This window comes from Dendrobates tinctorius, unplaced genomic scaffold, assembly GCF_039654945.1.
Source record: "Dendrobates tinctorius isolate UK_male_01 unplaced genomic scaffold, ASM3965494v1 ptg000155l, whole genome shotgun sequence".
NCBI lineage: Eukaryota > Metazoa > Chordata > Amphibia > Anura > Dendrobatidae > Dendrobates > Dendrobates tinctorius.
This window is the reverse complement of record NW_027361822.1, coordinates 23735657-23796604: the sequence shown is the minus strand read 5'-3', so window position 1 is coordinate 23796604 and position 60948 is coordinate 23735657. Positions and strand designations below refer to the sequence as shown.

Genomic DNA, 60948 nt, shown 5'->3' with positions numbered 1-60948 from the left:
GTCAAACGGCGCTCATTCCCTTCCGAGCTTTGCCATGCGCCCAAACATTGGGGTATTGGCATACTCAGGACAAATTGCACAATAACTTTTGGGGTCCTGTTTCCCTTGGTAAAATAAAAATTGGGAGTGAAAAGATCATTTTTTTGTAAGTTATAAACTTCTGTGAAGCCCTTGGGGGTTCAAAGTTCTCACCACATATCTAGATAAGTTCCTTGGGGGGGTCTAGTTTCCAAAATGGGGTCACTTGTGGAGGGTTTCCACTGTTTAGGCACATCAGGGGCTCTCCAAATGTGATATGACGCCGGATCTCAATTCAAGCCAATTTTGCATTCAAAAAGTCAAACGGCGCTCCTTCCCTTCCGAGCTTTGCCATGCACCCAAACAGTGGTTCCCCCCTACATATCAGGTATCAGCGTACTCAGGACAAATTGCACAATAACTTTTGCAATCCAATTTTTCCTGTTACCCTTGCTAAAATAAAAAAATTGGACCTGAATTAATTTTTTTGTGAAAAAAAGTTAAATGTTAATTTTTTTTAAACATTAAAAAAATTCTTGTGAAGCATCTGAAGGTTTAATAAACATCTGGAATGGGGTTTTGACTACCGCCAGGGGTGCAGTTTTTAACATTTCCCACATGTCTACTTTACATCAGCACAATTTTGGAAACAAATTTTTTTTTGTTAGGAAGTTATAAGGGTTAAAAGTTGACCAGCAATTTCTCATTTTTACAACAAAATTTACAAAACCATTTTTTTTAGGGACCACCTCACATTTGAAGTCACTTTGAGGGGTCTATATGGCAGAAAATACTCAAAGGTGACACCATTCTAAAAACTGCACCTCTCAAGCTACTCAAAACTACATTCAAGAAGATTAACCCCTCTGGTGCTTCACAGGAACTAAAGCAACGTGGAGGAAAAAAATGGACGTTTTAATTTTTCCAACATAAATTTTCTTTTAGCATCAATTTTATCATTTTCACATGGGTAACAGGATAAAATAGATCCTAAATTTTGTTGGGCAATTTCTCCTAAGTAGACTGATACCTCATATGTGGTCATAAACCACTGTTTGGGCACACGGCAGGGCTCAGAAGGGAAGGAGCGCCATTTGACTTTTTGAATGGAAAATATGCTTGAATATTTAGCGGTTGCCATGTCGCGTTTGGAGAGCCACTGTGCACCTAAACATTGGAGCATTTTGGAAACTAGACCCCCCAAGAAACTTATCTAGATGCATAGTGAGCACTTTGAACCCCCAGGTGCTTCACAAATTGATCCGTAAAAAAAAGTCCTTTTTTTTCACATAAATTTTATTTAGCCTCAGTTTTTTCATTTTCACATGGGCAACAGGATAAAATGGATCCTAAAATTTGATGGCCAATTTCTCCTGAGTACACCAATACCTTATATGTGGTCATAAACCACTGTTTGGGCGCACGGCAGGGCCCGGAAGGGAAGGAGCGCCATTTGACTTTTTGATTGGAAAATTAGCTCCAATCGTTAGCGGACACCATGTCGCATTTGGAGAGCCCCTGTGTGCCTAAACATTGGAACTCCCCCACAAGTGACCCCATTTTGGAAACTAGACCCCCCAGGAGCTTATCTAGATGTGTGGTGAGCACTTTGAACCCCCAAGTGCTTCACAGAAGTTTATAACGCAGAGCAGTGAAAATAAATCTTTTTTTTTGCTCAAAAATGTCTTTTTAGCCCGCTATTTTTTATTTTCACAATGGTAACAGGATAAATTGGACCCCAAAAGTTGCTGTCCAGTTTGTCCTGAGTACGCTGGTACCCCATATGTGGGGGGAACCACTGTTTGGGCGCACGGCAGGGCGCAGAAGGGAAGGAGTGTCATTTGACTTTTTGAATGGAAAATTAGCTCCAATCATTAGCGAAACCATGTCGTGTTTGGAGAGCCCCTGTGTGCCTAAACTTTGGAGCTCCCCAACAAATGACCCCATTTTCGAAACTAGACCCCCTAAGGAACTTATCTAGATGCACAGTGAGCACTTTGAACCCCGAGGTGCTTCACAGAAGTTTATAACGCAGAGCCATGAAAATAAAAAATATTTTTTTTTCCTCAAAAAATGATTTGTAGCCCACTATTTTTTATTTTCACAAGGGTAACAGGATAAATTTGGACCCCAAAAGTTGTTGTCCAGTTTGTCCTGAGTACGCTGGTATCCCATATGTGGGGGGGACCACTGCTTGGGCACACGTTGGGGCTCGGAAGGGAAGTAGTGACGTTTTGAAATGCCGACTTGATGGAATGGTCTGCGGGTGTCATGTTACGTTTGCAGAGCATCTGATGTACCTAAACAGTGGAAACCCCCCACAAGTGACCCCATTTTGGAAACTAGACCACCCAAGGAACTAATCTAAATGTGTGGTGAGCACTTTGAACCCCCAAATGCTTCACAGAAGTTTATAACGCAGAGCCGTGAAAATAAAAAATATAAAAAAATAATTATTTAGCCCCCAATTTTTTATTTTCCCAAGAGTACCAGGAGAAATTAGACCCCCAAAGTTGTTTTGCAATTTTTCCTGAGTACGCTGATACCCCATATGTTGGGGTAAACCACTGTTTGGGCGCACATCGGGGCTCGAATTGGAGGGAGCACTGTTTAACTTTTTGAACGCAAAATTGGCTGGGATAAATGGTGGCGCCATGTCGCGTTTGGAGACCCCTAATGTGCCTAAATAGTGGAAACCCCTCAATTCTATCTCCAACCCCAACACACCCCTAATCCCAACCCTAATCATAACCTTAACCACAACTCTAACCCCTACACACCCCTAACCCTAATCCCAACTCTAACCCTAACCACAAGCCTAACCAGAATCCCAACCCCAACCCACCTCTATCCCTAATCCCAATCCTAATTACAACCCTAACCCTAATCCCAACCCTAATTCCAGCCCTAACCCTAATTCCGGCCCTAACCGTAATTGCAACCCTAACCCTAATTCCAACCCTAACCCTAATTCCAACCCTAGCCCTAACCCTAATTCCAACCCTAACCCTAATTCTAGCCCTAACCCTAACCCTAGCCCTAACCCTGATGGAAAAATAAAAATATTTTCTTTATTTTATTATATGTCCCTACCTGTGACAGTGATCAAAATAAATGAATGAATCTGCAGCGTCGCAGATTCCCGGCGGGCGCACGGCACATGCGCCCGCCATTTTCCAAGATGGCGGCGCCCATGATCCGGGACGGCGGGACACCTGGACGGCCAGAGGGAGTTCGGAGGCCTCGTGGAGGATGAGAGGGGGTGATCGGAGGGTAGGGAGACAGGAGGGAAGGCGGGGGGCAGATTTTGACAGCGGCTGCCGATTGACGCCGTCAGATGGTGGCGGACGATTGGCGCTGTCAGTCAGTTGGGGGGGGGTCGGTTCAGTGTCTCCAGCCATGCCCGATGCTATTTCAGCATTGGCCATGGTTGGATTTGTAATATTTCATCAAATTTCATTGATGAAATATTACAATCGCTCTGATTGGCAGTTTCACTTTTAGCAGCCAATCAGAGCGATCGTAGGCACGTGGGGGCTAAGCCACGCCCCCTAGGGTTAACTCTAAGGTGTCCTCTGTGTGCGGGTCGGGTGACCTTTCAGTGATCCCGGTCACCCGACCCGCAGGGGGGCTTTAAAGTCATGACGCCACATAGGCGTCATGTGTTATGAATGGGTAGCCGAGGAGGAAATAAAAAACAACAAGCTAAGTCTCAGAAAACCAAAGAGGTTGGTAACTATGCAGACTGCAGACCCCTGATCCTAACACGCAACTAGCAGCAGTCCTAGACGCCTCGTCACAACCGGAGAAACTAAATAAGCCTAAAGCAGGAAAAGGGGAAAACTAACTGCCCCAGAGCAGACCCCAATGGAGAGATAGCCCCCCACATGTATTGACGGTGAAAAAAGATGAAAACACAAACAAAGGCAGGAAAATAGGCTGAGCAAACGATGGGGCCAGACTAACTAGAAAGGACAGGAAAGGAAAGACACTGTCTGCAGTCTGCCAAAAAACCCTACAAAATGTCCAACACAACTGATAGCAAAATTAACCCTGAAGTCACTAGACTTCTCCCACTATATCAGCACTCTGAAATATTCTGAGACAGAGCAAAAAGAGGCCAATCTAATAAGGGACAAAAACAAGGCAATTTGGCAAATAAGAGTGGAAATTCAGCACAGCCCAGCCGGGCTGGCTGACCACACAAAAAACTGAAAAGACCAACAAGAGCAAGTGTGAACATTAGCAAAAAACAAACTTATCTTTAGAAGACTGGAACAGAGCTGAGTCCTAGACCTGAGAAACAGACTGAATCACCAGCAACAGGATAGGGCGTCGGCTGTCTTATATCCAGTCTGATACTCCAGAGATCCAATCACTATCTTCCTCACCAGGTGGCAGATCACTACCACTCAAACCAACCTCACCACCTCCTGTCACCACCAGAGGGAGTACGGAAGGGGAACTCTCAACTGGTGGAGCAGAAAATGAGCTCATAACAGTCATGGGTCGTTTTGGCATGACTTTTCATGACGCCTACGTGGTGTCAATGGTCGTGAAGGGGTTAAAGGGAATCTGTCACCTATTTTTTGCCCTATGAGCTGCAGCCACCGCCATCAAGGGCTTATCTACAGCATTCTGCAATGCTGTAGATAAGCCCCCAATGTAACCTGAAAGAGAAGAAAAATGAGTTATATTATACTCACCCGGGCATCTGGTCTGGTCCGATGGGCGTCGCCGTCCGGTCCGGCGCCTCCCATCTTCTAGCGATGCCATCCTCCTTCTTACTTCTGCTGTGGCTCCTGCACAGGCATACTTGATCTGCTCTGTTGAGGGTAGAGTAAAGCGCTGGGCCTCTCTGACCTTTCCCGGTGCCTGCGCACTGCAGTACTTTACTCTGCCTTCAACAGGGCCAGTGGCGTAGCGTGGGGGGGGCGGGGGGGCGGTCCGCCCCAGGCGGCACGTGTGTGGGGGCGGCGCGGCAGCAGCAGCAATTCCTCTCCTCTGTGGAGAGGACATCTAAATCTCGTTCACGGGCAGCAAACACTCAACCACCTCCATGATGCCCCACAGCAGCACCAGCTACCTCCCCTCCTCCCAGCCAGAGAGCTCGGTCACGTGATGCAGAACGTCACCTCTGTGCGCAGTCACATGACCCCGCTGACGTATCAAATGCTTCCGCCGTTGATGTTTAGCTAATAACAAGAACAGACCATGGAGCCGGTGACAGTCGTACCGGAAATAGCGGCGCTGAGTCAGGTAAGGGCGGCGGTGCCGCTATTACACCTCCACAAACTATTGAGCCGCATAACCTGCCGGTGACAGCAGAGAAGCAACGTGACTGCCGTGTGTGCGACATTAGTGTACTAGAGGATGTGACCTGACAGAAGGGTACTCCTGTCACTGGGAATAGTCAGCAGGCAGAGCGCTGTGCACCTGTCCTGTGCACCCCAGTGCTGGGAGGCCTGCGGAGACTTACAGTGGTCAGCATTCAATGGCAGCAAGCAGAGGTATGAGAAATGGGGCAATCTGCATGCGAATCCCTCATCTTCTCCCTGCTGTCCTGATCAGATGTCCTCAAGCACAGGCCCCCTATTCTTACAGAGGTTACAGTGCTCAGCTGCTGCTGAACCTCTTTTTTGCATATGAAGAACGGCTGCACGGTTTCGTGTACGGACGACCATCTCTGGAACCCGATTGTTTCAGGACTCCGGTCAGAGTCCCATTTCACTTTCCATTGTAAGTTTTATAACTTAATTTTTTTGATCACTAGTCAATCCATTTTCTTTTGGGGGGAAGCAAAGTTTACTCCTTCCCTCACCCCCCCAAAAAATAAAAATTCTATTTTTTTTTCCATTGTTCACCGTATGGGATAAATATTTCATTAATTGGGACAGTCATGCACATAGCGATACCAGATTTTATTTTCCTTTTTATTTATTCTTTTTTAGATTTTGATAACATTCTGGGAGAGTGGTGATCATTTTTAATGTTTTTTTCCCCTATATTCAATATTTTTTTTAAATTCTACTAGGGGATACGAGCAACATCTAAGGGTATGTGCATCGCAACATTTTTTTAGATGTTTTTCCAGAACAGTCATCTTATTTGCGGAAGGAAATACAGTTTTTTTTCCTTTTTTTTTTTTTTTTACTTTTCTAAGCAGTAACCACCCGAACAATGCTTAGGTCACTTCTTTTAGCTCTTTATTTGAAATATATTGTGCTTTTTCAGGCGGGTTCCAGGTGAATCCAAAACAAAGACATGAGGCAGCGGCAGTTGTCACATATAAGGGTCACTATGTGTTCCCCCAGGATGCGCTTGGAGGCGTATTGAGGCCATGCGAGTACAGTACAGTCACAAGTGTCAGCCTTGGACATGCTGTTTGTCCAGGGCAGATTTAAGAAAACCTGCTGGGCTTTTATTTTTTAAATGGATTACAGGATGGTAGTGGGGCAGTCCGTTTCCTCCCCCGACCCGGGTTTCCCATGTGGCCCATGGCCACAGATTCCAGTTAAAAACCCTGCAGTAAAGGATTTTGGTGTGTCAGGGTCAGTTTATTTTGGTTTTTACAAGAGTGCAGAGCTCGACCTGTGGGAGGCAACACAGGCAAGCAGAGCCAAACAGCCAAGGGAGCTGAAAGGCCTGGCACCCTCAGCGTACACGACGGTTTAGGATGTAGACTGTCCTGTACCCGGCTGCAATCCGGAGGTGGACTACATTGTGCTCGACTGCGAACCGGTGGTGGACTGGCGTGTTTATTGGCTGCAATCTTGAGGATATGTTTTGTGTCTGTGATCCGTAAGATATCGTGTGCTGTGTATATTTGTTGGTTGAGCATTAAAGAGACTTTCGCTGCGGAACTGGTTGAGTGTTTGCTGCCCGTGAACGAGATTTAGATCTCCTCTCCACAGAGGAGAGGAATTGCTGCTGCTGCCGCGCCGCCCCCACACATGTGCCGCCTGGGGCGGACCGCCCCCACGCTATGCCACTGCTCTTCGGATGCTTCCGGATTATCAACGACCAAAGGGGCGGCAAATTTTTTGACCGCCCCGGGCGCCACAAACAGTTGCTATGCCACTGAACAGGGCAGATAAAGTACGCCTGCGCAGGAGCTGCAGCAGAAGCAAGAAGGAGGACGTCATCACTAGAAGATGGGAGGCGCCGGACCGGACCGCGACACCCACCGCACCAGACCACACCCCCCGGTGAGTATAATCTAACTTGTTTTTGTTATCTTTCAGGTTACATCGGGGACTTATCTACAGCATTACAGAATGCTGTAGATAAGTCCCTAATGGCTGTGGCAGCAGCTCATATGGCTAAAAATTGGTGACAGATTCCCTTTAAAGTAGACATGTGGGAAATGTTGTTTATTAACTATTTTGTGTCATATAACTCTCTGATTTAAGGGCATAAAAATTAAAAGTCTTTTTTAAATTCCATTTGTAGGACTACTTCAAAGCGCTCAACCGTGTTACTTAATAAAGCTGTGAGGTAGTCCATGCTTTGTACATCTTCTATACGCACTAAGGCCGAGATCACACATGCGAGAAACTCGGCCGAGCCTCGCATGTTAATACCCGACACTGCCGCTGGCACTCGGGAGCAGAGCGTGCGCCTCCATGTATTTCTATGCTGCCACACCCTCCGATCCGAGTGCCAGCGGCAGTGCCGGGTATTAACATGCGAGACGTGGCCGAGTGTCACATGTTAATACCCGACACTGCCGCCGGCACTCGGGAGCGGAGTGTGCTGCTGCATGTATTTCTATGCTGCCACACCCTCCAATCCGAGTGCCGGCGGCAGTGTCGGGTATTAACACGCGAGACGTGGCCAAGTGTCACATGTTAATACCCGACACTGCCGCCGGCACTCGGGAGCGGAGCGTGCGCCTCCATGTATTTCTATGCTGCCCCTCCCTCCGATCCGAGTGCCGGCGGCAGTGCCGGGTATTAACACGCGAGACTTGGCCGAGTGTCACATGTTAATACCCGACACTGCCGCCGGCACTCGGGAGCGGAGCGTGCTGCTGCATGTATTGCTATGCTGCCACACCCTCCGATCTGAGTGCCGGCGGTAGTGCCGGGTATTAACACGCAAGACTTGGCCGAGTGTCAAATGTTAGTACCCGGCACTGCCGCCGGCACTCAGGAGCAGAACGTGCGCCTCCATGTATTGCTATGCTGCCACACCCTCCGATCTGAGTGCCGGCGGCAGTGCCGGGTATTAACAAGCAAGACCCGGCCGAGTTTCTCGCATGTGTGATCCCGGCCTAGCTCATTATTTGATGGACGTTGAGCCGACCCCCGCTTACGAGCTGTCAAACATCTACTGTAGCAGCAGTTTTCACGTGTAATAAAATCTGTTGGCTTTTATGACTTAATTGAAACAGTGAAATACTGAGTAGATAACATTTAGGATCCAAAGGGATCTGGAAGCAGATAGCTTTAAGGCTGTGTGCACACGCTGCGGATTATGTGCGGATTCATCTGCGCGGATTTTGTAAAATCCGCAGGTGAAACCGCAGGTCAAAAGACCTGCGGTTTTACCTGCGGATTGCTCTGCGGTTTTGCCCTGCGGGTTTTCATCTCCTCAATAGGAGAATCCGCAGAAAGAATTGACATGGCAATTCTTTCTGCGGATTGAAAACCGCAGATAATCCGCACGGAAAAATCCGCACCGTCTGCACTGCGGTTTTTGATTCCCATAGGGAATCATGCTACTGTACACCGCAGCAAAGACTGCTGCGGGTCCGAAGCGGCCAAAACCGCAGCGGAACCGCAGCAAAATCCGCAGCGTGTGCACACAGCCTAAAAATAAGGGACTTAACGGTTTCCCAGTAACCTTGAAGGCCTGCGCATGACCAAAAACAGGTGAGGCATGTCATTCTCTGTATTTCCTCACATCCATCGACAGTTAGGGACCGTAGGGTTAAGTTTATTTAATAGGGAACATGTATGATACCAAAACATGAGTAACTTATATTGGTTTTCCCTAAAAGAAAAACATGTGGAGGTTTTGGGTGCATTTATCCAAGTCTCCTGCCAAACACAAGGTGAAAGAGGAGCCGAGAAAGCTTTCCCTTTTACTTATGTAGGGTACATGCATAGGGTTAAACCCCTCCTGACCCCACACAGAAACTTCCCCTCATCCAGCACCATGACAACCAGCACAGCAGAGTCCTGCATACACTGAGGCCCCTGATCATGTGACCCCTGACTCCTCCCCTCCTGTGACCTCATCCCAGGTCCTGTGCGCACAGAGCAGCCATATATGTGGAGTGCGGCTCTGCAGGTGGAGGTAGGTGCTGGAAGTTGCCTGTATTACGGGGCACAGGGGGCAGTAACCCCTTCAGCGCTGAGACTATTTTGATGTTTTCTTTTACTGCTTTCTAAGAATTACAAAGTTTATCTTTTTGTCCTCTGACAGATACATAGGATCAAATTATAAAAGAGCAAATATGGAAACGCATTATTGCTCTTCTAGTTTTATTGGACCCCACATAGAGTGTAATGTTCCCACAGTACCATCCCCCCACACAGTATAATGCTACAGGCCGCCCCCCGACAGTCTGGTACCACCCACCCCTCTGACTAATAATTACTCACTTAGCCCCATTCGTAAAGGGAATCTGTCACCAATTTTTTGCCTATCAGCTGCCGGCACCGACATCAGGGGATTATCTGCAGCATTCTGTAATGCTGTAGATAAGCCCCCGATGTAACCTGAAAGATAAGAAAAACCCGTTAGATTATACTCACCGTTGGGCGGTCCGGTGCCTCCCATCTTGCATCGATGACGTCCTCGGAGCCGAAGCGGCAGCGGGCAGGAATGAAGAGGACGTCATCGCTAGAAGATGGGAGGCATTTAGAGTGTAATAAAGTTTTTGTGGACGGGATTTCCCCAACATTGTGCAGGAGATTGTTTTCCCCATAGTTTCTTATTGATAAAACTCTATTTGTGCTTTTTCTTCACTTACAACCTATTTTTAAGCTTTTCTCCACACCCCTCATTAGTGCGATCATACAACATAGAAGCCTCTGATTGCTCTGGTGATGCCCTGTACTACTGTAGTGCGGGGTATTATCCCTGCCTGTCAGTGTGATAGTAATGGCCCCATACACATTAGATGGCTGTCGCCCAAGCGATCATATGACTGACAACAATCTCCTCTGACTCCCCCATACACATGAACACTTGGTTGCGCGAACTCTCCTGTGGTTCTTATGAGAGGAAGAAAAACATTTAAAAAATGTGTCACAACACTGTCCATGTAGACTTTATACCAATCATCGCTGTAGGTTACAAATAACTCCTGTCCATGGTGGGTTTTGAAATATAAATGCCTCAAGCTTCTGTGTGTGAATGAGATCTGACACCACAGAAGATTACAGCCGGGGAAGACGGGAAACATTCATACAGGCGGCCGGTGGTGATGGAGTCAGTGACGGACTCTGGCCAGATATGTTTCTAGAGCCGTAGTAGAAGATGAAGATGTCGTCCTCATCATGAAGTAGTTATTTCTCCTGTCACGTGTAATGAATATCTCCTGCAGTATTACTAATGCCGATTCCAGTGTCGGTAAATGAGACGAGAATTAGCGTTATGGAAGATGAGTCTATGAGGAACGTATTCAGCTGCCGACTCCAAGGGAGAAACTGCTTGTTGTGTGTGGTCTAAAATGTATAGGATTTATTAGCAGATGTGAAAAAACAATACTAGAAAATTATAAAAATATTATTACTCACATTAATGATCCCCCATACCTGTACCACCGCTGCTGGGTCACGTGTATTTTATGGTCACATAAGATTTCTACAGCCAATCAGCGGCTACAGCAGTGACCAAAATAGTCAGTGAATGAGGCAAGCTGACTGTCACCAATTCAACTCATGTTCCAGTGTATACAGTTTAAGAATACAACATCTACACATCATATCTCCTAATATGTTACCCTTATCTATTCTAACTGTATTATTACACAGGATTTTTTATAATAATAATAATCTTTATTTTTTTATAGCGCTAACATATTCTGCAGCGCATTACAATTTGCACACATTATCATCGCTGTCCCGGATGAGGCTCACAATCTAAATTCTCTATCAGTATGTCTTTGGAATGTGGGAGGAAACAAACACAAACACAGAGAGAACATACAGACTCCTTGCAGATGTTGTCCTTGGTGGGATTTGAACCCTGGACTGCAGCAGGGCTAACCACTGAGCCACTGTGCTGCCCCTAACCACATATGGTGTAACATCGGCTCATGTTCTTCCCATTCAGGTCCCTACAATATCGGATCCTCTCAGTAGAGATCTTCAATATAAAATAATTTTCCTGGTTAACCCATCAAGTATGAATATGGACAGGGACAAGATGGTGGAGAGGATATTACAACTCACCCTAGAGATCCTTTTCCGGCTTACTGGAGAGGTGAGAGATTCTGATGATGTCACATTACATCATTCTTATCTATGGGAATAACAGATGGACAGAAATGGAGAGGTGAGCACTCTGGAAATGTCTGTAGTGAGATTTATTAATGTGTCTCTCCATAACCAGGATTACACAGTAGTGAAGAAGACCTCTAGTGAGCGCTGTCAGGCCCCTGTGTCTGAGGGATGGGGAAGAATCCTGAGCCCAATCACAGAGCCTGCACCTCACCCCCTGATATATGAGGATATCAATGACCAGGAGATCCTAGAACTCACCTACTACATGATTGAGCTTCTGACTGGAGAGGTGACAATGCTGGGAATGCTGGGACATTATACAGTAACACTATGATGGGATCAGGGGGATGATTGTGTCATTTTATATGTAAGGTTCCTATAAGATGTCAGGATGTCACCGTCTATTTCTCCATGGAGGAGTGGGAGTATTTAGAAAGACACAAAGATCTGTACAAGGACGTCTTCATGGAGGTTCCTCAGCCCCTCACATCACCAGGTACTAGACAGGACTAAAAACACACCAGGGCTGTGGAGTCGGTAAGCCACAGTTGCGACTCCGACTCCGACTCCTGGATTTTATCAGGCTCCGACTCCGGCTCCGACTCCGGCTCCGACTCCTTCATAAATGGCCAATTCATAACAACAAATTTACTGTTGTAAAATATTAAACATCGTGCTTATTCAGTTTCTCACCATCATATAAGTAATCAGACCACTTAGAGCAAAAACTACATTTATTAGAATACAATTAGAATATAGCAAATAACTTTTATAAACTTTTCTAAACTGTAAGTAAATATGCAATAAACACTTTTATGCAGTTAATAAGAAATCTATAAATTTGTCCTCAGAAAAAGTATTGCCTCTGTCAGATCCTCCTTCATGGATGCCCTCAAATCTGATCTAATTATTTTGAGAGCAGAGAACAACCTCTCTACACTAACTTGTGTTGGTGGCAAAGCAGTAACCACTCGGGCAACATCTCTGGCAATGTCAGGATACAGAGGAATCGCTTGTTGCACTGTTATTTTTGATGAACGGTCAAATTTCTCAATTTCTTTTAGTGCACATGAAAAATTCTGCTGAAATGTACTGGCTGTGTTCCTTGATGGGGATGACTCTTCTTCTATGCGGGAACGCTTTGCACGGTCCTTGTGATCCAAATATTTTTCGAAATTAAATTCTTCATCAGTTGATGATGAGGGTGAAGATGTGGCAGGACGACCAAATTCTTCTTGTTCCTCCTGACTGTTCTGCAACCCTTTCATCCTTACTGCTATTTCAAACAGAGCTTCTTTTCCTTTACTTAGCTGTTGATCATCTAGAAGAATCCGATGCATTGGGTCTACATAAACAGCTGCCAAAAGAATGTTATTTTGTAATAGTAGCTCCTCTCTCCGTTTCATTGATGTAGCAATGCCACTTGCAATTAACCCTCCTCTTTGGGACAGGCGAAACATCAGGTTCTTCCACTCCTTTAAGAAAATACCTGGAGTTAAGTCCTCTGCTTGTAATTTTTTAGTCACTGTAAATGGGTGATCTAGCAATTTTTCCAGCTCAGTCACCTGATTCCACTGACTTTCATTTAGCGTCAGTTGAGGGTTAGCCATGTCTACAAGAAAGGTTTTCAGTTCAACCAAGCGCTGAATCATTAAGTAAGTACTGCCCCATCGTGTGGCTTGATCAATAATTGCCCCTTTTCCAGCACGTCTCTTCAAAATTGAGTCAACTTTAGGGGTTCTGGCAACAGTAGCCAATTTTCTCACCTTGCCAATCAGTGCAGCAGCATGTCCTTCTTGCAGACTGTCTCTTATAGCCAGCTGTAGCGTATGCACAACACAGCGCATGTGATGAATGAAAGAACATATTGACACAGTTTCAACAAGATCATCTAAACTATCATGTTGCTGTTCATCTGAAGCAACTTCAGTTTGCTCCTCAGTTACAATACTGTGTTCCTCTATTTCAAACATTTCTGTGTCTGTGGACCCAGAATGTTCTTCTAGCTGCTAGTCACCATCATTACTCTCATTCATTAGCTTAATAGTACTTATCATATTTGAAGCATTGTCAGTTACGACAGAAAGAACTTGCTCTTTTTTAAGTTCATAGTCTTGCAGAACCTTTTCCACCAAGACCTGGAGAAACTCACTGGTGTGATGAGCTTTGGTGTCTTTTACTGCCAATGTCTTGGTAACTATTTCATTTTTGTCACAAACAAATCGGACATTGATGGCAAAATAGTTCACTCTGTGACGTGTGCAGGCATCCATTTTAAGAAACAGAAAGCGTCCCTTGAGAGTTTTTTTAAGTTCTTCCTTTTGTTTAAAAGCTTCTTCGATTACTAATTTTCTAATACTCTCTCTCTCCAGAGAAACACCAAGCTTGCGGGCCATTTCCCCATTCAGACACATAAAAGCTGGTCGTGAAAATAATGAAATAGGCACACTATCCTTTACAACAAGCTCTATGATCTGTTTTTTAAATGTATCTACTGTCATTGTCACAGTAACTTTGTCACTGACAAAATATCTTGCAACTGATGGCTGCAAAGTTCTCTGCTCCTTTGTTTGGCTGGAAGAGCTGGGCACTGGTTCATTGGTTTGGATGCAGTCTTTCTCATCCACTGCTTTCAGTACTTCTGGATGAAAGCGCTGTAAGTGTCTCTTTAGATTAGAAGCTCTGGTAGGAGCATTTTTATCTTTGCCTGAATATGCACTCATCTTGGCTTCACAGCATTTGTTTTCGTCTGGATCATTTGTCATACACTGACAGACATAATGTTTTCTATCTTGAGTGATGGTGAAATGTTCAAATACAGCTGATTTAATGTCATGCTTCTTTGACATTCTCAGGTTTTTAATTCTGCATTCACAATCCAAATGACAATTGTTTTTCCTAAAAACAATTGTACAAAATTATTGCCAGGTCGTACAACTGATATAGTGGTCAGTAATACTGTTATTATTCCTCATGTACTCACAGTTAACTGATGCAAAGTTTGTTGAAAGGATAATACTTCTTACAGTCTTCCTCTTCTGAGTAGCAGGCAGCTGTGAGATGCTTGGAAGACGCACACCTAGTATGATCTAGTCTAGAGGAGGAGCTTTACTACTAAGAATTTGCAACACATTTTCACTTTCAGTTTCATACATTGTAAGTAGGGGGGTTGGGGCAGCATGAGGTTAACCAAGTATAAGATTAGATAAGGGCAGTGGAGAACAGTGACACACAAGAAGTAAGAAATGTCTCTATCTCCAGCAGAACTGCTTATCACTGTTGTTCATAGTTTGATAGAACATATATATTTGAGTAACATTTATAAAATTCATATGAAAGTTCAATTATGAAATATTAAGGCTAGTTTCACACTTGCTTTTTTTTGCAGCGCGTTTTTCCCGCAAAAAAACGCATTGAAAAAACGCATACAAACGCATACAGATGCTGCGTTTTTTTCAAGCATTTTTATGAGCATGCATGAAAAAAACGCAGCGTTTTTATGCGTTTGTATGCGTTTTTAGTGCGTTTTTACCACGTTTGCATTTTTTTTTCCAACATTAGGTGGCCCCTCACACTAACCCAAACCATGACTTTACTAACCCTAACCCTGACCCTAACCCTGACCCTAACCCTTAACCAAACCATACCCTGACCCTAACCCTAACCCTTAACCAAACCATACCCTGACCCTAACCCTGACCCTAACCCTGACCCTAACCCTTAACCAAACCATACCCTGACCCTAACCCTGACCCTAACCCTAACCCTTAACCAAACCATACCCTGACCCTAACCCTTAACCAAACCATACCCTGATCCTAACCCTAACCCTGACCCTAACCCTGACCCTAACCCTTAACCAAACCATACCCTAACCCTGACCCTAACCCTTAACCAAACCATACCCTAACCCTGACCCTAACCCTGACCCTTAACCAAACCATACCCTGATCCTAACCCTAACCCTGACCCTAACCCTAAACCCCCTTAACTAACCCTAACTCTAACCCAAACCCCTAAATTCCATTGTCTAAACTAATGGTAAAAAAAAAACGCATGTGCAAAAAAACGCATACATAAGCATGCCAATGCGCACATATGCTCACCATAGACTTATAATGGGTGTCTTGCTGTAAAAAAACGCATTGCGCGCGCATGCGTTTTTTTGAGGCAAGTCGGACGCCCAAAAAATGCAACAGGTTGCATTTTGTGCGCCCGAGCGCATACCGCAAAAAAACGCATGCGCGGAAAAACGCGTACAAACGCATGTGTATGCGCACATAAGCGCATCCCATGCAAAGTATAGGAAAAAAAAACGCATGCGCTATTTAGCGCTAAAATACCGCGAAAAAAAACGCAAGTGTGAAACCAGCCTTAATACATTTTTTTTAAAGCTGGAGTCGGAGTCGGTACATTTCTTCCGACTCCGACTCCAACCAAAACTAACTCCGACTCCACGACTCCGACTCCACAGCCCTGATACACACAGCCTATAATTATCTGTATGTAAAGAATGAATTCAGTCCCTGTATGTGTTTCCTCCAGATCTATCCAGTAAGAGGACAACACCAGAGAGATATCCCCGTCCTCTTCTTCCACAGGACTGTAAACAAGAATCTCCCAATGTTCCTCAGGATCATCAGGTAGATGGAGAGAAGGTGTCATGAGATCTCCCCTATGATGTGTAGACGGCTGTGAAGGTCTTGTGCTCAGTCTTGTTTTATCCACCAGTATTATATCTTTTATACTTGTGTAATGAGAACGGTGGAGATGGCAAGATTAGAGCTGATTATAGATGTGACTTCTCCATCTGTCTGTAACTTTTACAATATTTGTTTCAGGACAAAGATCTGACCCATGTTAATACTACGGAGACACATGTGAGGGGTGATGAGGAGTGGTCTAAAGAGGAGATTCCTACATATGACTACCCAGGTGAGTAGTAACGACTAAATGCAGGATGTCACAGATTCTTCTCAGTCACTGGCTGTGGCTACTGTTATTATGAGTCACCGAAGGAGGAAAAAACAAAATACTAGCTAAGTCCAGAAAAACCAGAGAGGTTGGCAGCTATCGGATTGCAGACCCCTGAACCTATCCACAACAACTAGCAGTAGCCGTGGGGGGTTCCTACGGTGCCCTAGACCCCTCGATGACAGCCGGAGAACTACATAGCCTAAAGACAGAAAGGGGAAAAACTAAACTGCCCCAGAGCAGACCCCAAAGAAATAGGCAGCCCCCAACATATAATGACGGTGAAGCAAGATAAAAACACTAACACAGATAGAAAGATAGGTTGAGCAAATGATGGGACCCAAGCTAACTAAATAGGACAGGATAGGAAAGCTGCTGTCTGCCATCCGCAAAAACCCTATCCAAAATGAGCCAACCGACTGATAGGAAAAACAGGCCCTGAAGTCGCTAGGCTTCAAAAGACTATATCAGCACTCAGGAATATTCTGAAGACAGAGCAAAAGATCAACAGATCAGAGACAAAAATGGAATTCAGCTCACCCCCGGCCGGGGATGGCAGAACTCCCAAAAAACAAGGCAAAACAAAAAACAAAACTGAAGAGTACAAAGCAGAGCAGAAAAACTTAGCTTTCAGACGCAGGAATCAGACTGGTCTCCAAGAATCCAGCAGGATCACCAGCAAGGCAGAAGGGCGTCGGCTGCCTTATATCGAGTCCTCAATTACAGCCACCCAGTCATTATCTAGCTGCCCAGGTGTTTGGTAATCAGCCTCACTACCTTCCTTCACCAGAGAAGGGAGTTCATCAGACCTCAATGGTGCAGGGAAAAATTAACTCACAACAGGCTACTTTATCTTCAGTGTAGTCCAGCGATATCACAATCAAGTAGTTACCATTCTCCTGCTAAACCAAACTTTCTGTTGGCGTGAGACCTGTCCTGGCCAGAGCTTACAGTATGGAGAATGCACCCTACTACTGGGAATTAGAAGATGCTGACCCTTACCTTCCCAGATTTCTAAACTGCAAAGCCAAATGACAGTGTACATAGAATGTCCTGACAGCATAGAAAATCATGTGAAGAAAAAATATCATCCGTATGGTGGGCCTTGCGTTTATGACTGGACACCAAGTCCTTTTTATTTTTAAGCTCAAATATAAACAGAAGACGCATAAACTCAAGAAATATGATACAATTATTATTTTTTCTCCTTTCTTTTTTCATTAAAATGCTCCCCCATTCAGTGGAGAGAGAAAAGAAGAGAAAACCCCTCAATCAATAATTGTTGCCCATAATTCCTAAACTACTTCTACTTATCCCATCACTTAATTTATTGGGATGTGTAACTTGGCCCAAGCTGTTGTTATAAATATATATTTTTAGAAGATATCCAGTCCTTAAAAATCACTCCCCTTGCAGATAACAATCATGAAGTAATTAGATCCTTAGTAGGACAATCCATCTTGACTCCTATAAAAAATGAAATGACAAAACAATATTCAGCCTCTCAGCAACAAATATGATAACTGGTTCCCAAAATTCCCTAATTTCCTGGCAATCCCAATACATACGAGATAGATCTGCCGCCTCTGAGTTACACTTGGGATATTTAGAATAAGTCACGGTCACGTGTGTCTGGACGCAGCGAGTACCGCAAGGCGAACCCATATGACACACGTGACCCTGGATACACCGCCTCCAGTTGGGCGAATTTAAATAATAAGACATGCAGCTGGATACACCGTCTCCAACTGGCGAATTTAGGTATTACACGTATTTATACAATAGTCTGGAAACCCCGCCTCCAGTAAGGCGAATTTAAATAATAAAGGGAAACCTGGGTAACATTAACAATGGTGGGCCCTGCAATAGGGAATAGGGACGTGGAGACCTCCTGCACTCCCCTGAGCCAGAGACCCTGCACTCCTAACATTCCCTATGCCGGTTCCGCACCGGGCGACGCACAGGAACCTTAAAACCCTGACTCGCCCTGACCCTAAACCCTCACTAGGGAATTGGTTGGTGCGGAAACTAATCCCACCACTGCACTAAACACACACAAGGGAAAATGACAATACAGAGGGAACACCACTTAGCTTTGCTCTGTTGCGTACGCTCCTAGCAACAGAGCCCACCACCTGCGTGCATCTTCTCCTCCACCCGGATCCATCACCATAACCGGATCCATCACCATAGTGCAGCCTTGGAGCAGAGTCCACCACCAGTTGCAGTTGCCCAGTAAACAGAGTCCCAAAGATGAGTCCAGCTTCTGCCAAAAAGTCCAGCATGCTTGAGTCCAGTTTTCAGCAACCAAGTCCAGCATGCTGAGTGCAACTCTCACCATCGTCGCCACTCCACCAAGCCATGCAAGCACCTCCTGCTGACATCATAAACTGCGACTCCACCACACCATGCCAGCCCTCCATGCAGACTCCATAGCTGACTCAACCCCTCTGGCTGGGCTGCCCAGGACTCTCAATCAGCTCCTTCTTTCACCCAGGCTTCCTTGAGAATGACTAACTCAATATCACCAACAGTGATCAAACACACCTGACACTCTTTTATAGAGCATCACACCTGTTTTATAATTACGTGCACATTAAACCAAGGAAACTAAAGTGCACAACCGCTCACCACCACCGGGGCAACTTAGAATGAACGACACCACGTGTAATAATTCTAATGGCCACCGGGGGCAATCACACCACTTTGGCACCAAGCCAAAGGAAAAAAGTTCACTTTGTCCATTTACTTGTCAGATCCACCTTGGATCATGACAGAATATTCAATATATCCGATATTCTGCATTAAAGTCGGGTACGGTGCAGCCCGTGAATAACCATAAATTGGAACATTCTCTCATGTGACGTAGAGAAGAACATTAGCAGAAATTACAATTATTTCCCATTGTGTAAGATAAATCCAAGATCTGATTCAGAATTTATTCTCTTCTGAAAGTCGATTAATCAAATGTTTTATAGGGAACTAATTCTGCCTTTACCGATTTCACTTGAGACTAAATAATCCATGAAAGGATATGTTCCCCCAAAAAGAAAAGCCGGGGTGAAGACTGAATAGAACGTCTTATCTGGAAAAGGAAAGAAATCTGAATCCTCTAATCCTACTTGTATAACAAGTCCCTCTTTTAATATCTGTAACAATAATTATTCCGTTTTTATTCAAAGTCTAGCACTGTAAGAAATGAAGGAGATTAATATTTTTACCCTCACCCACGACAGTACGTGAGAGTAGGATCTGCCCTATTACTGGACAGGAAGCCAAGAGCAAAAAATAAAAAGGCAACTCCCACTACCTCAGTGGTTTCCTGTCCTTCAGACAGAGAAGCCTGAAGAACAGGGCTGGAGTAGCCATGAATCATGGAGCATCTTTAGGGTGCTCTATAGCAACCTCTAGCAAGAATTGCAGTGAATATAATGGCCCAGTTGGGCAATGAAATGTTATCATTAGCTTTGGGAAAGATAGAGCTATATAAACCTAATGTGCAGCTCGAAGAAAAGGGAAGCCTTGCCTTTGTTTGCACAGAGTGCAAAACCTGTAGTAAGAACCTAAAGAAATGAACTGGAATATAAATTGGTATTCATGCAGCATGTAGGCGCATGTTCACACTGGCCTCTAATCAGACAAAACCCAAGACACAAATAAAATCTGCAAATATCCTGCAGTAAATAAATAACAATAGTATATGAAAATAATATAGGGTACTTGATTAACATAATTATTTCCATGCACTATTGCTATTTATTGCAGGGTATTTGCTTATTTTGTTTTTGTCTTGGGTTTCAACTTCAGTAATGTCAGAAGCCTCATGTCAGCATGCAGTCTGGTGTTTAGTTGTGGCCTTGTGTTAGCTGTCGGACCTGCAGCCTGGGATTTTGGCCTGTTGTCTCTGCTTTATGACATGTTTGATAAGACCTTCACACAGAGTGAGCAGGAACTTCCTGTTTTCTTTTTATGTAGTACTAATCTTAGTTAGCTACTATTGGCCACCATGCCATGGAAATTACAACACCAAAGCCAGCTCAAAACAGCTCTCTGGTGTGGGATTTCTTCAGGCAATGTCCTGACCACAAGCGACAGGTTGTTTGCCCACTGTGCCATGAGAGCCTGAAATGAGGCGTAAATCTACTGAATCTGAGCACCACCTGCATGATGTGGTATCTGAAATCTAAGCACGACCTTTAGTGGAGTACACATGTTAAAAAGCATGACAGATCAGAACCACCTCCTGCTGCAATCTCGGTCTCTTTCTCCCACTCACGATCAACAGGGCCACCTGCCTTCCTTCAAAGAGAGAATGTGACACCAGCAGTGTCAATGAGCATCTCCACACTGTCCTATGGAAGTGTCCAGCTTTCCATCCCCCAAACCCTCGACAGAAAGAGGAAATACCCCCTAGCCACCAACAAGCCATGGTCATGAAGGAAAGTATTTTCAAATTACTTGCTTCAAAATGCTTCGATTCCAGCTGGTGGACAGTTTTAAAAAACTGATGACGGTGGTTGTCCCACAGTATGTTGTTCCCAGCAGCTACTTAATTTCCAAGCAGGCCATCCCTGCACTGCACACACTTGTGGTGGACCAAATCAAGTTTGCACTGCGCAACACCATCAGTGGCAAGGTCCACTTAACAACTGATATGTGGACCAGTAAGCACGACCAAGGAAGCTACATCTGCCTAACTGCCCGCTGGGTAAATCTAGTGGTGGCTGGGCCAGAGATGGAAGGCGTTGTAGTTAGAGATGAGTGAGCACTAAAATGCTTGGATGCTCGTTACTCGAACCGAGCAATTCATAATGCTTGGATGCTCATTTCGAGTAATAGTATAATGTGAGTCAATGGGAAATTCGAGCATTTTTTCAGCAGACCCTACAAAATGGTCTTAGGGGCAGTGATAATGTTGAAATGGATGGAAAAAGTGCTGACTGGAAGGAGAACAGCATGGGTCAAAAGTTAATCTCTGGAAGCATCTCTTACTACCAGATCGCTTCTGAGAGCAATGGTGTCACACTTTTACTCCAGTTTAAGGACTTTAATAAAACATTAAAAATCTCCAAGAAATTGGAGTTTACAGGAAAAAAAAGTTAAACATTTTTTTTCGTGTATAACTTGACTTGTATATAAGGCAAAATTTAAAAAGCATTTAAAAAATTCTAATTTAACTAAACCAAAATTTAATTTTTTTTATTAAAAAATGGAAATTTCAGCTTAATTTATGAAGGAGGCAAGAAATGACAAAAATTAGGGACCCAGAGGGACTCGGATACAGCCTGTATTAGACGTAAAGTAGGGATTCATACACACTCTATTCATATTGTAATGTAGTGGTACTCCATGACTCATAAAGGCTATGTACTAAGTGTAAATCCTGCCAAAAATTACAAGCAAGGTCATCCATACACCTGTGAAGGCACTATCTGTAGCACCTAATTCAAATATTGTGAACAAAGTGTAGTTGTTTTACTCTTACACTCATAAAAGCTCTGCGCACAATGCAAAACCTGCCAATAATTACAAGCATGGTCATCCATACACCCTTGAAGAAACAAATTGGAGTGCTTCATTAAAAAAATGAAGAAAATGTAGTTGCAGTACTTCTACACTCATAAAGGCTTTGCAGGAAAAAAAATAAGTAGCGTCATCCTGTCAGCCATAGACCCTAGAAGGCAACAACTGGCAGGCCTCAACAATTTTTGAGCATTGAAAACTATGGACGCTGGGAGGGTGTCATGAAATTGGCCCAGGGCTTTGACAATGTAACCCTGCTTCTGCTGTACCTGTACTGTGTCTCCCTCTCCTCTCACCCTCGGGTTGGGCAAGGAAGCTTCCTCCTGCCACTAAGGGAATTTTTCCAACATATTTTCCACAATGGACTTCTTGTATAGCACCGTTTTAGAAGCCCTCTCTGCCTCAGGAAGAAGAGATGCAAAGTTCTCCTTGTAGCGTGGGTACAGCAGGGTGAAAAAACAGAAACTTACTGTCTACACCAGGGGTCCTCAAACTTTTTAAACAGGGGACGTTGGAGGGCCGGAATATAGTTTAAAAAAAATTATGAATAAATTCCTGTGCACACTGCACATATCTTATTTAGAAGTAGTAAAACAAAAATAGGAACAAATACAATATTAAAAATGAAGTTAAATCATCAAACTTACCGATTTTTTGGGTTCTTCGAATATCCTACACTTCGAGTCAATTTTTTCTCTTTCTTGATATCATTGTTTCCTAGGGATTCAAAATCGCTATTAGTAAAATACCAACATATATACAGCGCTACAAAAACAATATACCAGCAATAAAACTGCCCACACAGAGACATACAGACTGCACTGCCCATCAATGCAGCCTGATCAGTGCCCATCAATGCAGCCTGATCAGTGCCCATCAATGCAGCCTGATCAGTGCCCATCAATGCAGCCTGATCAGTGCCCATCAATGCGGCCTGATCAGTGCCCATCAATGCGGCCTGATCAGTGCCCATCAATGCGGCCTGATCAGTACCCATCAATGCAGCCTGATCAGTGCCCATCAATGCAGCCTGATCAGTGCCCATCAATGCAGCCTGATCAGTGCCCATCAATGCAGCCTGATCAGTGCCCATCAATGCAGCCTCACCAGTGCCCATATTGGTGGAACTCCACTTTTACCTCAGGCTCAGACTGGTGTGGTGCAAGAATCCCCAATAGGCAGCATTGGTCCCTAAAAGGCAGGTAAATGTACCCAATAGGCAGCATACGTCCCCAATAGGCAGGTAAATGTCCCCAATAGGCAGCACAGGTCCCCAAAAGGCAGGTAAATGTCCCCAATAGGCAGCACAGGTCCCCAATAGGCAGGTAAATGTCCCCAATAGGCAGCACAGGTCCCCAATAGGAAGGTAAATATACTCAATAGGCAGGTAAATGTCCCCACTAGGCAGGAAAATATCCCCAATAGGTAGCACAGGTCCCCACTAGGCAGGAAAATGTCCCCACTAGGCAGAAAAATGTCCCCAATAGGTAGCACAGGTCCCCACTAGGCAGGAAAATGTCCCCACTAGGCAGGAAAATATCCCCAATAGGTAGCACAGGTCCCCACTAGGCAGGAAAATGTCCCCACTAGGCAGAAAAATGTCCCCAATAGGTAGCACAGGTCACCACTAGGCAGGAAAATGTCCCCACTAGGCAGGAAAATATCCCCAATAGGTAGCACAGGTCCCCACTAGGCAGGAAAATGTCCCCACTAGGCAGAAAAATGTCCCCAATAGGTAGCACAGGTCCCCACTAGGCAGAACAATGTCCCCACTAGGCAGGAAAATATCCCCAATAGGTAGCACAGATCCCAACTAGGCAGAACAATGTCCCCACTAGGCAGGAAAATATCCCCAATAGGTAGCACAGATCCCCACTAGGCAGGAAAATGTCCCCACTAGGCAGAAAAATGTCCCCAATAGGTAGCACATGTCCCCACTAGGCAGGAAAATGTCCCCACTAGGCAGAAAAATGTCCCCAATAGGTAGCACAGGTCCCCACTAGGCAGAACAATGTCCCCACTAGGCAGGAAAATATCCCCAATAGGTAGCACAGGTCCCCACTAGGCAGGAAAATGTCCCCACTAGGCAGAAAAATGTCCCCAATAGGTAGCACAGATCCCCACTAGGCAGGAAAATGACCCCACTAGGCAGGAAAATTTCCCCAATAGGTAGCACAGATCCCCACTAGGTAGGAAAATGACCCCAATAGGACCCGGCGTTAAAAAAAAAAAAAAAGTACTCACCTATGTCCCCGCGCTGCTCTGAAGAGGCGCCCGCTCGTCTCCGTCTTCTTCCGGCACAGGCCCAGGCGGCGTGACATCATCAGGCGGCGCAGGCGGCGTGATGACAATCACGTCGTCTCTGTGCACTGTGCTGCGGGAGGGCTGCGCAACGCCTTTCCTCGGCGCCTCGTCCCGCCCGCAATTACACGGCCCGCCGGCACTGAACTGCAGTGCAGTTCAAGAGCTCAAAGTCGGCCTGGCGGGGGGCCGGGTAAAAGTCTTTGGAGGGCTGCATGCGGCCCGCGGGCCGTAGTTTGAGGACCCCTGGTCTACACTATGATAACTAATCTCCAACTCCTCCTCCATCTCTTTCTACTTGGCCCATCCATGTAGTAGAGACAGGGCAATTCTTGTGGAGGTACTAGCCTCTTTTTTGCACCATCAGCCAGCTCCTGTTCCTTCTCTTCCTCAGTCTCCACCTCCTCATTGTTACCCAATCTGTGCTGAGCAAATGAGATGAGGCTGGGCTGGGTAGTATGTCCCTGTCTAATGTCTTCCTCCATATCCACCTGGTCCACATGCAAAGTTTCAAGTTTAAGTAGGCACAGAAGCAGGATCGTTGTGCTGATGATGGCGTCATTACCGCTCACCATCCTTGTGCTGTCTTCAAAGTCTTGGATAAGTTATGTGTGAAGACTGACCAGAATAGTGATGAGCATGTTGGAGCTGGTATTCCACAACTGGGCTCTGCTGCTCCAAAATTCTTGCCAGCATGTGCAGTGTGGAGTTCCAGTGTGTGGTCACGTCGCATACCAGTCGGTGAGCTGGCACTTGCATGCATTGCTGCAGCTCAGCCAGAGTGGCTTCAGCTGTAGCTGACTTGCAGAAATGGGCACTGATGCAGTGACTAAAAGCTCTGGCAAAGCTGGATAGGTTTTCAGAAACAGCTGAACTACCAAGTTGAGCACATTGGGCTAAACATTGTACACCTGCCACCAGGTTACACCTATTATCATACACGACCATGCCTGGTTGTTGGTTCAGCAGCATGAGATACAGATCTGTCTGGTCCGATATTCCTTTCAATAACTCTGCTGCGGTTTGTCTCCTTGACAAATTAGCTTCAGCAGAGCCTGTTGCTGCGTTGTTGATGCAGTGCTGCAGAGCTTCTGGTTGATGTAGATGATGTGCTCTGATATAGCACATTGGAGATGGAGGATGAGGAGGAGCAGGAACTTGTGGAGGAAACCCTGATAGAAGTACGACCAGCAATCCTCAGCCTCGGTAGCACATTTGCAGTGCCAGGGCGGGAATTGGGCCCGGCCTCCACAATGTACACCCAGTGTGCCATAAGGGAAATGTAGCATCTCTGGCTACAAGCGCTTGTCCATGTGTCAGTTGTTAAGTGGGCAATCCCAGTAACCCCATTGGTAAGGGCACATGTGCTGCTTCTGGACACGTGCTGGTACAAGGTGGGGATGCCACAACTGGAGAAATAATGGCGCCAGGGGACCGAGTACTGAGAGACTAAATTTATTCTCCCACCATAATTCCACACAAAGCATATTAAACTGTATGGATAACTAATTGAATCCAGAATATATTTTGAATGTAAATATTTTGAAAATGTAGTGGATGTCCTCCTACTCTCAGAAATGCTTTGCAGAAAGTACAAAGCCAGGAAAAAATTATAAGGAGGGTAATACAGTAATCCTCTTCAGGCGTAAGCTTCTTCTCCTTCGGTAGGCTGGGGAGACTGTCTCCAACTGCTTCCTGGAACCTGATTCGCAGGTGCCTGGGCTGTAAGTGACCCGGTTTCGGGTAGTGCTGGAGCCCCTGACATGTAGAAATGGGCAACAGCCCCCTGTGTCACCTGCACCATTGCCTGCTCCTGCATAGTAGATGGGGGAACGTCAAGGACAGTCCAATTTCTCGGGGGTGTTAGCCCCGTGTCAAGTCGCCTCGAGGAGCCTCTCCTAGGCCCTTTCATTTTTCAAAAAGGGTTAATAATAAAAATATTAAATCTTTGGCACCAACTTATTCTGCAGTACTTTACATTTTGAAGGGGACTTGTACAGATATAGGAGAGTAAGCTGCGAAAGGCCGAAGGAGGAGGTTAGAGATAAAAGGTGAGTATCAGATGGGGAAAGGGGAAAAGCAAGGGGGATGTTAAAGTCTTCCATGAAGAGGGTGGGGATGTCACAGGAGAGAAAATGTGGAAGCCAGGTGGCAAAGTGATCCAGGAACTGGTGGGAGGGGCCCGGAGGACGATACACAACCGCCACTCGCATGGAGAAGAGAATGTAGAGTCTGACAGCATGGACCTCAAATGAAGGGAAGATAAGTGAGGGTACTTGAGGGATAACCTGAAAGGTATATTTGGGTGATAGGAACAGACCAACACCTCCATCTGCACTATTGTTCGATCTTGGGATATGAGAGAAGTGTAGTCCACCATATGAAAGAGCAGCAGTGTTGTCTGACTGCTGGATTCAGATTTCAGTATGAGCCAGAATATTAAGAGAATCAGAAAGGTTCATCCTGCTCCCTTTCTTCTCACATCACAACCACCGTATACCAGCAATGTTGATCTTCCATTTTCATGAACGTGACCTTGATTCCAGTTGTCATCTCTTGCAGCTTTCAAGGCAAGTTTTTCGTCTCTACTGCGTGCTGATTGAGCGAGATATGACGACAGGTCCCAAGGTCTTTTTGCAACTAACTGGCCTGCTAGTATTTCTCCAGCCCTGGTCCTGGCTTGCCTCCTCTTTTCTGACCAGCCTTGGCCCCGCAGTCCGATCACTAGTTGCTGGATCCTGGCTCTCCTGTTTGCTGCAAGAAGCCCAGTGGTGGAGGCTGCAGCCTGGGTTCAGGCCTTGGTGGTTCTGGGAATGTGGCCAATTCCGGACCATAGACTATTGCCACCTCCGCTGATGCGCCAGCTTGGTCTGGCCCAATATTCTCTGGTTGCTCCCTTGGGAGTCTTGTGGGGTTCTGCCGTCTTAGGCTACTTTCACACATCAGGTTTTCGGCGTCAGGCGCGATCCGGCGTCGTGCCGGAATGCCGGATCCGGCAAATGTTTTGTAAAACCTGAAGTGCCGGATCCGGTTTTCTGCCGGATCCGTCTTGTTCTTGACAGACAAAACCGGATCCGTCTCATCCGGTTCATCCGTTTTTCTATCCGTTTTTCTATCCGTTTTTCGACGGATTACGCCGGATCCGGTTTTTAAAATTGACCCTTGTGGCCTTCCGAACGGGATTGGCTACTGGAAAACTAGATATAGCATGTTCCTACAGCCCTTCTTTGACAGGTTGTAGAGAAGAAAGTGCAGGTTGGAGAGAAGAGCAAGTTACTGGCGAAGATGGATGTTGTCATTGGAAATATTACCACTAGAAGTTCTGTGACGGTTTCAGGGACAATTTTCCACTATACTTTATGTCACCTCAAGGCAGAGTACACTGGGATGACAGAGTGTGAAAGATTTGTGCCCTAAACTTGTGTACCTTCTGGACCAACAGTATATACCTTTGCCAACCAAAGTTGGCTATCTTGTCATGGTCTTACTATTTTTACCTTTAGGCCACAGGTGTGTACCTGGTTGTGTTTTATGCAAAGTATTTCACCTTTTAACAAAAGTTGTGTACATTGGTAGGAAATCACCAACAATAAACACAACTTTTTAGGTGAAATACTTTGCTTCAAACACAACCAGGAACACAACTGTGGCAAAAAGCTAAAATTTACCCACAGTTATACCTGGTTTTGAATACCTTTTTACCTTTGAAATACCCTGTATTTAACCTTTTTTTAAAACATAGTTCGCCGCAGAAAGAAATGACAGACAACCATTGTGAAACGATAATTTAACTTTTATTTAAATTTTTTTTTTTTTTTTGTAAAATGTTTTTAAAGTGCAAAAAACTTTTTTAATAAAGGTTTTAAACCCAATGGGCATTTTTATTACAAAAAACACACATTACAATTCTGTGTACTGTGGGGTGGAAATACTGCTGGAGGGGCTGCGGGACACTTCGACACTGCGTGTGTGGAGAGAGGACTGGGATCGTGGTGGGGAAGGAACAGTTAGAGGTGAAGGTGTAGAAAAAGCTACAGAATGGGTGGACATGTGGGAGGCAGAAGAGGTGGTGGGCGGTGGAGTGGAGGGTTGGGCAGAGACTGTAGGAGCAGATGATGTTGATGGAAAGTTGTATGGGGAAGGAGTTTGGTACGGGGAAGGAGTTTGGTACGGGGAAGGAGTTTGGTACGGGGCAGGTTGCTGGAAGTGGGGAGATGACTGGTACTGGGGAGGTTGCTGGTACTGGGGAGGTTGCTGGTACTGGGCAGGTTGCTGGTATGTAGTAGGAGGGGGAGGATGGAAAGTGGCTGGAGGGGGTGCAGATGTAATAGGAGGGGGAGGATGGAAAGTGGCTGGAGGGGGTGCAGGTGGAGGAACTACAGTGGTGGGAGGTGGAGGTTGGGAGGTAACCTGCTGTAGAGCACCGTGGCACGAATGCATTACATGCATCTGCTGGGTAGGAGATAGTGTTGCCATGCGCTCCACAACAGACCTGAAAAAGGTGTGGTTTGGCGAAGATCTTGCTTCTGAATGCATGGTTTGCAGAAGTGTCTTCACCTCCAGAATGCTGGAGTTGATCTGCTGAAAGCCTGCGGAGATTTGCTCTGACAAGACTTTGAGACAGTTCTGGAAAGATGCATTCAGATGCAATAACTCTTGCGCATAACTCTTTTCCTGACCCCTCTGCCGCTGCCGCCCAGTACCCGCAGGTGTACTAGAGGCGGCAGGGGCAGAAGGGTGGGGTAAAGGGAAAGCGATCTCCTCACCAGCAGCTTCATGTAATGTAGGCGGCCACGATGCTCCTGTGCTGGTGGATGGGACAGATGGGTCGAATGTGTGGGAAGGCTGGGAAGGTGCAGATGTACCGGGGCGGTCGAAGTGTCCCTCGGTGCCGGTCTCCTCAGGGATCGCCTCAGAAGGGTCCAATCGTGCAGGCTCCCGAGTGCTGCTCACCGTGCTGTGGAATAAAGAGAAAAAAAAACAATTAAAATACTGACATGGTATGGCCCTGGCTGAAAAAAAAAAAGTTACATCTATTTTTTTCACATGTGGTGTGTAATATTTACCTTCTGGTGAGCATTGTTTCCCGGAGGAACGACAGGGCTTGTGCGTACTTGTACTTGCTCCTGCGTCCTCCAGATCCACTCGGGGCCCGCATCTCTTTATTGAACTCCTTCTTGAAACGATCCCTCACAGACCGCCACCGATTCACAATTCTGTTCCCTGAAACGAGAAAGGAGTGGTTAGTATACAACATCAGTGTTTCACAAACTCCAGTCCTCATGGTCCCCAGGGGTCATGTTTTCAGGATTTCCATAGTAAATAGAAATCCTGAACACATGATCCGTGGGGACCACGAGGACTGGAGTTCGGGAAACACTGGTTTACATCAAGCAACCGTTACTGTATATACTTACGCTCTTTAATCTGGGCCCGAGCTTCGAGGTCCTCCCAGCGGCCCACAAGGAGAGAACAGATTTCCTCCCAGAGTCGTCGGGTAATGATCAGATCAGCGTGGCGGCGGTCAGCCATATTCCAGAGCGGCTCCCTTTCTCTGACGAGATCGATGAGGCGGTCCACATCAATCCCTCCATCCTCACCGTCAGAGTCGGGAGCACGCTGTGAAGGCTGTTAAAGAAAAAGACAAAAATAACATAATTAGCCTCCACAAAAGAAATGAAATAAAAAGTGCAAAAAAACAAAGCAAAAATATTTATACTTACACGCTGGTGAACGCCGCGTTGCTGTCGCCGACGACCCTGGGAGGCACTGCGAGGACCTCTTGGCCGAGCACCAGATTGGGAAGACTAGAGAAGAAAACAAAAAATGTTATGTCTTTGGATGTAGGCATTTGTTTGCTGTGTGTGGTCTGCAGAACATTGTTTTCTATGTGTTGTGTGTAGTGTGATGTTGTGTTTCTGCGTTTGATGCAAAAAACTTACCAATTGTGAGCCCACTCCAGGTGTCTGTCCACCCCTTCCTTCTTCTTCTGGGAGCTCCTCTTCATCTTGTGATTCCTGTTTTGAAATAAAAGGCAATGAATAGACATATATTACAGAGATGATGGATTTTGGAAATAAAAACTTACCGTCAAACGCTGACGATGCGAGGGAGGGCTCCCAGAAGAAGATGTGCTGTCCTGTTGATGGCCAGACTCCATGGCTGTGGGTATTGCTGCTGCCAGTGATGCCATTTCTGCTGCTGCTGCTGCTGCTGCATCTCTTTGGCGGCTGTTGAATAAAGAGAAACAAAGGGCCAATGAATATCTTGATATTCCATGGCCCTAGTTTGGAGGAATGGGGGATTTGATAATTACCGTCTCTCATCTGCTTCTGGACTCCCCTCCCGTTCAGCATGCTGCTCCATTTGGGGTGGTGCTGATGGTGCTGCTGCTGCAGATGTCTGCTGCCTTCTCCTGCTCCTGGTTCTTGGCTTGGGTGGCATGTTGGGTGTGGCTGAGGGTCCCATTGTCTTGCTTTTATATATCTCCTGTGGGCAGAGCTACTGAGCATGCTCAGTCCAAAAAAACCGGATCCGGCCATTGCATTGCGGCGCTCATAGGCTTTCATTGTGTGAAAAAGCCGGACGCGCTGGATCCGGCGGGTACGGCTTTTTCGCCGGAGACAAAAAACGTTACAGTAGACGTTTTTTCCAGACGCCGGATCGCGACACATTGCGACACATTGCCGGATCCGGCGAAAACCGGATGAAACGCATGGCCATCCGGCGCGATCCGGCGCAAATGCAAGTCAATGGGGGGGAAACCGGATCCGGCATTGCATTTCGCCGGATCCGGTTTCTGTCAAAAGCGCCGGATCGCGCCTGACGGCGAAAACCTGATGTGTGAAAGAGGCCTTAGTCACCTTGTCGTCCACTAAGCACGTTACACTGTATGGATTACAAATTCCATCCAAAAATATATTTTAACACTTTCTTGGACTGTTATATACCACAGAAATGTACCCCAGAGCACATATTTTATGGATGACTAATTGAATGCAAAAACATTTTTCAACACTTTCATTAAGCTACACACGCATTGCACTAACTATCTCACTGACAATTTTATTACTATGGACAGGCGCTAGCTGGTGAGAGTAGTAATCTTATTAGCAAACGCCTAACCAGCGCTAAACCTTTCACTGCTGGTCACAGCTGCATGCTCACACTCTGTCATCTGTGTGACAGCGTGGTAACCACAGCTTTGTGACCAGTGGTAACGTGGAAGATTACCGCCAATCAGAGCCAGTGTTTGCCATTCTGTCACACATATGACAGTGTGGTAAACGCTGGATGTTTGGGCCCCCATTCATTTGAATAGGGTACGGGTTCAAGTTCTGATACCCGAACCAAATGTTTTTTTACATTTCGGATGAACATCCATGGGTCCGAACATCACTACTTATCAGGTCAGATGTCTCCAGTGAGCTGTGGACACTTTTGTTGTCAAAGCTCTATATCAAAAAAGTTGTTGTTTTGATGCCATAATATGTAGAAGTTTTCTTTTTTCTATTTAAGTGCTAAAAAAATTTCTGAATATTGCAAAAAATGTTTTTTTTTTGTTTTGTTTTTCGTTATTTTGCCATTTACCGATCGGTTAATTATTTATTGGTATCATTTTGGACTACATAGGATTTTTGGGTGGTGAATTATTCTCCAGTATTTGGGAGGAAGAACAAACAAACAGGGTTGAAGATCATGCTCAACTTTTTTTTGTACAAAACTTGCAATTTTATCTATATTTTAGAAACGTTATATATTTTATATATTTGTTTAGGGATATTTTATTCAAAAATAATAATATTTATTCTTCGCAGATGACTGTAACCAGAGATCACAGGGACAAGTGAAATCAGACGACTGTACCAGGAAATCACAGGGACAAATGACATCTGAAATTTTTAAATCAGAAGACCTTGATTTCACACAAGATGTAACACAAGATAATATTACTCCAGATATTACATCATCCCTTCACAGCAAAGATCTATCATCTGATCCTTTTAAACAGGTCAAAACGTTTAATTCATCACAAACTATTAAGAAAAATGGAAGACACAAAAAAGGCAATAAAAATCAAACTGCTCTTACAGCAAAGAAGCCATTATCAAGTGCAAAACATAGAAAATGTTTTTCCCTCAAAATGTCTTTTGTTACTCATAAAAATCATACACAGGAGAAAAATGTTTTGTGTGGAAAATATTTTAATCAGAGAACAGAGCTTGTTAGACATGAGAGAGTTCATGCAGGGGATAAAGAAAGAGTTCACACAGGGGATAAAGAGAGAGTTCACACAGAGGAGAAACCATATTCATGTTCAGAATGTGGGAAATGTTTTACAAATAAATCAAACCTTACTAGACATCAGCGATTACACACAGGAGAAATGCCTTTTTCATGTTCAGAATGTGGGAAATGTTGTGCAGATAAATCAAATTTTATTAGACATCAGAAACTTCACACAGGGGAGAAGCCCTTTCCATGTTCAGAATGTGGGAAAGGTTTTAAACAGAAATCAGATTTAGTTGTCCATCAGAGAATTCACACAGGGGAGAAGCCATATTCATGTTCAGAATGTGGGAAATGTTTTGCACGGAAATCAGGTCTTGTTATACACCAGAGAGTTCACACAGGGGAGAAACTATATTCATGTTTAGAATGTGGGAAATGTTTTAAACAGAAATCAGATTTAGTTATCCATCAAAAAAATCATACGGGGAGAAACCATATATTTTGATAAACTGTACAAGAAAAAACTATGACAGTCAAAGTAACGACAAAAAATTAGTAAATGAGAAAGAAAATCAAGTTAGAACTTACATTAGAATTAAAATATATGCAGTTACTAGTTGACATCTCTTATCTAAAAAGCAATGTAGCATTAAATATTTCATATTGTTACAGTGGCTTGCAAAAGTATTCACACGCTTATCATTTTTCATATTTTGCTACCTCACAACCTAGAATTTCACTGTATTTTTGATAGCTTGCATCAGTTCATGTAAAGAACATGCCTACAACTGTGAACATTTGGTTTTTGTTTTTAATGTGAAGCAAATAACAAATAGAACAAAATAGCGGTAACTTCAGTGTGCATAGATCTTCACCCTCCTAAAGTCAGTACTTTGTAGAACCTCCTTTTTTGCAGTTACAGATGCAAATCACTTTGGATAAGTCTCTATTAGCGTTCCACATATTGTCACTGGGCTTTTTGTCCATTCATCAAGGCTAATCTAACTCTTTACTTTTCACTCTAATATTTCTTCTGGTCCCTCCTACTCATCTGTCTCCACATCCTCCATTCACCCAATAGCACTTGGTAACTGTGCTTAGACTAATGCTGGCTGATGACCGGCTTATGCAGCTTATTTGAAATGCCCTATTTATTATAATATCTGTACCATACATTACAAGCAATTATTACCTATTGTGTACCCCTATTTCCTTATTGATTGTAAACTCACAAGCAGGGCCCTCACTCCACCTGTAACTGTTGGACTATTTGTTACTTTGTATTGTCATTATTATCTGTACATGTCCCAACTTAATTGTAAAGTGCTGCAGAATTTGACGCTATATAAATAAAAATGTTTATTCTTATATTATTAGATACCTCATAAATTTTTCGGTAGTCATTATAGAATCACCATTCCCCATCTGACTTTGGCACTAACAGTATAGGGCTTGACCACCCATGTCTAATTTCTTTTGAAATCACCTTCAGGAATCCTATAGGGCTTGAAATTGTCCCAACATGAGGTTCAGTGAGTATCAGTGATGACACAATTGAGATTTGGTAACTCCGAGGACATGTCCTTATTTTGCTGTATTAATTCCCAGCACTGCTGATGGGAGAGTGACAAAGTTTCTGCAACTTTTACATCCTCAATGTTGGCTTCTGACCGAGCCAACAAGCAGGAGATTTTGAAAAGCTCCCTATTCTTCCAGGGTTCTATTATGTTGATATGATATATTTGAAGGGCTTCCTTTTCCCTTGTTGATGTATTTTATTATTGACCTCTCACATTTTTTCCACCACATCACAGGGCCCCTACCAGTTAGCAAAGAATTTTCTACCTGCTGTAGGCCCTAGCACAAGTATCCGATCCGTAAGCTGTAACTGTCTCACTCGAGCCGACCTATTATACACCCTGGATTTTACTTTATGGGGATGTCATTTTACAATAAGCATAACATCGCCAGTCCTCTCCTTTATCTGAGCGACTTGCTGAATTATGCTTTTGTAGGTTGTGGTCTCAGTTTCCCATGCCTCCTTCACTAAATCAAAGTGTTGGCCATAGAGTAGCTCAAAAGGAAAAAAAAACACAGATGAGGCTTGTGGAACTTCCTTGATGGAGAACAATAGGTAGGGTAAAAGACAGTTCTAATCCAGGCCATCCTTCTCTTCCAGCTTCTTTAACATGCCCTTAAAGTTTTATTAAACCTCTCCACCTGGCCATCCATCTGTGGATGGCACACAGGGCTAAATAGTTGTGAAATTTGTAGGGTCTTACACAATTCACTCGTAACTTTTGACATGAATCTGTTAACCTCTTTACCCTCAAGGGTGGTTTGCATGTTAATGACGGGGACAAGTTTCACAATTCTGACCACTGTCCCTTTATGAGATAACTGAACCCTTCCATGGATCCTAGTGATTCTGACATTTTCCCAAGAGTAAAAGGAGAAATTGTACCCCAAAAGTTGTTGTCCAATTTGTCCTGAGTACGCTGATACCCCATATGTGGGAGTAAACTACTGTATGGGCACACGTTGGGGCTCGGAAGGGAAGTAGTGACGTTTTGGAATGCAGACTTTGATGGAATTGTCTGTGGGTGTCATGTTGCGTTTGGAGAGCCCCTGATGTACCTAAAAAGTGGAAAACCCCCACAAATGACACCATTATGGAAACTAGACCCCCTATGGAACTTATCTAGATGTGTGGTGAGCACTTTGAACCCCCAAGGGCTTCACAGAAGTTTATAATGCCCAGGCGTGAAAATAAAAAAAATTGTATTTTTTCCACAATCATGATAATTTAGTCCCCAATTTTTTTATTTTCCCAAGGGTACCAGGAGAAATTGGACCCCAAAAGTTGTTGTCCAATTTGTCCTGAGTACGCTGATACCCTATATGTGGGAGAAAACTACTGTATGGGCAAACGTCGGGGCTCGGAAGGGAAGTAGTGACGTTTTGGAATGCAGATTTTGATGGAATGCTCTGTGAGTGTCATGTTGCTGTTATGAATGAGTCACCGTAGGAGGCAAAAACTGAAATACTAGCTAAGTCCAGAAAACCAGAGAAGTTGGCAGCTATCGGATTGCAGACCCCTGAACCTATCAACAACAGCTAGCAGTAGCCGTGGTGGGTTCCTACGGTGCCCTAGACCCCTCGATCACAGCCGGAGAACTAAATAGTCTAAAGACAGAAAGGGAAGTCTAAACTGCCCCAGAGCAGACCCCAAAGCAATAGGCAGCCCCCAACATATAATGACGGTGAAGCAAGATGAAAAGACACACAGATAGAAAGATAGGCTGAGCAAATGATGGGGCCCAAGCTAACTAAATAGGACAGGATAGAAAAGCTGCTGTATGCAATCCGCCAAAACCCTATCAAAACAAGAGCCAACAGACTGATAGGGAAAAAAGCCCTGAAGACGCTAGGCTTCAAAAAGACTATATCAGTACTCAGGTATTTTCTGAAGACAGAGCAAAAAGGAATTCAGCTCACCCCAGCCGGGAATGGCAGAAATCCAGAAAAACAAGGCAAAACAAAACCAAAACACAAATGCAAAAAGCAGAGCAGAAAACTTAGCTTTTGAGGAGCAGGAATCAGACTGGTCTCCTAGAATCCCTCAGAGAAATCACCAGCCAGGCAGAAGGGCGTCGGCTGCCTTATATCCAGTCAGCAATTCCAGTCACCCAGTCTTCATCATCCTGCTCAGGTGCTTGGTAATCAGCCTCACTACCTTCCTTCACCAGAAGAGGGAGTTCATCAGACCTCAATGGTGAAGGGGAAAATGAACTCACAACAGTTGCGTTTGGAGAGCCACTGATGTGCCTAAACAGTGGAAACCCCCCACAAGTGACCCCATCTTGGAAACTAGTGTGATGGTATGATATGCTATGTGGATATCATTTTGTGTATATTTCTATTTCACTTATTTTCATAGTGTTTTTCTTGATGCCTTTTAAGTCTACAGCCTGACTGTATCTGTCTCTTGATGACCCCCTGTAGTGCATTAATCCCCAGGGCTCCTTTGTTCTCCCCTGGGAGGCCTGGAAATCACCCCAACCTGTTTGACTACCCCTGGACACATGGAAGGGGGTGGGGAGAACAGGAGCAAGTCAGTTCCTGTGCGGAGAGGATGGTGTAAAGACTGCACTTCAGAGAGAAGGACCCATTTTATCCTCTGGTGCTAGAGTTTTGGAATCTCGTCTCCCTGGACATTTTATCCTGTTACTGGACTGCATTCTTGTTCTGGACTATTGCATCCTCTGTGTGGTGGATTGTTTATGGACCTTCTGATTTTGCCTGTAATAAAGGTCTTGGGATTATTCAGCCTTTTCTCGCTCTGTTGATTGTGTGGTATCGGAGAAGGACCCCGTGACAACTGGTGGCAGCAGTGGGATCATCAGAGCGTAACCCAACGGAGAACCACCCACAGAGTGAGTACAGAAATTGGACTGTATCCAGTTTACAAGAGAGAGCCAGAGACCTGGGCCTGAACTACCAGGGACTTACTAAAGAGGCCTTAATCGATCTACTGGTGGGCGCTAGCCCGGCCACCTCCTCCCAGATCAAAGAGATGATGATATGAATGGTAACAAAAGAGCCCAGAATAACTTCTAAACAGGTTAAAGGTGAACGTCAAGCTCAAGGAACATCAGTGTCAGATCGCACCATCTGTCATTGTATGAGCCAAAGTGGACTTCATGCGAGACGACCAAGGAGGACACCATTGTTTAAAAAATATCATAAAAAAGCCAGACTGGAATTTGCCAAACTGCATATTGACAAGCCACAAAACTTCTGGGAGGATGTCCTATGGACAGACGAGATAAAAATTGAACTTTTTGGCAAGGCACATCAGCTCTATGTTCACAGACAGAAAAATGAAGCATATCAAGAAAAGAACACTGTCCCTACTGTGAAACATGGAGGAGGCTCTGTTATGTTCTGGGGCTGCTTTGCTGCATCTGGCACAGGGTGTCTAGAATCTGTGCGCGGTGCAATGAAATCTCAAGACTATCAAGGGATTCTAGAGAGAAATGTGTTGCCCAGTGTCAGAAAGCTTGGTCACAGTCGCAGGTCATGGGTCTTGCAACAGGATAATGACCGAAAACACAGCTAAAAGCACCCAAGAATGACTAAGAGGAAAACATTAGAGTATTCCGAGGTATCTTTCTATGAGCCCTGACCTTAATCCTACTGTGCATCTTTGGAAAGAGCTGAAACATGCCGTCTGGAAAAGGCAACCTTCAAACACGAGACAACTGGAGCAGTTTGCTCTTGAGGAGTGGGCCAAAATACCTGTCGAGAGGTGCATAAGTCTGATTGACAGCTACAGGAATCGTTTGATTGCAGTGATTGCCTCAAAAGGTTGTGGAACAAAATATTAAGCTAAGGGCACCATTATTTCTGCTCAGGCCTAGTTTTATTTTTTTTTAATTCTGTGGAAGCATGGTTGTATAGCAATGTCTGACTTTCATTTGTTCATCTTCATAGATTTTTAATTTATTATTACTATTCTCAGATTCAAGATATTTCTGTGACCATTGTGGGTTTTTCTGTCATTAACCAAGGGATACCAACAATTTTGACCACGTTTGTAGAAGATTAAACATCTGGGACCTAGGTGGCTTGTTCCTGGAACGCCATCTCTGTGTCATCAGACCATTTAACCATCGTCAATTTGGTGCACTTAAGAAGATCTGTCAATAGTGCGGCGATCATAGCGAAATTCGGAATGAATCGCTGATAGTACCCCACAATTCCAAGAAATGCCCTCTCGTGCTTCTTGGAAAGCAGTTGTGGCCACTGTTAGATCACCATGATCTTGTTGATTTGCGGCTTAACCCCCTTACCCCCAAGGGTGTGTAGGGATTCAACTCGCTCAGGAGCAACGGGAGACAATCAGGAGGCACGTTCCTTTAAAAGTTCATAGGGTTTATTGCTCCATAACCCATAAACCAGCACATATAGAGTTGAGCGACTTTTGTTTTTTTAGGGTCGAGTTTCGTTTCGTGAAACCCGACTTTTCCAAAAGTCGGGTCGAGCAAGATCGGCCGACTATAGGGAAAAGTCGGGGTCGTCCCGAAACACGAAACCCAATGTAAGTCAATGGGGAATAAAAGTCGGCAGTGAGAGGAGGACAGGAAACACACCTACAGTGCCCATTTGAATGCCAAAAGCATCAATTCTTCTTACTTAAGCTTGTCAACCTTAATTAACTTTATAATACAAGTTACGCACTGAAAAATGGGGATTATTTGGCTAAAGTTGTGGGGGGGGAGGGCTGGCTCCAGGTTTTCATGTGCCCTGGGCGAAAGAGCGCCCCTTTAACACATACCACAACTCATCATGCTCCGATACGGAAGAGAAATAGCGGTATAGTACAATGAAAAATACTTCACTTTTTACATCTCATGACAAGGTCCATCTATTTCTCCATACAGAATCATTGGTCCCATATAATGTTTGAAACAGTATATGATGAGCTCCACATAATGCTACAGTATATGTTGGTCCCCATGGATGAAGCTCCAGTCTTATGGGCCCAAATAATGCTCCAAACATAATGGGCCCCATTTCTAATGCTCTAGTGTATAATGGGCCCTGTAAATGCTGCTCCAGTGTCTGATGTCCACCTTTGGAATGTTCCAGTGTATGGTGGGCCCCATCTATCATTCTCCAGAGTATAGTGCTCTCCAAAAATTGCTGTCCCAACATTGAAAACAATGAAAAAAGTCTCCTCGCTAGGGAATCCCTGTACTAGTCTGGACTCCTCGTCGTTCCCATCTTCCATCTCACTGCACAGTATTTCAACCTTGCAAGTGCTGTGATCCTGAGCAAGCAGGGGGGGCCCACTCGTTGGCGACGGCACTGGCACAGGGCCCCTGATAGTACGGTGGTGTGTCTGATGGCGGGTGGGCTGAACCTGCACTTTCATCTGCAGCTTCCTCTTTGTCACCGTGTAAGATGGAACTGTATATGGGAAGGGTAACCTGAGTTTCATCAGGGTCAGATTCAAGCCGTGTAGCGTGCGAGGGGAATGTAGTGGTCTGGGTCAATGTACCAGCAGATTCATCGAGCAGTGGCTGGGCATCAGTGCACTTGTGTCGCCCCCAGGAGTACGGTCGCCACAGTGGCATTACCTTCCCCCTAGGGAGTGTGATGTCATGCTTGGGAGCAACGAAGGATCTCTCTAGCAGGTTAACTGATTGGGCGGCGTTATTCCCACGAGTCATGACCCTCCAAACAGCGTTCATGAAGGCAAAGTGTTTGTTTTACGTGGGCAGTATGGTTGCAAAGCTGAACCTTAAAGGAATGTCCAGAAGGGCACCACCAGGAGTGGAGCCTACGGTTTAATTCGACTCCACCTGGGAAACCTCAACCATGCCAGCTACAGAAAAGATGCACACATTGCAAGCTTAATTCCGTTAACGAACGAGACTCCGTCATGCCCCGCGGTCCGAGTCCGGCTTACTAGAGGGACACGTGAGGCTCTGGCACATGAGATTGGCCAATAACTGGTGTGTCATGCCCTTACATGTCCGTGGCTGCATGTGCGCTACACTGAAAAGGCCAGCGTTTGTCGCTTACAGGTGCAGATAACCCGCTGAACAACGTTAGTGATGGGGATCTGTGATTACAATTATTACCCGCGAACGATGATTTCCCAGTAAGTGCAGGTCAACCGCAGTTCCGGAATTAGGCCTAACCGTCATTCCTGAAAAAATGAAAAACTTACGTGTGCAAACCACAGGTGCTGTAGCTTGCTTAACAGCTCGCCAGCCGTTCTCAGGCCCAGTATGGATTACACGTGATTGCACAAAGTTGAGAAAGGGTACCGTATCCCCGGATAACATGTATGGATAGCATAGTGTACACATTCAAAATATATGTCTATACATCAGGAGGCAGGCTCAGACGGTGTTAGGCCCAGTATGGATTGCACGTGATTGCACAAAGGTTAGAAAGGGTACCGTATCCCCGGATAACATGTATGGATAGCATAGTGTACACATTCAAAATATATGTCTATACATCAGGAGGCAGGCTCAGACGGTGTTAGGCCCAGTATGGATTGCACGTGATTGCACAAAGGTGAGAAAAGGTACCGTATCCCCGGATAACATGTATGGATAGCATAGTGTACACATTCAAAATATATGTCTATACATCAGGAGGCAGGCTCAGACGGTGTTAGGCCCAGTATGGATTGCACGTGATTGCACAAAGGTGAGAAAGGGTACCGTATCCCCGGATAACATGTATGGATAGCATAGTGTACACATTCAAAATATGTCTATACATCAGGAGGCAGGCTCAAACGGTGTCAGGCACAGTATGGATTGCACGTGATTGCACAAAGGTGAGAAAGGGTACCGTATCCCCGGATAACATGTATGGATAGCATAGTGTACACATTCAAAATATATGTCTATACATCAGGAGGCAGGCTCAGACGGTGTTAGGCCCAGTATGGATTGCACGTGATTGCACAAAGGTGAGAAAGGGTACCGTATCCCCGGATGCCATGTATGGATAGCATAGTGTATACATTCAAAATATATGCCTATATATCAGGAGGCAGGATCAGACGGTGTTAGGCCCAGTATGGATTGCACGTGATTGCACAAAGGTGAGAAAGGGTACCGTATCCCCGGATAACATGTATGGATAGCATAGTGTACACATTCAAAATATATGTCTATACATCAGGAGGCAGGCTCAAACGGTGTCAGGCACAGTATGGATTTGACGGCCGAGACTACACAGCGGAGGAGCAGGGAGAGGTAAAGATTGCAAATGCTGGGGCCCTGCCCAAGCAAGGGGGGCCCACTCGTGGGCGTCGGTACTGGCACTGGGCCTCTCATAGTACGGCAGTGTGTCTGAGGGCGGGTGTGCACCACCACCGTCAGAGACACTTGATTGCACTATGAGGGACCCTGTGCCAGTGCCCGCGCCCAAGAGTCGGCCTACCGACCTGTCCAGGGCAACGGCACTCGCACGGTGTCATGCGCTAGATGGTGACCCCGGCCATGGGGGGGAGGCAGCACAGTTAGGGAGTTTTAGAAAGTGGCATATGTTGATGTTGGACATTCAGCTGATGCAAAAGGCGAAATAGGTCAAGTCCCAGGAAGAGGTGGACCAAAACAAGCCATTTTTCTGTCACCCTATGTGTCATCAGGGGAAGGTGGGACAAAATCCTTGGAAACCCATGCATGGTTCATTTTAATGCACATTTTGGGTTGACAGACGGGTCCTTTTTTCTGTCAGGATTGATCCAGCTGCACTGAAGACTCTTTCCGATAGCACACTTGCAGCTGGGCAAGCAAGCTCCTGTAAGGCATATTGTGCCAATTCAGGCCAGGTGTCCAGTTTAGCAGCCCAATAGTCAAAGGGGAATGACCTGTTTGGGAGAACATCGATATGGGAGGAAAAGTAGTTTGTAACCATAGTTGACAACTGCTGTCTCCTGTCACTTTCCATCGATGCAGTATTACCAGTTGTGTGAGCGGTACTTGAAAAATCAGTCCACAACATTGTCATGAAACCCCTGTCTCCAACGCCACTTCTGCTGTGTGCACCACGAACACCTCTGCCAAGCTGCCCCCGGCCCGTACGGCTCGTGTGAGAACCATCACCGCTGCTGTGTGCTGGGAATGCCTCAAGCAACCGATTTACCAGAGTTGCTTGTTTATTAGCCAATATTAGGTCAAGGTTCTCCTGTGGCATGATGTTTTGTAATTTGCCTTTATAGCGTGGATCCAGGATGCTGGCCAACCAGTAGTCGTCATCGTTCATCATTTTGGCAATGCGGGGGTCCCTTTTTAGGATCTGCAAGGCATAATCTGACATGTGGGCCAATGTTCCCGGTGTCAATGATGCACTGCGAGTGCTGGTTGGAGGAGCACTTTCTGGCAAATCCACATCCCTCCAGTCACGCACAAACCCTGTACCAGACCTTGCCACGCCAACATTTTCACTTGCCCCACGAGATGCATCCTCCTCCCCTAAGTAATCATCCCCATCATCATCATCCTCCTCCTCTTCTTCCTCCACCTCATCCAGGAGAGGTCCCTGAGCAGACAATGGCTGAATGTCATCAAGGATTCCCTCCTCGTCAACATTGGCTGCAGACGCCTGCTCCTTAAGGTGCGTCAAAGTTTGCATGAGCAGACGCATAAGTGGGATGCTCATGCTTAGGATGGCGTCGTCTGCGCTTACCAGCCGTGTGCATTCCTCAAAACACTGAAGGACTTTACAGAGGTCTTTCAGCTTCGACCGCTGCACACCTGTCAACTCCATGTCTGCTCTCAAAGTGCCTGGCCATGTATCCTCCCACAAATGCATTATGGCCTGCCTCTGCTCGCACAGCCGCTCAACCATGTGCAGGGTGGAGTTCCACCTTGTTGCCATGTCGATAATGAGGCGGTGGTTGGGAAGGTGGAGCAATCGCTGCAGCTTCTGCATATGAATGGAGTGTACAGGCGATCGGCGGATGTGCGCGCAGTCTTCGCACCTTCTTGAGCAGGGCTGTTAACTCTGGATAATTATTGAGGAAGCACTGCACCACCAGGTTCAAGGTGTGAGCCAAGCAAGGTATGTGGCTGAGTTTTGAAAGGGCTATGGCTGCCACAAAATTACGGCCGTTATCACTAACTACCTTGCCTGCCTCAAGATGTACACTGCCCAGCCATGACTCAGTTTGTCGCTGGAAGTACTCAGCCAGCACCTCGGCGGTGTGTCTGTCGCCCAAACACATCATCTGCAACACAGCCTGCTGACGCTTTCCACTAGCTGCTCGATAGGGGGACACCTCGTGTGCAACAGTGGCAGCTGCAGATGGAGTGCTCGTACGACTGCGCTCTGTGGACGAGCTTTCGCTTCTGGAGAAGGAGGAGGAGGGTCGAACGCCTACAGCCATCTGTTTCCTATACCGTGGGCTAGGCAGCACTGTCCCACCACCGCTGTCCCCTGTGGACCCTGCATCCACCACATTAACCCAGTGCGCAGTGATGGACACGTAACGGCCCTGGCCATGCCGACTGGACCATGCATCAGTTGTGAGGTGCACCTTTCCACTCACTGACTGCTTGAGTGCATGGACAATGCGGTCTTTCACTTGATGGTGGAGGGCTGGGATGGCTTTGCGAGAGAAGAAGTGGCGACTGGGTAGGTCATAGCGTGGTACTGCATAGGCTATGAGTTCGCGGAAAGCTATGCTTTCCACCAACCGATAGGGCATCATCTCAAACGAGATTAGTTTGGAAATGTGGGTGTTCAAACCCAGTGTACGCGGATGAGAGACTGAGTACTTTCTTGACCTACTCATAGTGTCTGGGAGGGTGAGCTGGACTTGAGAGCTGCATATGGTGGAAGTAGCAGTGGACAGGGCAGACTGAGAGAGGGTTGATGATGGTGATGGAGTTGGTGTTCTTTCTGATGGCCTAGATTCAGTATTTCGTTGATATAACAGTGGGATTCCCTGACTGCTGTGGCCTTGCAACGACACCTCAACATTTGCTGCTGTGCTAACCGGTGGGCTTACAGTGGGGGAAACAATGTAGCATTGCTGACTACCTTCTTTGTGATCAGTTGCACATATGGTACTTGAGGTTTGGTGTTGAGTCCACGCTTGCAAGTGCATGGTGGTTAAATGTCTAAGCATGCAACTGGTATTCAAATTTTTCAGATTTTTCCCTCGGCTAAAGGTCTTTGCGCACTTCTTACAGATAACCTTGGCCTGATCATGAGGATTTTGTTCAAAAAAGTGCCACACTGCACTCTTCCTACTTTGGAAGACATTTTGCGGCCTAGCACGCTGTGATATTTTGACCCTCTGGACAAGCTGTCCAGCAACTCTTTTGATGTTTGGAACCTGTCTTTGGAGTGCTCCGTGCCTGCCAGATAACAGCTGTTGCGATGTCGATGTCTGCTGTGGATGCTCCTCATCTGAGCTATTGGAAGCAGCACCCTCTTCCCCCAATGGATGCCAATCTGGGTCAACAACTGGGTCATCCATCACCTCCTCTTCAATGTCATGTGCACCTTCCTCTGTGTCACCGTGTATGGTGGTATAGTGTGCGGGAAGGGGCACCTGAGTCTCATCAGGGTCAGAATCTGGCTCTGTACACTGCGAGGACAATGTAGTGCTCTGAGTGAATGTACCAGCAGAATCATCTATTAGTGGCTGTGCATCAGTGCACTCCATGTCAGATTCATCTTGGCCTGGGTAATTCACCATTTCACTTGATAATCCAGGCATGGTATGTGAAAACAGCTCCATGGAGTAATCAGTAGTATGGCCTGCGTCATCCTTCAATCTTGGTTGGGGTGAAGGACACAAGGAAAGGTGTGGTTCATGAATATGAGCCTCCAATGACGACTCAGTGCTTTTATTTTTTACAACTTCAGAAGAGGAGGCGATAGAGCTGGAGGCTGAGTCAGCAATGTAAGCCAAAACTTTTTCCTGCAGCTCTGGCTTTAAAAGCGGTTTGCCAAGTCCTAGAAAAGTAAGCCTTCGAGGCCTTGTGGAGCCAGACGATGATGCAGGCTCAACACCTCCTGCATTCGGTCCTATTTTGCTTTTGCCACTACCCTCAGATCCACCACCAACACCATCATTACCAGCTGGCAACCCCCACCCAATTCCACGGCCTCTTCCACCAGCCTTCCTCATTTTTGGTAGAAATGTAGACAAAATCCAACAAACTATATAGTAATGTAAAACAAGGTACAAGGTGTCTATAGGACAGGGGAGATTTTGAATTTCTGCACACACTTGTGGACATTGGACACTTATGGATTGTGTGAGGCCCACTGAATATCAGAGCGCTATGTCACAGGCTCAATGGCACAGGTGTGAAAAAAGTGACTACAGGATCACGGAGATTTTGAATTTCTGCACACACTAGTGGACACTGGACACTTTTGGATTGTGTGAGGCCCACTGAATATCAGAGCGCTATGTCACAGGCTCGATGGCACAGGTGTGAAAAAAGTGACTACAGGATCACGGAGATTTTGAATTTCTGCACACACTAGTGGACACTGGACACTTTTGGATTGTGTGAGGCCCACTGAATATCACAGCGCTATGTCACAGGCAGAAATTGGCTAGTGTATCACAAACTACAAGGTGTATATAGAATTGGGCAGAATAGGAATCTCCCTAGAGTGTAGGTCTGTAAGAACGGAACAAGTCCTCCACTTATCCTTAGAGTGACACATAGATAGCTTCACTGTGGCCGTGATAACAGCCGTTACACGGTACTGAGAGGAGCGTGCACGTACACGGCTGTCCGGTGTACGTAAAATTGTCAAGCTACGTGTTTTTTAAGTATACGGACTGACACACGCTGTCTCTCTATAGTTTTGGATGTGATCAAACAGCAAATATATTTAACTGTTTGAAAGCTAGACAAAACTAGAAGGTGCAGGTTTGTAAGAATGGAACATGTCCTCGACTTATTCTTACAGAGTGACACACAGATAGCTTCACTGTGGCTGTGATAACAGCCGTTACACGGTACTGTGTGAGGAGTGTGCACCGCTGTATGGTGTGAAAAAATGCACGCTCAGTACCTCAGCATGACAAAAAAAAAATTGGGATTGCTTTTAAAAAAGCAGTTTGCAGAGCAGTGGGTAAACAGCAATGCAACCGTCAGGAAGCCTTAGAAGGCAGCCTAACAACCAACACCTCTGTGTTGCGAAAGTATAAGTGTCCATTGTTTCAGGCTCAGTCCTGGAGCCTCAGCAAACACAGGAGGCTTATCCCTCCTCACATACAGCCAATATACATAGGCTTCACCGAGTCAGCAGCCTCAGCACGTGGTCTTCAGGAAGGTAGCACACCTTCCTCCACTTAGGCCTACCGGGACCTTCCACATGGCCCAATCAAATCCATGCTCTCTCTCTCATGTGACCTACTCTGTTTACCTTATATGGTCCATAGCCACGCCCCCCAGGTCACATGGCTATGACCTCATCACAGGTCCTTCAAGCATTCATACACATATACTTAACTATGACACTCTTAAACACACCCCTGGGTGGGTTTGTAGATAGCTCTCGCTGACACAGTGTAACAACAGCTCAGCAGTGCCTCTGCTGATCAGCACATAAGCAAGCCTTCATCTCAAGGCCACCTACCTTGAGATACATAACAGCCATTCAGTATTCTGCTATTCATCCTTTCTCCTGGGACATCCACACAGCGCCCCCTAGCGGACACAGTGGTTACTACACCACATACCTCCTCCCTCTGTTCAAACTTGTGGGGTTGAACACACAACATTACACCAGGGTCTCGCGACCGGCACTCACTACACCTTGCCCCACAGGTCGAGAGAACCGTCTCCATCAATCACACGGCCTCGTTCCTACGTTAGACCTCCCCCGCCTCCAGCGGTCAGAATATCGGTCATTGGCTTTGACCCTCCAGTCACGGTCTGTCTGCTTTGTCAGACACTGGTTAGTCACCATCCTTTCTCTATCTAAGCGTCTTGTAAGAAATGGTACCCCACCACATCTAAGTTTACTTTTCAGTGCATTAACCTCACAGTTCTTTTCATCTGCTGTCTCCGTAGCAACCTCCAGTTCACACTGTAATCTACGGTGCAACGTATTGGCACGTTGAGCCTCTTTCTCTGCTTCTTCCACCTGGCGTTTCAACTGTTTCAGATGCACATCATTTCCCTCTGCCAGGTCTTGGTACTGCTCAGAATTACGCCTTTCATCATCCATTTGCCTTAGTACAACCTTCAGTTTTTTCTCCGTACGACGTACTTGTTTGCTAGCAGATTGTCGCACTTTAATTTGTGCATCAAGCTGTTCCTCCAGTAGTGCAACCTTTGCTTCTAAGTCCTTATTCTGGCGAACTAATTGCTGACGGGCATTCTCATACTTCTGAGCATTACTACGTTCTGTCTTCAGATCAGCATCCATCTGGTCAACCTGAAGTGTGGCCTTTCTCAGCCTGTCATTGGCTAATTCAATGTTGCCGTGTTCTTCCTCCACTTCTTCAAGCTGAACAATGTGAGACTCTATCCGCCTCTTTTCTTCCAAAGTCAGAGCACCTTCACCTCTGTTGTTGGCAATCACATCAGCCAGTTCATCTCTTTCCTGCTGTGCTTGTCTTTTAGCACACTCTGCGGCAGCAAGCTCCGTCTGCAAATGAATCACCTCGGCTTCCATACTTTTCAGTTTCTTTTTGTCTTCACACTGTTCCTCATTCAGGCCTGGCCACTGTAAGTCTTCATCCCACTTCTTCTCCCACAGAAGACCTCTTACAGTTAATGTGAGTACTCCTACCTCTTCTCTGAGGGACTTATTCAGACCTTGCCACAATGCCAGGTGACCTTTGAGCTCGAGGGCTTCTTTCTCTAGCACATCTAGTCTGTGCTCCCTTTCTCTCTCAGAGTGACAGTCATCCCTAGAATCTGAGTCACACCGATCATCCGAGTCAACCCTCAAGTTACCCTCTGACCGTGTGTCCACTCCAGTCACCTCATCTCCCAGCCCACCATCTGTCTTGTCACGAGACGTCAGGTCCATCAGTTGGGCAGATGTACTTCTTCCGGTCAGTTCTACCTCTGACCTGTCCACGTCAGGAGCCGTCAATGTCTCAGTGTCTGCTGGCCCCACAGTCGAAACGTCTCCATTGTCCGACCATACATCATCAAACAAACAAAGTCTCGGCCCCTCTGAAAGGTATGCACTAAGTTTGGTGGCATAGTACCACCTTGACACTTCCCCTTTGTCATCTCAATCATAACTCTGACCACTGTATAATTCACAATGACCCCATGGTCGCAGCGAACCCTGACGTTTTTCTCGGTCAGAGATAAAACGAGAGGAGTGCCTGTCAGAGTCACCTGACTCTTTGAGTCCAGCCTACCAAAGACTCCTTCCCGGTGCAGCATCACGGTACACACCTGTGGCCCATCGTTATCAGGAAAATACATGCCGCACTCCTCAAAATTCATACACACACACTGCGGTTCCCCAGACATACCCACTGAGGCAACCAGTGCTGCCTTTTCCTGAACCACCCCAATTTGGGTCACCGCCCCCTCCTGGGACTCCACCCCTTTTGGGGTTACAACCCCAATTTGGGTCACCGCCCCCTTTTGGGACTCCACCCCCTTTTGAGCTACCACCCCAATTTGGGTCACCGCCCCCTTTGGGGACTCCACCCCTTTTGGGCTACCACCCCAATTTGGGTCACCGCCCCCTTTTGGGACTCCACCCCCTTTTGGGCTACCACCCTGATTTGGGTCACTGCCCCCTTTCGGGATTTCTCCATGACCGTTCTGCAGAACTTCTTATGCCACAGTTCACACAGTACAGTTTGTCTTTTTGGGCTGGTACTGGCCCTTTAAGCATGACACCACACCAGTTCCTTCTGGCACTGCCACAGCTCCTGCTGTCACAAATCACAGGCACCACCGGTTGCTGTTCACACACAGCAGCTGGTGTCCTCTTCGTAACCCCGCCGAGTTACAGGAAGCCGCTTATCCCCTTCGTAAGCCCGCCAAGTTGCCAGAAGTCGCTTGTCCCCTTCGTAACCCTGCCGAGTTACAGCAAGCCGCTTGTCACCTTCTTGACTCCCACAGAGGCACCGCAGGCTGAGTTGAGAAAAGAAGATAAAAAACACCACAAAAAAACTCATGTGTCCTGTCTGCGTGCTATTCAGGACGTACCGTCTCCGCCTGAGACCATCCAACACACAGGGCACACCGGGTGCTAGTCAGGGAGCCGACCCTCCTCCCAGGGTTTCCCAACACACCGGCCTCACCAGGTCCAGGGGCTCAGTGGGTGCTTTTCAGGACATCCATCTCTGCCTGAGACTGCCCAACACTCACGCCTCACCAGGTCCAAAGTCATACCACGTGCTCCAGGGATCCGATTCTTCTCCCAGAACCTCCCAACACTGACCCTCCAGGACCTTTCTCACTGAACCCTCTAGGTACATAGTCTTACTCACTGACCCTGGTCAGTACAACACGGATTCCTGTCCGTTACCTGCTGGTGTCAGCCACACAGGTTCTCGGGTACCTCTTCTCTGCAGAGGCCCCCTAGCACAATTCACAGTCTCTTTCTCACTGACCCCGGTCAGTATTACTCACGATTTTCAAGACCGTCTGCTCTCCTGGCACAGAGCCGCCAGTACGGCAACATGTGCTTCTTGGAACTGCTGCCCGCAGTCTGTCACCAATTGTAGGGATTCAACTCGCTCAGGAGCAACGGGAGACAATCAGCAGGCATGTTCCTTTAAAAGTTCATAGGGTTTATTGCTCCATAACCCATAAACCAGCACATAACATAAGGAATAGCCTTTAGCTCAGGCGAAAGTAAGTATAAGTGTCCATTGTTTCAGGCTCAGTCCTGGAGCCTCAGCAAACACAGGAGGCTTATCCCTCCTCACATACAGCCAATATACATAGGCCTCTCCAGGTCAGCAGCCTCAGCACGTGGTCTTCAGGAAGGTAGCACACCTTCCTCCACTTAGGCCTACCGGTACCTTCCACATGGCCCAATCAGATCAATGCGCTCTCTCTCATGTGACCTACTCTGGTTACATTATATGGTCCGTAGCCACGCCCCCCCGGGTCACATGGCTATGACCTCATCACAGGTCCTTCAAGCATTCATACACATATACTTTATTATGACACTCTTAAACACACCCCTGGGTGGGTTTGTAGATAGCTCTCGCAGACACAGTGTAACAACAGCTCAGCAATGCCTCTGCTGATCAGCACATAAGCAAGCCTTCATCTCAAGGCCACCTACCTTGAGATACATAACGGCCATTCAGTATTCTGCCATTCATCCTTTCTCCTGGGACATCCACACAGCGCCCCCTAGAGGACACAGTGGTTACTACAGCACAGCTGGTTTGCATGCTAATGGCTGGGCAAATTTTTACAATTCTGACCACTGTCCCTTTATGAGGTAATAACTCTGGAATGCTTCAATGGATCCTGGTGATTCTGACATTGCTTTCTCGTGACATATTGTACTTCATGATAGTGGTAAAATTTATTTTATATAATTTGCGTTTATTTGTGAAAAAAATGGAAATTTGGTGAAAATTTTGCAATTTTCCAACTTTGATCTTTCATGCCCTTTAATCACAGAGATATGTCACACAAAATACTTAATAAGTAACATTTCCCACATGTCTACTTTACATCAGCACAATTTTGGAACTAAAATATTTTTGGTTAGGAAGTTATAAGGGTTAAAAGTTGACCAGCTATTTCTCATTTTTACAGCACCATTTTTTTTTAGGGAGCGCATCACATTTTAAGTCACTTTGAGGGGTCTATATGCTAGAAAATACCCAAAAGTGACACCATTCTAAAAACTGCATCCCTCAAGGTGCTCATAACCACATTCAAGAAGTTTATTTCAGGTGCTTCACAGGAATTTTTGGAATGCTTAAAAAAATGAACATTTAACTGTTTTTCACAAAAATTTTTACTTCAGATCCAATTTGTTTTATTTTACCAAGTTTAACTGGAGAAATTGTACCCCAAAAGTTGTTGTACAATTTGTCCTTAGTACGTTGATACCCAATATATGCAGGAAAACCACTGTTTGAGCGCATGGCAGAGCTCGGAAGGGAAGGAGCGCCGTTTGACTTTTCACTGCAAAATTGGTTGGAATTGAGATCGGATGCCATGTCGTGTTTTGAGAGCCCCTGATGTGCCTGAGCAGTGGAAACCCCCCACAAGTGACACCATTTTGGAAAGTAGACCTCCTAAGGAACTAATGTAGATGTGTGGTGAGCACTTTGAACCCCCAAGTGCTTCACAGAAGTTTATAATGTAGAGCCGTAAAAATAAAAAATCATTTTTCACAAAAATGATTTTTGCCCCAATTTTTTTAATTTCCCAAGGGTAACAGGAGAAATTGGACCCAAAAAGTTGTGCAATTTGTCCTGAGTATGCTGATACCCCATATGTGGGGTTAAACCACTGTTTGGGCACATGGCAGAGCTTGGAAGTAAAGGGCTCCGTTTGACTTTTCAATGCAAAATTGGCTGGAATTGAGATCAGACGCCATGTTGCGTTTTGGAGTGCCCCTGATGTGCCTAAACAGTGGAAACTCCCAATTCTAACTTCAACCCTAACCCCAACACACCCCTAACCCTAATTCCAGCCCTAACCACAAACCTAACCATAGCACACCCCTAACCCTAATCCCAACCCTAACCCTAACCGTAATCCTAACTTTAACCCCAACCCTAACTCTAACTTTAGCCCCTAACCTAACCTTAACTTTAACCATAACCCTAATGAGAAAATGGAAATAAATACATTTTTTTTATTATTTTTCCTAACCAAGGGGGTGATAAAGGGGGGTTTGATTTACTCTTTATAGCGGGTTTTTATAGCGGGGTTTTATGTTTGGCAGCTGTTACACACTAAAACACGCTTTTTATTGCAAAAAATAGTTTTTGCATCACCACATTTTGAGAGCTATACTTTTCCATAGTCATGTGAGGTCTTGTTTTTTGCGGGACGAGTTGACGTTTTTATTGGTACCATTTTCGGGCGCATGACTTTTTTTATCGCTTTTTATTCCAATTTTTGGGAGGCAGAATGAACAAAAACCAGCAATTCATGAATTTATTTTGCAGGGGGAGCAGGGCGACATTTATACCGTTCCACGTGTGGTAAAATTGGTAAAGCAGTTTTATTCTTCGGGTCAGTACGATGACAGCGATACCTCATTAATATTTTTTTTGTGTTTTGGCGCTTTTATACAATAAAAACTATTTTATATAAAAAATAATTATTTTTGCATCGCTTTATTCTGAGAGCTATAACTTTTTTATTTTTCCGGTGATGGAGCTATATGTTGGCTTGTTCTTTGCTGGACAAGATGATGTTTTCAAAGGTAGCATGTTTATTTATATCCTTTTTTTATCGCATGTTATTTCACTTTTTGTTCAGCGGTATGATGAGAAAGCATTGTTTTTTGCCTTGTTTTTTTTAATGGTGTTCACTAAAGGGGTTAACTAGTGGGACAGTTTCATAGAGCGGGTCATTACGGACGCGGGCATTCTAAATATGTGTAATTTTATTGTTTAGATTTTTTTATTCAAATACTTATTTATTGATGGAATAAATAATGATTTTTTTTATTATTTTTTAAAAATATTTTTACAATTATTTTTTAATTTAATTCTTACTTTTACACTTTGTTTGACTATGGGACACTCATTTTGTGCGGTCTGATCGCTTCTATAGCATGCAAATCTGCATGCTATAGAAGCTGTCAGCACTGCATATAATATACACTGACCTGAGAGACTTCCTGGTCATCACTGCGCATGACAGGAAGTCTCTCAGGCCTGGAGACCCGGATGTCATCATGACAACATCGGGTCTCCATGGCAGCGATTGGGCCCTGTGTCATGCCGCGGGGTCTCCGATCCAAAAGCAGAGGTGCTGTCAGCCCCTCTGCAGGCTCTGAAATGCTGAAATCATGTTTGATCGCAGTGTTCCGGGAATTAAAGTGCCGGGAGCGGTCCATGACCGCTCCTGACACTTAGTGCCGGGTGTGAGCTGTGAGAATCAGCTGTCACCCGGACGCGAACAGCCACACTCCCCTTGACACACTATGCCATCCATTGGCAGTAAGTCCCAGGGCACATGGACGGGATAGTATGTTCCATGGCAGAAAGGGGTTAATTTCACTTCTCTCGATGACATAGACTAGGTACTTGGCCTCTTCCTTCCCTAGAGCACATTTTTTCGGATTTATCCTGAACCTTGCATTTCTCAAAGCATCCAGAACCGCCTGTACTTTTGGTAGATGACTAGCCCAGTCAGGGCTAAACACCACCATATCATCGAGGTATGCTGCGTCATACTTCTTATGAGGAGCCAGGATCCGATCCATTGCCCTCTGGAAGGTGGCCGGGGCCCCCTGCAGACCGAAGGGCATCCTGGTGTTTTGAAAACATCCATCCGGTGTCGAGAAGGCTGTCTTCTCCTTGGCACTCTGGGACATGGGGATCTGCCAATAGCCCTTCATCAGGTCCAGGGTTGTAATATTCCTTGTGGGTCCAAGTCTCTCAATGAGTTTGTCCACATGAGGCATCGGGTAAGCATCAAAACTAGAGACTTCACTCAGCTAGCGGTAGTCGTTGCAGAACCGCCACTCATCATCAGGCTTCGGCACGAGGACGATAGGACTCGACCATCCACTTTTTGACTTCTCTATCACCCCCAGATCTAGCATCCTCTTCAACTCATTGGATATCACCTCTGTCTTGCTTCTGGAATTCTATAGGGCTTGACATTCACCCTTACGTGCAGTTCTGTCAACACGTCATGCTTGACCACCTGCGAATGCCCCGGCAACTCTGGGAATAGATCCCGGTTCCGCTGCAACAGATCCCGACACTGTTGACTCTGGGCCGGTGTTAGAGTCTCTGCAATGGTGACATCATCCACTGTGACTTTGGGACTGGCTCCCAGGCAAGGTGTGTCCAGCGATTCTCGGTCTCTCCAGGGTTTTAGCAAGTTCACATGATAGAATTATAGAATCGTAGAATGTTAGAGTTGGAAGGGACCTCCTGGGTAATCTGGTCCAACCCCCTGCTCAAAGCAGAATTCACTAAATCATCCCAGACAGATGTATGTCCAGTCTCTTTTTGAAGACTTCCATGGAAGGAGAACTCACCACCTCTCGTAGCAGCCTGTTCCACTCATTGATCAGCCTGTCAAAAAGTTTTTTTTCTAATTCCTAATCTGTGTCTCCTCCATTCAGTTTCATCCCATTGCTTCTAGTCTTTCCTTGTGCAAATGAGAAGATGACCCTTCTACAATGTGACAGCCCTTGAGATATTTGCAGACAGTGTGGTGCAGCAAAGGGTATAGTGCTGGATGAGAGATACATTTCTCCCAGCAGGATAAAGTTTGGCTTGGGATCTTCCCTAAAGTGGAGGACCTGCAATGATGTCACGGTCACGTGATGAGCCCATGTGATGTGTACCTCACCTGTGGGTGGGGTTATGGGATATGTAATGGAGATTGTTGTTGGGCACATGGTGAGTGTGTGTGAAAGATATGAGGAACTTGGCTGGAGTTAGCCTGAACTTATTTTGTTGAACTAACCGTGCTGCAAAGGTTTAGCAGCAAGACTCAAAACAACCCTGGGAATGGCACCTGGTGAATGCCGCTGAACGGGCAGCCGCTTACTTTAGCCCATCCCATGCAAGGGTGAGTCTGTGAGCAGTGGTTCTCCAAGTTGTTGTACGTTTGTTTTTTCTTTACTTTCTGCTAACCTGCTGTTTAAAAGTGTCATTAAAACACTGAAGTTGGATTCTAGACCTGTGTGTTGCCTCATTACTGCGACCCCACCACTGCCTACCAGAGCTAATCCCTACAACAGCTATTAAGTCTCCTCTCAGTCTTCTTTTTGCAAGCTAAACATTCCCAGATCCTGTAACCATTCCTCACAGGACATGGTTTGCAGACCGGTCACCATTCTGGTCGCTCTTCTCTGAACTTGCTCCAGTTTGTTGATGTCTTTTTTAAAATGTGGTGCCCAAAACTGGACACAGTATTCCAGATGAGGTCTGACCAAAGGTGAGTAGAGGACAATAATGACTTCACATGATCTAGACTGTATGCTTCTGCTAATACATCCTAGAATTGTATTTACCTTTTTTGCTGCTGCCCCACACTGTTGACTCATGGTCAGTTTATGATCTATTAGCATACCCAAGTCTTTTTCGCATGTGCTGTTGCTTATCCCTATTCCTCCCATTCTGTATAGGCTTTTTTCATTTTTATTGCCCAGATGTAGTACTTTGCATTTTTCCCTGTTAAAAACCATTCTGTTAGTTGATGTCCACTGTTCCAGTTTATTTATATATTTTGAATCCGCTCTCTCTTCTCTAGTATTAGCTATCTCTCCTAGCTATGTGTCATCAGCAAATTTTAATCATTGTACCCTCAATTCCTTCATCTAAATCATTGATAAAGGTGTTGAACAATACAGGGCCCAGGACAGAATCCTGTGGTACCCCACTTGAGACATTCTTCCAACTGGATGTGCAGCCATTTACGACCACTCTTTGGGTCTGATCACTAAGCCAGTTATGAATCCACCTAACAGTTGCCTTGTCCATTCCATACTTAGTCATTTTTTCAATAAGGATTGTATGAGATACTTTGTCAAATGCTTTGCTGAAGTCAAGATATACTATATCTACAGCATTTCCTTGATCCACCCAATCAGTGATTCTGTCATAGAAGGAAATTAAGTTAGTCAGACATAGCTTATTAGTTACAAACCCATACTGACTCTGGTCAATCACTTCATTCTTATCCAGGTACTTACATACATGTTGTTTAGTGATTTGTTCAAAGATCTTTCCTTGTATAGAAGACTCGCCGGCCTATAGTTCCCTGGGTCCATCTTCTTCCCCTTTTTGAAGATAGGAACAACATTTGCTCTTCTTCAATCTACTGGAACTTCTCCTGTTCTCCAAGAATTTTCAAAGATTATGGAGAGTGGTTCAAAAATTTCTTCTGCTATCTCCTTCAGTATTCTGAGGTGTAATTCATCTGGACCTGGAGACTTGAATTCATTTATGTTAGCTAAGTTTTTCCTCACTATCTTTCTATTTATAGATATCCTGGATTCTTCTATTCCTTTAATAGAACAGTGAAGATCAGTTGATGTTACATTTCCTTTCTGAGAGAAAAATGATGCATAATAGGAATTTTAGGGTATGTGCACACATTGCAGATTTGCCTGCAGAATTTTCTGCACCGAATCTGCACCTCTTGGCAGAAAACGCAGGTAAAAACCTGGGTGTTTTTGATGCATTTTTTATGCGGATTTTCATGTGGTTTTTTTCCATGCAGATTTTATGCGTTTTTGTAACCTAAATAAATAAGTTATTTAACAACAAAAAAATATTTGTGATGTCATTTCTTGTCCAACCTCCTCTTTTACATTTGTCCAACCCACACTCCTTTACACACACAGATAGATATAGGATAGATATATAGATAAATAGATGGAATGAGTGATAGATATATCGGTAGATATATGTACAGTTGTGGCCAAAAGTATTGACACCCCTGCAATTTTGTCAGATATTACTCAGTTTCTTCCTGAAAATGATTGCAATCACAAATTCTTTGGTATTATTATCTTCATTTAATTTGTCTTAAATGAAAAAAACACAAAAGAGAATGAAGCAAAAAGCAAAACATTGATCATTTCACACAAAACTCCAAAAATGGACCAGACAAAAGTATTGGCACCCTCAGCCTAATACTTGGTTGCACAACCTTTAGTCAAAATAACTGCGACCAACTGCTTCCAGTAACTATCAATGAGTTTCTTACAATGCTCTGCTGGACTTTTAGACCATTCTTCTTTGGCAAACTGCTTCAGGTCCCTGATATTAGAAGGGTGCCTTTTCCAAACTGCCATTTTTAGATCTTTCCACAGGTGTTCTATGGGATTCAGGTCTGGACTCATTGCTGGCCACCTTAGAAGTCTCCAGTGCTTTCTCTCAAACCATTTTCTAGAGCTTTTTGAAGTGTGTTTTGGGTCATTGTCCTGCTGGAAGACCCATGACCTCTGAGGGAGACCCAGCTTTCTCACACTGGGCCCTACATTATGCTGCAAAATTTGTTGGTAGTCTTCAGACTTCATATGCCATGCACACGGTCAAGCAATCCAGTGCCAGAGGCAGCAAAGCAACCCCAAAACATCAGGGAACCTCCACCATGTTTGACTGTAGGGACCATGTTTTTTTATTTGAATGCCTCTTTTTTTCTCCTGTAAACTCTATGTTGATGCCTTTGCCCAAAAAGCTCTACTTTTGTCTCATCTGACCAGAGAACATTCTTCCAAAACGTTTTAGGCTTTTTCAGGTAAGTTTTGGCAAACTCCAGCCTGGCTTTTTTATGTCTCGGGGTAAGAAGTGGGGGTATTCCTGGGTCTCCTACCATACAGTCCCTTTTCATTCAGACACCGATGGATAGTACGGGTTGACACTGTTGTACCCGCGGACTGCAGGGCAGCTTGAACTTGTTTGGATGTTAGTCGTGGTTCTTTATCCAACATCTGCACAATCTTGCGTTGAAATCTCTTGTCAATTTTTCTTTCCCGTCCCCATCTAGGGAGGTTAGCCACAGTGCCATTGGCTTTAAACTTCTTGATGACACTGCGCATGGTAGACACAGGAACATTCAGGTCTTTGGAGATGTTAGAGTACCTTGGTGGAGATTAAAGAGTGACTCGGTGGTGGAAGCGAGGCGACCCGGCTCGTCGAACACCTTATGGAAGGTGTCCAAAAAGACAGAAAGCTGAGAGACGAGTGGGTCATCCAGCTCCCAAAGGGGATTAACCCATGCAAGGGCCTTCCCCTCTAAGTGAGAAACTATAAAAGCTATTTTAGCACGATCGGTGGGGTAATGTTGCGGCGAAAACTCAAAATGCAAACGACACTGATTCAAAAACCTGCGACACAACACAGGGTCACCACCATACCGAGGTGGCTTACATAAGCGCGGTAGCGAGAGAGGAACCATGGCCTGGGCAGAAACGGATTGTATAGACAGGAGCCGATTATCTACCGACAACATATAGTTGAGAATCTGGGCCTGGGAGTAGTGTTGCTGCGCGAGTTCCTGCTGGAGACTGGCCAACTGGGCAGCATTCCCAGGCTCAGAGGACTGTAAGGCAGATAAACAGGACTCCATGGACTTGAGAAATAACATAATTCTAGTCTGGTTTTCCCGGAGGAACGCCAGCTCCTTTTGGACGGAAGCTGCAGTACCAGCGGGGTCCATGGCCTGATTATACTGTTAGCGTGGATGGTCTGGAGCCAGAAACTCTAGGAGTGGACCCTCTGGGCCGTGGCACCGAGGGGCCCCGGGCGAGCTGCCAGGTGGAACCGACCCCTATACAGGGACCATTAGGAGCAGGCCCAGGGGTTCGAGTACCACGGTAGCCAGTACATGAGCGTAGGAAGAGGGAGGCATCCCCACAATAGAAACAGAGCCCTTGTGCCTGCCTCTTCACCGATGCCGTTGAACTCTCTGGAGACGATCCACCTGCATAGGCTTGGGTGCCGGATCTACTGCAGATAACTCGGGTAACGGATGGAAAGAACTGCGTGTGGAAGAGAAGAGGCGGGAGGCCCCTCTTTCTCTGGCTGACTCGCGGGTGCGCTCCTGGTAGCGCAAATCAATGCGTGTCGCGAGAGAGATGAGGTCCTCTAAAATGGTAGGAGTATCTGGGCCCGCCAGTTCGTCTTTGATCCGGCTGGACAGACCACGCCAAAAGGCCCCTACGAGGGCGTCATTATTCCAACCAAGTTCGGAGGACAAGGTGCGAAAACATATTGCGTATTGTCCAACTCTAAGTGTGATTTAGTTATTGCCAACACCTGTTAGGTGCCACAGGTAAGTTACAGGTGCTGTTAATTACACAAATTAGAGAAGCATCTGAACAGTGCCAATACTTTGTCCACCCTCTTTTTTATGTTTGGTGTGAAATTATATCCAATTTGGCTTTAGGACAATTCTTTTTGTGTTTTTTCATTTAAGACAAATTAAATGAAGATAATAATAACAAAGAATTTGTGTTTGCAATAATTTTCAGAAAGAAACTGAGTATTATCTGACAAAATTGCAGGGGTGTCAATACTTTTGGCCACAACTGTATATCGATATATAGATAGATATCTATAGATCTATCTACAGATCTATAAATATCTCTCTCATTCCATCTATCTATCTATCTATCCCATATCTATCTATACATAGATGGATAGATATATCTATAGATATATCTATCGTTAGAAAAAAATCTGTGTTAAGCCAGGGTCACACTTTACGAGAAACTTGCTTGAGTCTCGCACCTCAATTCCCGGCACTGCTGCCGGCACTCAGACCGGAGCGTTAAGTTGCATAGAAATACATGCAGTTGCACACTGCGGTCCCGAGTGCCGGTGGCAGTGCCGGGTATTGGGGTGCGAGTATCTCATAAAGTGTGACCCCGGTCTTAAAGGCAATATCTGTTTAATTAAGAAAATGGTAAAAAAAATTGCATGGGCTCCCATGCAATTATCTGCACCAGAGGGAAAGCCGACGGCTGGGGGCCAATATTTGTAGCCTGGGAAGGGGGTAATACCTATGGATATTCCCAGGCTTTGAATATCAGCCTGCAGCTGTCTGCATAGCCTGTACTGGCTATTAAAATAGGGGGACCCCCCCAAAAAATGACGTGGGGCCCCACTATATTTTATAGCCAGAAAGTTTACGCAGACAGCTGCGGTCTGATACTCATAGCCTAGGAAGGGACCATGGATATTGGCCCCCCTGAATACAAACACCAGCCCACAGCCGCCCCCGCCCCCGCCCCTGTACGATGCGCCAATTCTGGCACTTAGCCCCTCTCTTCCCACTGCCGTGTAGCGGTGGCATATGGGGTAATAAGAGGTTAATGTCACCTTGCTATTTTAAGGTGACAATAAGCCCGGTTAATAATGGCGAGGAGTAAATAAGACACCTATCCATTATTAATCATATAGTAAGAAAGGGTGAAATAAACACATAAACATAAGAATAAAGTATTTTATTGAAATAAAACAAGTTTTTCATAATTTTTATTCTACGCCTAAATCCATTCGAAGCCATCCATCACCTGCAAAAAAAATTAAAAACAAACCAACAGTATACTCCCTGATCCGACACAGTCCCTCTTTAATAATGATTGTCCCACGATGATCTCCCCTATGGAGCTGTGACCGCTCTATAGGCCTCCGATGACATACTGACCGGAGATAACCCTCCCGCAGTGTATCATTGGAGTTAAGCCTTGTTGATCGGTTATACACCATTGCTTGTGCCTCCTGCGCCTGGAGATGCTCCTTCAAAATAAGCATCACTTTCGCCATTCTCTTATGCAGCTGGGCGAAATGCTTTCTAATGCTCCGATGTGGTGTGACCTCAGCTTCCCACGTTTCCTTGGCGATGTCCAGGAGCCAGGGCCGGACTGGCACTAAAATTCAGCCCTGGCATTTGAAGTTACACAGGCCCACTAGTCACATGGTGACTATATAATATATTTGTACACTTGTAGGTTACAAGAAGTGAGAGGAGATTAACACGACTATATAACATGTAGTCACAGCTGTTCTCAGTATTTCAGCTCAGTCCTATTTATTGCTTTTAGGTACAGTACTCGTCCCAAAGCTCTGTCCCCTTTTGTACGCACGGTGACAGAATTCCAGGCAGAACTGCTATCCATTGGGCAACCAAACCCCCTGGTCATAGCTGCCCCTATCATACCTCCCAAGTTTTGAAGAAGGGAAAGAGGGACAAAGACTGCGGCACTCACTGACTGGTACTGAGGGCACATTGGCTGGCATTATGGTCACACT

The 60948-nt window shown here is 45.5% G+C and overlaps 1 protein-coding gene across 1 annotated transcript; it reads left to right on the top strand.

Moving 5' to 3' along the window:
• The first annotated feature begins 9186 nt into the window (after positions 1-9186).
• Positions 9187-33875, top strand: LOC141051082 (uncharacterized). The gene is made up of 7 exons (XM_073547942.1): positions 9187-9321; positions 11308-11457; positions 11587-11766; positions 11850-11973; positions 16023-16120; positions 16319-16412; positions 32093-33875. Exons 1-7 carry the CDS (start codon positions 9295-9297, stop codon positions 33010-33012), a joined length of 1593 nt encoding a protein of 530 aa, XP_073404043.1. The 5' UTR covers positions 9187-9294; the 3' UTR covers positions 33013-33875.
• The last annotated feature ends 27073 nt before the right edge of the window (positions 33876-60948 follow it).

Coding starts and splice junctions, on each gene's coding strand:
- LOC141051082 (XM_073547942.1), top strand. CDS start 9,295: ATGTGGAGTGCGGCTCTGCAGGTGGAG. Junction 11,767..11,849: donor TTGAGCTTCTGACTGGAGAG/GTGACAATGCTG, acceptor TTTATATGTAAG/GTTCCTATAAGATGTCAGGA. Junction 11,974..16,022: donor TCAGCCCCTCACATCACCAG/GTACTAGACAGG, acceptor TGTTTCCTCCAG/ATCTATCCAGTAAGAGGACA.